Source organism: Ahaetulla prasina, chromosome 1, assembly GCF_028640845.1.
Source record: "Ahaetulla prasina isolate Xishuangbanna chromosome 1, ASM2864084v1, whole genome shotgun sequence".
NCBI classification, from domain to species: Eukaryota; Metazoa; Chordata; class Lepidosauria; order Squamata; family Colubridae; genus Ahaetulla; species Ahaetulla prasina.
Genome location: NC_080539.1, coordinates 146,025,354 through 146,097,442, shown reverse-complemented (window position 1 = coordinate 146,097,442; position 72,089 = coordinate 146,025,354). Strand labels below are relative to the sequence as shown.

General features: G+C 40.1%; 1 protein-coding gene and 1 long non-coding RNA gene across 3 annotated transcripts; one reads left to right on the top strand and one right to left on the bottom strand.

Moving 5' to 3' along the window:
* Positions 1-21,998: 21,998 nt before the first annotated feature.
* LOC131195539 (uncharacterized) lies at positions 21,999-24,305 on the bottom strand. The gene is made up of 3 exons (XR_009154476.1): positions 24,127-24,305; positions 23,664-23,733; positions 21,999-22,357 (listed from the first exon to the last, which is right to left on the bottom strand). It is a non-coding gene; the product is annotated as an uncharacterized LOC131195539 (long non-coding RNA).
* A 20,047-nt stretch (positions 24,306-44,352) lies between these two features.
* CLN8 (CLN8 transmembrane ER and ERGIC protein) lies at positions 44,353-61,318 on the top strand. 2 transcript variants are annotated; one of them, XM_058177517.1, is made up of 4 exons: positions 44,353-44,614; positions 44,833-44,893; positions 47,352-47,998; positions 55,645-61,318. In XM_058177517.1, exons 3-4 carry the CDS (start codon positions 47,456-47,458, stop codon positions 55,966-55,968), a joined length of 867 nt encoding a protein of 288 aa, XP_058033500.1. In that variant the 5' UTR covers positions 44,353-44,614; positions 44,833-44,893; positions 47,352-47,455; the 3' UTR covers positions 55,969-61,318. The 2 variants fall into 2 exon arrangements, with proteins under 2 accessions (XP_058033500.1, XP_058033491.1); XM_058177508.1 differs by lacking the exon at positions 44,833-44,893 and having other exon boundaries at positions 44,354-44,614.
* The last annotated feature ends 10,771 nt before the right edge of the window (positions 61,319-72,089 follow it).

Sequence of the window (72,089 nt, the reverse complement as noted above, 5' to 3'; positions counted from 1 at the left end):
ACCAGTTCACCATTAGAGGACAGAACACAGGTAGTTCTCACCAAACACACTTGCTAAAGAATGCAGCAAAAGGAAACATCACGTAACCAGGCCTGATTTATTGCTTTATTTTTTTTTAATCTCGCCTTAATTACTCTTATAAACAACCTCAAGGTGTTGAACATATCTAGTATTCATTCCTCCCATTTTCCCACACAACAACCCTGTGAGGTGGGTTGGGTTGAGAGAGAGTGACTGCCCCAAAGTCACTCAGCCGGCTTTCATGCCTAAAATGAGACTAGAACTCATAGAATTATGGTATCACTTCCACTGCGGGTCTTAAGCAAACCACCACTGTTGATTAAGGGCAACATCGCATGTGTTGTGTCTGCGCCCCCCGAGCCGGGGTCCCTGCCAGAAATTTACTTGGAAAGTGAGGGGGAAGGGCCATCAGGACTTACCTCCAGGAGCCAGAGGCAGGCCAAGTGGAGGAGATAACGAGGCCTCCATCCCCTGACTCTTTCCCCCCCAGGCCACGCCTCCAGACCCAGCTGATGGCAATCAGGTCTGACTAGACCCTAGGTTTCGTAGGCAGGAGAGGTGGGAAGAACAGAAGCAGGGGTGAGGCAGGCCTAGGAAGTGCTGAGTCATGGAGCCACACCCCACAGGATATAAAAGCAGCAAGGGCTGTTATGCCTCTTCGTAGCAGGCAAATCAACTGCTTGACTAGAGCTGAAGTACTGTTTGTTGACTCATCGGCATCAAGGGAGATAACAGAGACACTTGGCAGACGCTCGCCACTTTGCTGCCAGAGCTGATAGTGCTGGCTAATTAAGTCATCGCTCAGACTGAGGCGAAGGGGACAGAACAGCATGATTGTGATTCGCTGTTGGCTTTCCCATTGACTGCTTGTTGGAAGCTGGCTACCAGGATCACAAAGTATGATCACTTGACTGCATGACACTGCAACTGTCATAAATGCACACCTGGTTGCCAAGTGGCAATCGTGTGATCATGGAAAGGCTAAAGCAGCCATAGCTTTGAAGAAATGTCGTTAAGTCTCCTTTTTTACAGTTTCATCAAAACTTCAAACAGTTGTTGAATGAGCAGTCAGTAAGCGAGGACCATGTGAATTGCCATCTAGTGGTTATCTAGATTTTCATTGCCCAGGTATGGTAGTCCGAGGAAACCCTGAGATACATAACTGCTTATCTAACAAAGCTAAAATCTATAGGGAGTGTTATGTACAGGTAGTCCTCAACTTAAAACAGTTCATTTAGTGACCGACATTACAATGGCACTGGAAAAAGTGACTTATGACCATGTTTTACACTTTGCAGCACCTCTGCAGGACCTCCCCAGTGGTCATTCGGATGCTTGATAACTTGATAAGGGGCCGTGGTAGCTCAGGCTGTAGAAGCCTGTTATTAAAACACAGCAGCCTGCAATTACTGCAGGTTCAAGCCCCACCAGGCCCAAGGTTGACTCAGCCTTCCATCCTTTATAAGGTAGGTAAAATGAGGACCCAGATTGTTGGGGGGGCAATAAGTTGACTTTGTAAAAATATACAAATAGAATGAGACTATTGCCTTATACACTGTAAGCCGCCCTGAGTCTTCGGAGAAGGACGGGATATAAATGTAAATTTAAAAAAATAATAATAATAACTGGTCCATATTTATGAAGGTTGCAGTGTCCCAGGGCCAAGTGATCACCTTTTGTGATCTTTCTAACAAGCAGTCAATGGGGAAGTCCGATTCACCTAATGACCATGTTACTACCTTAACACCTGCAGTGGTTCACTTAACAAATATTAGGCTGGAAAATCTTAAAATGGGGCAAAACTCACTTAACAAATTTCTCACTTAGCAACATAAATGTTGGGCTCAATTATGGTCCTAAATTGAGGACTACCTGTACATATATGCATAAAGTTTTGTTTAATTTGCCTGTGGCCTTCTGGGTTAAGAACGACTGCTTTTACACTGGAAAATTTCCTATAGAGTAAAACTTCCTGATCCTTTTGGAACTTAAATTTAGGCTTCCTAAACTTTTGGGGCAATTAAAATACTATAGGGACTCTCAAAAAGCAGCTGTCAAGAGAGCTGGACATTCACAAAATGGCCACACAAGCGGTTTACCAAGAAGTGATTTATGTAACTTTATTTGCTCAATCTCTTGTCTCACAGGACACCCTTAGTATCCCTACCTATCATTTTTTTTTTTTTTTTTTTTTTGTTTACATTTATACCCCGCCCTTCTCCGAAGACTCAGGGCGGCTTACAATGTATAGGGCAATAGTTTCATTCTATTTGTATATATTTACAAAGTCAACTTATTGCCCCCCCAACAATCTGGGTCCTCATTTTACCTACCTTATAAAGGATGGAAGGCTGAGTCAACCTTGGGCCGGGCTCGAACCTGCAGTAATTGCAGGCTTTGTGTTCTTAATAACAGGCCTTACCAGGCAGAGCTAAACCGGCCCTTATTTCCCTTTGGCGTATGCGCGCGCATGAGCAGTACACACCAAGCACCAAATGTGAGGTGCACACGCGCAGTGCACACCAAAAGAAGGCATGGGGTAAGTAGAACAGCACGGGGGGTGGGTGGGGGTGATGAGCTGTGGCACGCAATCTTTTTTTTACTTTTAAAAGCATTTTTAAAAAGTGCTTTTGACGATCGCAACCTATTCGGCTGAATATGTTGTAAAAAAATGCTTTTAAAAGTTAAAAAAAGGCTCTGACAATTGCGCAGCTCAGCTGTGATCGTCAGAGCCTCTCTTTTTTACTTTTAAAAGCATTTTTTAAAAGAAGTGGCAAACCGGGCGACCGGGCGATTGGGTGGGTATAGGCCGGGGGGGGGGCAGCCAATATGGTCCAAGCCAGGAGCATTTCACCCCGTAACAGACTAAAAAGTTGTTTGCAGGAGGAATTTCTGAGAAGACACGCTGCTTTTCGTCAGACAGGTGATGCAAGCTTTTGAAACAATTTAATACCTTTATTATGTGTGCAAAAACGAATTTTAGTCAAGTGACCAAGGGGATGCTGCAATGGTCATAACAGTAAACAGTAACAGAGTTGGGAGGGACCTTGGAGGTCATCTAATCCAACCCCCTGCTAGTGAGGGTGTAAGTCACTTTTGTCAGTACCCTTGTAACTTTGAAAGGTCACTAAACAAATATGTCAAGAAGTAGCTGTATAACCACACCAAAAGGACCCATCAAAGAAACTGGCAGTACCTAAATACAATACCTAAAATCAATTTAGCAATTTCATTCAGTGAAATTGTACTGTGTACAATTGTATATTCAATTTCACTGAATTTGTACATTCAGTGAAATTGTACAAATTGCACAATTTGTACTGTGCTCCTTTAGCTAAGTCAGGCCATTTAATACACATTTTAATATAAATAGAAAATAAAGCAGAATTAGTCGCCGCCACATAACACTATTAACATTTCATCATTTGTATTTGGGGAAATACAGAGAAAATTAACTGTGCAAGCCCACACAGGCAGACACTGCTGGAAACAGTTTCCATAGTAGCCGAATTTATGTAGGGGTTAAAAATATATAGTAGCTGCTTCAACAATTTGAAAAGAGGTGCTTCACAAATGCTCCTGCACATTCACAACCCTACTGGTGGACTGGAACACTCTTATTGTGCATACACAAACGGAGGTACGTGATTTATACAACTTACGTGTCAAATATGAATGAAGGAGACAGGACATGTGTAGCCCATTAATTATGGACATTTTTCTTTGGTCAATGGCCACGTTCATCATTATTGTTTTATTTGAGGAGCACAATGTGCATTTGAGCAAAACAAGTGCCTCACCCAAGCACATTTCCTGGTTTATAGTTTAGAACTAGAATGGAAAACGGAGCTGTTCCGGCACAATTCTCCCCCCACTCCCCAGTTAAATAGCTTAAAAAATCTGGAAATTCTACACTATTAAATTGGCAAGTCAACCCATCTTGCCAGCTACCGCCAAGTTGCCCACTCTGCCATAAACTAACCTCAGGCGCGCTTAGCTGCTCCTACCAGCATTTCGTACTAGGGGGGAAATGACTGGACAATCTAGAGCAACTAAACTTCAGACGCAGTTATGATAATGGTTGTGCAGTTCTTTCTCAGCCTCGGCTGATAAACCAGCTGCACCCAATCCTAGACAAAGTCTATGGGGCAGGTGGTGGTCCCTCAACCTCAGGTATTGTGGGGCAGGCCAAAGATTGCAATTAGCTGGGAATGCGGTGATGACTGAGATCATCCATATTTAGAAACAGCTAATCCTTGTTTAGCAACCACAGTTGGGACATTAAGCTTGGTCATTAAGCAAAGCAAAGGTTTCTAAGTGAAACTGCAATGGCGCTTATGTGCTTACTTCAGCTTTCTTTTGCTTTATAGGCTGCGAAGGTTGTAAATGTGAAGATAGGTCACAAAATTACTCTTTTGCCACTGTTGTAACTGCTAAACCAGACAGTTGCTAAACAAGGACTACCTGTTATAAGTTACCGTGTGTGTAAAAAGTTATTTGACTTGGGCCTGTATTATGTGTAACATGGATAGATTCACACAATCTAAGCTGCACTCTTAGATCCAGTAAGTCCCCTCACAGAAACACTTAAAATCAGTACTTAATTCTTCTGCCATTGGAAAGGACAAGCTCAAAATGGCCTCCTTCTATTTCTATTTTACATCCGAGTTTAAAACATTTCTTTTGACTCTGCTCTTTTAACATTTCTTAACTAAGTTTTACCATATAAAAATATTTGTATGCCATCTACAACAACACATAGGTAAGTGTCAGCCTCCAAAACCAAGAAAAACACCCTGAGTGTTCAAAGCAGTGTTCTTTGGTGTTCCTGACCTATAGACAGAAAATCTTGCTGAAGTAAAACAAACTACTAGCATCAATAAAGAAATACCCTGAGAACTTCTAGGGGGAAAGCTGTTTTGAGCCTCTTTTAAACTTTGCCGTCTCTTGCTCCTCTCGAACGCCGCCCCTCCCTCCTGGGAACCCAGACTACATTCCACCACAGTAAGGAAGGTAGGAAGGGGAAGAAAATTGCATTGGTTGTATGACGTACGTTTACTTTTGGAGCGTTTTTGGTTAAACTTTTAAGGTTTGGGGTTGTTGTTTTGTAAAACAAGTTTCTTGTTTGAATAGCCTTTACCCTTTGGTCAGCACAACAAAACAAAACCTGTCATTCCGTTACAAGTTTTCCAGGCATGGAGTTATTTCTGAATAGACTCAAGGCATTTCCATCACTCTAATTCAGCACCATGGAGAGCCTTTCTTGGCTTGAAAAACAGCAGTTGTCCTGAACAGTTCTTGGGGGGGGGGGGAAATACAGTCTGGTCTCACTACTTCCCCTCCCTCAGTGGTTTATGTACAAGGCTGTAGGCTAACAGCTGATCAGAACGACACATTTCAAGCAATTTCTCATGCAACAGCACCGGTGCCCTACTCTAAATGGCAAAGTATAGTATAGACAATTGTTTTAAAAAATGGCAATGAATACACTGCAAAATCTTTTATGACATATGGTGATTGGGTTACAATTGTCACATAATCATAGTAATTCCCCAGAGCCTTTAAACTAAAATAGCCTGTCTAGCAAAGTATTAGTCTTGCTGAGGCTTTTCGCAGAGAGGTGGTTTTAGGATCACAGCCTAACACCCCCATTTCATTTCAAAGATAGATTACCCACATGCGTTAAAATGAGGCATGAAACATCTTTTTTCCCATAACAATGTCCCTCTCCAATGATAGTTTTGGAAGGGAAATTAGGTCCATTCTCACCAGGTTTGAAAAAAATGCAAGCAATTGCTTAAAACAGAGGAAGATAGATAGATAGATAGATAGATAGATAGATAGATAGATAGATAGATAGATAGATAGATAGATAGATAGATAGATAGATAGATAGATAGATATAGATATAGATATAGATATAGATATAGATATAGATATAGATATAGATATAGATATAGATATTTGAGGGCATCATAGCTTGGGGGCCAAGCTGTTTGAAAGACCACTTCTCCCTTATTACATTCATCCGGCCCATCAGAATAGGCAGGCAGGGCATGTTATAAGTCAAAAAAATAAAGGATTGTTACCTGATGGGACCACGAAAAAGGGCCTTGTCAGTGGTGGCCCCTTAATGGAAAAAAATTGTTCCCCCCCAAATTATGGCTGCTTCCTGCCTTATTGCTTTTCTTGAAGGCCCTGAAAGCACGGTTTTATCAGAAGACCTGGGGTCCACGAATGGAGACCGAGCTGATCAATTGGCTGATTTGATTTTGTTGCTGTCGTGGGGGGAGATGGACTTTTTAAAATGGCTTTTTTTTTAATTGTATGGTGGAATTTTAAAAATTTTGTAAGCCACCTGAATTCTTCTAAGTGCATGTTGGGCAGCTATAGAAATTTGTTTAAACGAATGAAGAAACAAACAAACAAACTATCCAAGCCCAAGCTCAGCTGTTCAGAGAAGATCAGTGATTACCTGAGTTCTCCCCTGCAAGACCCTTCCATGGTAAAGCCTTGCTTTGCAATTGCCCTGCTGATCAATGGTTTAGCGTTTGTTGATTGAAAGTGGTGATCTCTTTGGGGAAAGGCTCTTTTTTTATTTGGCCAAAAAGATCTCAGGAAAGAGGTTCGAGGAAAGAGACACCATTACATTTGGTGTTTCCCATTGCACTATGAATTTTGTTTAAAGCCTATTCTAGTTTGATTTTCAGTGACAGGAGGAAGAATGCGTGAGGGAAATTCTTGGGCTCGCATCTCCCTAACTGGCCCAAACAAACCCCAAAAACAGTAGCCATTTTTATCTGACACAGTCTCATGAAGTTGCCTTTGTCTCTTCATTCCCAGACCAGATAGTCTCCCTGTTTCAAAGTAATGTTTCTTCCTGATAACATTTGAGACTTCACCTGCCCAATTTCTTTAAGGTGTTGCAGGCATTCCTCCTCCTCCTCCTTTATTTATTATATAGTACAGAATATTAAGCGTCAAAGAATTGAGGCCTTTGAACTCTGGTACTGGAGAAGGCTCCTGCGAGTCCCTTGGACTGCAAGGCGAACAAACAAATCAGTCCTAGAGGAGATCAACCCTGACTGCTCTTTAGAAGGCTAGATCCTGAAGATGAAACTCAAATACTTTGGCCACCTAATGAGAAGGAAGGACTCATTGGAGAAGACCCTAATGCTGGCAAAGATTGAGGGCAAAAGATGAAGGGAACGACAGAGAATGAGGTGGCTGGATGGAGTCACTGAAGCAGTTGGCGTGAGCTTAAATGGACTCCAGAGGATGGTAAAGGACAGGAAGGCCTGGAAAAACGCTGTCCATAGAGTCACGATGGGTCGGACATGACTTCACAACTAACAACAACAACAACAACAACAAGGGAATATTATGAACCCAGATATCTAGCTCAGCAAATCCTCTCCTCCTTTTTTCTATATACAGTAAGACAATTCAAGCAATCTGTATGGAAATTAAATAGTTTTTCCTACTGCAGTTTCTTTGGTAATGCATATTTTAGCTCTGAGAGCATTTCAGATGGCAAAACAGCTGAGTAACAAGAAAACACCATCAAACACCATCAAACAAGAACTACTAGAACCCAAAATGATACCAATAAAATTGTTGATTGTGTAATAGTTGAAATGATATTGCTATCATTAGAAAGTAAGCCGCGCTTATAGTGCCTGTGTGCTTCCCAATTTGTAGCCATCTGCGGAGAGAAAGATAAATCAGCTTTTTGCTTGGAAACCAATCTTTTAAAAAGCTGAGACACTGCAAACTCCAACCTCAAGTGCAAAGCAGCAACCACCAGAGGGAGCTCCTGAAATACAGATGGGTTTTCAATTTGCCTGCTTTTCTGGAAGATCCTAAAGGATTAGGATAGAAAAATCTGGTAAATACAAAATGCTGGGCAGGAGACACGCAGACTCACTTTTTGTTCAATGAGAATAGTAGGAAAGTGTCAAAGAAACTCTACTGGATGTTTGTTGATTCAGAAAAAGCTTCCGACAAAGCCAGTAGATTTGAATAGAATTGTGGGATGTGTTCTATTCATATGGTTGAAAGGTGTTGCTGAGTGTGTAAACGACAGCATAGAATTGAAGTAACAGGATGTTTCACAAATGGTTCAACACTGTGCAAGAAGAAATGAAGAATGTCCCTATGCCTGCTCATTGTATTCATGGCTGAATATTTGTGGTGATGTTGTGGTGCCTCGGTTGGGGACATGAATATGCATTTACAGATAGTTCTTGCTTAACAATGGTAATTAGAGCTGTAATTTTCATTATTAAGAAATCTGGTGGTATCATATGATGCAGTGGTGGGTTTCAATTTTTTTTACTACTGGTTTTATGGGTGTCACTTGGTAGGCATGGCATGGTTTGGTGGGCATGGCTTGGTGGGCATGGCAGGGGAAGGATACTGTAAAATCTCCATTCCCATCCCACTCCAAGGGAAGGTTACTGCAAAATCCCCATTTCCTCCCAATCAGCTGGGACTTGGGAGGCAGAGAATAGATGGGGATGGAGCCAGTCAGAATTTTTACTACTGGTTCTCCAAATACTCAAAATTTCCGCTACCATTTCTCCAGAACTGGCCAGAACCTGCTGAAACCCACCTCTGATATTTATTTATTTATTTATTTATTTTTGTCACAACATCATATAAAAAGGATTATATAGTATATAAACATATATATGAGTAAATATTAGGAGGTATAAGCACCAATATATATATAGGAAGAAGAAAAGAAAAGAAAAAAAAACAGTAGGACAGGAACGGTAGGCACATTTGTGCGCTTATGCACGCCTCTTATGGTCCTCTTAGGAATGGGGTGAGGTCAATAGTAGAAAGTTTTTGGTTGAAGCTTTTAGGATTATGGGAAGAGACCACAGAGTCAGGTAAAGTATTCCAAGCACTGATGATTCTGTTACAGAAGTCATATTTTCTGCAATCTAGATTAAAGCGGTTAACATTAAGTTTAAATCTGTTGGTTGCTCTTGTATTGTTGCAATTAAAGCTGAAGTAGTCTTTAACAGGAAGGACATTACAATAGATGATTCTATGAGTTAAACTTAGGTCTTGTCGAAGGCGACGGAGTTCCAAGTTTTCTAAGCCTAGGATTTCAAGTCTGGTGGGATAAGGTATTTTGTTGTTTTCAGAGGAGTGGAGAACTCTTCTTGTAAAATATTTCTGGACTCGCTCAATTGTATTGATGTCAGAGATGTGGTGAGGGTTCCAAACAGGCGAGCTGTATTCTAGAATTGGTCTAGCAAATGTTTTATATGCTCTGGTTAGTAGTGTAGTGTTTTTGGAAAAGAAGCTACGCAGGATTAGGTTTACAACTCTTATAGTCTTTTTTGCTATGTAGTTACAGTGGGCTTTGACACTTAGATCATTTGACATGAAAACTCCAAGGTCTTTAACGGGGCGGGGGTCATCTGTAAGGTAATGTCCATCAAGTATGTACTTAGTGTTTGGGTTCTTTTTTCCAATATGTAAGACTGAGCATTTGCTGGTTGAGATCTGGAGTTGCCAAGTTTTAAACCAAGTGGTTAGATGATCAAGGTCTTTTTGGATGATAGATGCATTGTCTGTGGTGTTAAATAGTTTGACATCGTCAGCAAAGAGAACACAAGTACTTGCAATATCATCACAAAGATCATTAATGTATAGTATGAAGAGTGTTGGTCCAAGGACGCTGCCTTGAGGAACGCCACTCTTGACAGGAACAGGATTTGATAGAGCATTGCCAATTTTGACCACTTGTTGTCTGTTGGACAGAAATGCAGATATCCATTTGTGAAGGGGTCCTGAAATGCCATAGGATTTTAGTTTTAGGAGAAGTTTATCATGTACTACTGAGTCAAAAGCTTTGCAGAAGTCTATGTAGATTGCATCTATTGTTTTGCCTTGATCGAGATTTGTAGTCCATATGTTTTTACAGTGAAGAAGTTGTAAGTTGCATGATAATTTTTTCCTGAAACCAAATTGTTTATTGGAGAGTAGGTTGTTAGTTTCTAAGTGTGAGGTAATGGATTGGTTGATGATTGATTCCATGACTTTGCAGTTGACGCAGCACAGAGAGATCGGTCTGTAATTTTCAACTAAGCTGGGGTCTCCTTTTTTGAAGATAGGGATGACTGTGGCTAGTGACCAAAGTTTGGGAAGGGAACTGGTTGTGAAAGCTTTGTCAAAGATTATGCTTAGGGGTTCTGCTATATTAGTGGAAAGTTTTTTTAAGAAGTATGCGCATAGTCCATCAGGTCCAATAGATAGCGATGGTTTCAAGTTATGAAGAGCTTTTTCAACGTTTTCTTCTGTGAAATCTATATGGGTTAAGTCATCATATTCAGTTCTAGTGCGTTTATGGAATGTCGGATATGTGTTATTGCTATTAACAAAAACTGAGCCAAAGAAACTATTGAAGAGGTTAGCTTTAACTGTTTCATCATTGTATTCTTTGTTGTTAGAATCTTTTAGTGGTGGGATGGATCTTGAGTCTTTAAGTTTATTGTTCACAAAATTATAAAAGGCACGATTGGAATTTGTGCGCAAAAGGTTCTCTTCTTGCTTGGTGTGATAATTTGTGCATTCAGTTTTTATTTGGTTGCATATATTTTTGTAGCGGTTTTTGAAATTTGCTACACAGCCTTTTTTGTTTCTTTTCCAGAGGGATTTTTTTTTTGATTGAAGCTTTTTTATTGATATGGGTAGTTTGCTTTTCCTGGTCATGGTGGTCATTTGTGGTACATATAGTTTAATGACTTTATTGATTTCAAGTAGGAAAACTCTATAGTGGTCTTCAGCGGTTGTGCAGGTTACAAACAGATTTTGCCAGTCCAGAAATGAAAGATCGTTGTTTATAAGATTGTAGTTGGCTTTTTTGAAGTTGTAGCTGGGAATACTATTGTTATTACGATTTAAGTATGGACGTATATTGAGACAAAAATCAATCATGCAGTGGTCACTGTTGGAAAAAGGTTCTTTAATTTGTAGTCCATAAATTGAGTTGGAGTTGTTGCAGAAGATGAGATCAAGGCAGTTGTTGAGTCTTGTGTTGTTAGTTGTTCAAGACCTAGGTTTGTAACAGCGTTGTATAGTGTAGTATGGATTGGATCGGTTGTACATTCATTAGTTATCCAGTTTATGAGAGGTAGATTTAGGTCACCCAGGAAGATGAGAGGATATGGGCAAGAGGTAGCCCATGTTAGCAGTGAGGTTAGCATGTTTGCATGGGTAATGTCATAGTCAGGGGCTCTGTAGCATAGTAAGAATCGAAGAGTAGTGTTGAGGGATAGGTCGCATACAATAGTTTCAGGAAGAGAAAGTTTTTGTGCAACTTGGATATTTTTTAGATTCAGTGACTTTTTGTAAAAGATAGCCACTCCACCACCTCTTCGGTTTTCACGATCTGATCGATAAACTTGGTATTCTTTGTTTGAGATAATGGAGTCAGGAAGGGATGAGTTCAGCCATGTTTCACAAACAAAAATAATATCTAATGTACCACTGTTTAACAAGAGGATAAATATGATGTCACATTACCAGGCCACTTATCAACAGCACTTCCAGCAGTCCCCAGTTACCATTGGTGGTAGGAAGCTGGCAGGGAAGATCTCAAATGACGATTATATGGCTGCAGGACATCTGATGGCTGGGACTTCGAGAACCAATTGTAACTACCACTCATTCAGTGACATTGCAAGTTTGAACAATCACTTAATGGTCATTAACTGAGGAATACCTGTTCTTTGGTGTGACATGATGCTGTGATGTTGACTGTGAACCTGAATGATTCCACCAAAAGTTAGGAAGATTGCATGATGCGATGAAAAATGTGGCTCTCAAAAGGGAAATGAATCCAGGACCATGACAGGAAAAATAAAGTGAATGATTGGAAGTTATACATAATAATTAAATTTGCTTGCTTGCTTGCTCGTTTGTTTATTTGTTAGACCCATTTGCCATCTATCTCGTCTCTGGGTGGCCTACAAACATTAAAAGCCAATAAAACATTGCAGCCAATAATACTCACATATCCCTTTAGAATGTTTGCTGAAGAGGGAGAAATGGATGGAGAAATTTTAAGAAGTACAAATACTAGTAGAAAGATAGCAGTAAAAGGTCTGCAATGATGAATGGATTCTGAACACCATGAAAATTAGCTTGGAATAACATTATTTATTTACCAAGATGCCTTTGAGCCAGTGTTGATTCCTGATGACTGCCTGGGTTTTCTTGGTAAGATTTTGGAAGTGATTTGCCATTGCCTGCTTCCTAGGGCTGAGTCAGAGTGACTTGGATGGGATTGGAACTCAGGGCCTCTCAGTTACAAGCCTGAGAGTTCAGCATCGCAGGAGAAGCATAAAAATAAGTCAAATGCATTGGGGATGACTCACTTCATACCAGGGGTGGGTTCTACTTACCTTACTACCGGTTTGCATTGTGCAAGCTTTTGTGCACGCGCTCTCTCTGCATTGTGCCTGCGCGCGTGCGCTCTCATGCGCAGATCACTTTTGATGACGTTCGGGTCAGTGGGCGGAGCCTTTCACCGATTTTACTGCCGGTTCTATAGAACCGGTCTGAACCGGGGGCAACCCACCACTGCTTCATAGGTAAGTATAGTAAAAACAGAGTAGGGAATGAATAGGTAAGGAATAAATACTGACCAGAGACAAAAGTGATTGTGGAGAGGGTCATATAAAGAGAATAAAAATCAAATTTGCAAAGCAAGTAGAATATATGGAAGAAATGTAAGTAAATCGAGAGGAAATTGATCAGTAGGCATTGATGAAAAAGAGGGAGGGAGGGAGGGAGGGTGGGAGAGAGAGAGAACATCAACAACTAAAGGCAAAATGAACCTGATCATGGACAAAAGCAAGAACAGTTTGTAAGCATATGAAGGTAAAAGAGATGTGGGGAAAGATAGTGTTATAAATTAGCTTGGCTATATTTTATTTATTTTCTTACAATTGCTTACTCTGTTTCAGTATTATGCATCATCTACTTACTTGCAAAGGAAATTGTATGAAGGCTGTGCATGTATTATGCAGAGCTTTACCAGGGAGCTCTCTTACTTTTCCCTAAACGGAAGTTACATCTGGTTTATTTATAAGAGAATATGAATCTTTACAGTCCCACTCATTTGAAAACTTTCCAAAGTCTTAGTCATGATATATTCTGGATTTTTAAATAAAATCTAAATTCTTATATTTCCAGAGATATGGGGGAAAGGAATGAGCCTATTAAGACCACATCTATTTTTAAATAATTTAAATTGTTCTTGGGGATTAATCCCCCCTTTCCCCCAACTTGATTTACTGTATTTTTAGCACTTTATTTCTTTGAATTCTCATTCTGTTGAGAGAAGTAATCAGTCCCTGATGGACATCAGGAACAATGGATGCCATTGCGAGCTTTATATGCCATCAGTCATGTCAAAAGAATGCCAGCCAAGGCTACTTAAAGTTCTTGTTGCACATTCAAGTATACAAGATTTCATTGTGTCCTGGAGACAGTTACAAATACTACAGATTTCTTATTGTTCTTGAGGAAACTTCAAGAGCGGCTTTTAGATTTTTACAGAGACATTTGTCAGATTTTTAATTATTAATGTAATTTAGTGTCACAAGCATAGCAAAGAAGGTATGACACTCTGCTCAATTACTCTACAAATGTGAGAAATTATCAAAACGAATATTCAGTTGTGTACATAGATGGTTAGGCCACAATCAGCAAGCTAATTAATCAAATATTTGAGGGGTAGAATAGCAAAAGGGGATGAAATTAATCCTTGTTAAGTAGAGATAATTGCTATTGTAGTGAATCAACATGTTTAGTCATTTCATTAAAAAAAAAAGCAAGGACTAGACCTATAGATAGGGTTACTACAACAGGCTGCAGATAGTTCTCGACTTACAACAGTTTGTTTAACGATTGTTCAAAGTTACAACTGCACTGAAAAAAGTGTCTTATGACCATTTTTCACACTTACAACCATTGCAGCATCTCCATGGCCTTGTAATCAAACTTCAGAGGCTTGGCAACTGACTCATCTTTATAATGTTCATGTGAGCCCATTTTGTGACCTTCTGACAAGCAAAGTCAATGGGGAAGTTAGATTCATTTAACACCCATGTTGCTCATTTAACAACTGCAGTGTTTCATTTCATGGTAGCAAGAGAGGTCGTAAAATGGGGCAAAATTCACTTAACAAAGGTCTCACTTAGCAAGAGAAATTTGAGGCTCAATTGTGGTTGTAAGTCGAGGACTACCTGTATAGAAATCTCTAATTTCTTGTTGACCTCTAATGGAGGGGTCTCCAACCTTGTCAACTTTAAGACTTGTGGACTTCAACTTCCAGAGCTCTGGGAGTTGAAGTCCACAAGTCTTAAAATTGACAAGGCTGGAGACCCCTGCTCTAGTGAACATCTTGATTTTTGCAGCATCGTTTCTGCTGTAGAATTATTCTAATAAGAAAAAGGTAAACAAATGTAAAATTCCACTCAAATCCTACTCCTGTTTTTTGCATAAGTGTTGAAATTATTTTCACCCCTCTGTCCTACCATGCCAACAGTCAGCATCAGAGACCTCAAAATCAGCCTTTTCAAGTGGAAAATCCAGAAGTAGTTCTAAGCATAAAATTCTATTCGGGATCCCATCCTGCTGTCCGTAGACAATGATTCACAAATCATTGTCTATGGACAAGATGGTTTGGCTAGAAAATCCTTCATTGCTGTTACCATAATAAACTCTTTGTTTTCTTATTAACCAGAGTAGTTTAAATAGGGTGGGTTTGATACCGTCACTACATCCAAGCGGAAGACAAATAAAATGTGTTTAGGGAATAATTAACAAATGGAAATGTTTGTTATTTGGAAAGATGAAGTATTTTTTTTTTATTAAATGTGCTTCGTTTTGGTTTCTAATGTTTATTCCCAACTGAATAATGACTCAATGCTTTCTCCTTCAAAGGCATTTGAGTCACCCACAGCCAAATCTATGGAATTTCTTAATGCTGGAAAATTTTCTCTAGCAGTCTTCCTTGGTTATAACTCTTCTACTTCGCTTTGACTTTTAAGAAGAATGATTGGTTGAACCCTTTTTTTTGCAGCAGAGCTTCTACCACGCTTTGAAACTCTGCTTTGACTAAAAGGCTTCGTTGGACCTTTGAGATCTGATTTTTGGCATTGTAAGCCACAGGTTGCGAGTAACAGAAAAGAGAACAGTAAACATATGTTAGAATAGAATAGAATAGAATAGAATAGAATAGAATAGAATAGAATAGAATAGAATAGAATAGAATAGAATAGAATAGAATAGAATAGAATAGAATTTTTATTGGCCAAGTGTGATTGGACACACAAGGAATTTGTCTTGGTGCATATGCTCTCAGTGTACATAAAAGAAAAGATACGTTCATCAAGGTACAACATTTACAACACAATTGATGGTCAATATATCAATATAAATCATAAGGATTGCCAGCAACAAGTTATAGTCATACAGTCATAAGTGGAAAGAGATTGGTGATGGGAACTATGAGAAGATTAATAGTAGTGCAGCTTCAGTAAATAGTTTGACAGTGTTGATGGAATTATTTGTTTAGCAGAGTGATGGCCTTCGGGAAAAAACTGTTCTTGTGTCTAGTTGTTCTGGTGTGCAGTGCTCTATAGCGTTGTTTTGAGGGTAGGAGTTGAAACAGTTTATGTCCAGGATGCGAGGGATCTGCAAATATTTTCACGGCCCTCTTCTTGATTCGTGCAGTATACAGGTCCTCAATGGAAGGCAAGTTGGTAGCAATTATTTTTTCTGCAGTTCTAATTATCCTCTGAAGTCTGTGTTTTTCTTGTTGGGTTGCAGAACCGAACCAGACAGTTATAAAGGTGCAAATGACAGACTCAATAATTCCTCTATAGAACTGAATCAGCAGCTCCTTGGGCAGTTTGATTAGGCTGCTAACTCCCTAGTCTGTAGAGCTGTCAGGACATCGTAAATCTTGGTCCCACAGCTTGGAATTCTCTCCCTCGGGCAAAGAGGGAGAGATGAGCATTCAGGCTGAAGTTGAGACACCCAAATATAGCCACAGAAGCTATATTGCGGGGAGTTCTCCTTCCATAGCCTGATAAGCTCCTGGCTGGGGGAGGCATCTGCCTTTATGGCGGACAAACGAAGCGTCCAATTTCCACGGCAGGAATTGATTTATGATGAATTGTAACGTGGACGGAGCAGAAACTGGAGTTCTAGCATTTGTTTGTAAGAAGACTGCAAGCCCCTGAGGATATATTTGCTGCGAAGATAGGAGAGAAGAAAGCAAATGGCGGTTTTGTGGAATGTGTGTACTGAAAACGAAAGTTAAAGAAATGCTTACTAACCGCTAGTGTCGAAATAGAAGATATATAGGAAGATACTGACTAAATGGAAGAAACGAGAATTTTATGATTTATATTTTTTCTTCTTCTTTGGATTATAGTGATTTAGAAGACAAGTTTTTTGAATTTTTCTTTTCTAATTTTTTTTTTTTTTCTTTTTCTTGGTCTGTTAATAAGTTATATTTTTTTAAAAAAATGGCTTTTAAGCAAATAGTGCCAAAAGTCATTAAAAACTTTGAAATTTCTTCAATTCAGATTCAAAAATTAAAAGAAGAAATCACAAAGGAATTCAGAAATTCTTTACAGGAGTTTTTGGAGAGTCATTTTTTAGAAATAGATCAAAAATTTGATGAAATAGAGAAAGAGATGTTGGATTTTAAGGAAGTGGTGGAAGAGCAGAAGAGGGAAATGAAAATGGTAAAGGATGCAATTGCGCAAATATTAAGTTCTTGTATTCAGATGGAGGATGATCTTGCAGAAATTAATAAAGCTAATTTAGAGTTGCAAAGGAAAATAGAGGAAATTCAAAAAAATCAAAATAATTGGAACTTAGATAATAAGATGGAAGATATACAGGCAAAGGTAGATAGGGCAGATGAAGAAAGAGTAATATTACAATATAGATTAATGGAATATGCTATAAGGGTGAAGGGTCTGAAGCAAAATAGGAAGGAAAATTTAAAAGAGATTTTTACGCAAGCCTTTGCTCAGATAAAGGGTGTGGAGCCGGAAGATTTTGAGATTAATATTGAAAGAATTTATCGTGTTAATTCTTGGTGGGCAAGACAAAATAGAGTACCGAGGGATGTGGTTATTTATTTTACAACTAAAAAGGTTAGGTATGAAATTTTGCAAGCCTTTTATAAAAATAAATTTCAAATATTGGGACAAGATATAAAAATGATGAAGGAAATTCCTCCTAAAATGTTAAGAAAGAGAAGAGAATTTGCTTTTTTAGTGGATGAGTTTAAGAAACATCAGATATATTTTAGATGGGAAGTTCCAATGGGTTTGTCAGTGAATTTTAGAGGCAGAAAGTATTTTCTTAATTCAGTTATGAAAGCGAGACATTTTTATATTAATGTTTTAAAGAGTGGGAATCCTTTGTTGTTAGATGCTAAGTTAATTGGTTTGGAAATGATGGAAAATAGAATGGGAGAGGGGAGGAATGTTTAAGATGTGAATATGATGATTATGGTTAATTTTTGGAATTGATTTGTTTAGGATATAAATTATAGGATTTTTGTTATTTGCTATTTGTATGGAATAAATCTATGGGATTATATTATTTAATTGTGAAGGATGGAAAGTGAAATTTATGAATTTAGATAATGTGGATGTAATGATTTTAACTGTTTACTGTTATATTGTGGATGTAGTTTAAATGATTATTTGTTTTAATTGACATGTTTATAGATAGTAAAAGTTATTAAGTTAAACTGGAAATATTATATTTGAGAGATTTTATTCGAAATGATATTTGATTGATGGAGTAGTATTGGAAGATTGGATATTAAATGTTATGACAATTGAAGAAATATATAAGTGATGAAAATTTGAATTTGAGAAGCTGGATTGTAATTTAAGAAATGGACTTATGAAATTTGAAGGAATATACAAGTGGGTGAAAAAAATTTGAATTTTAGAAGATGGACTAATTTTTAAAATGGACTCTAAGACGAACGGACATTAAATGTTATGGCAACTGAAGAAATATATAAGTGATGAAAATTTGAGAAATGGACTTATGAAATTTGAAGGAATATACAAGTGGAAAAAAAATTGAATTTGAGAAGATGGATTAATTTTAAAAATGGACTGTAAGAAGAAGTAATATGTGAAGTTGGTATTGCTTCTTTTCTTTTTTTCTTTTTATTATTCTTTCCTATCTCTTTATTTTTATTGTGAGGGGATCTAAAGTTTTAAATTTTTAAAGGTGGGAGGTTATGTATATTTTGTATACTTTAGCTTGTGATTGTTGGTTAAAATACCCGGTATTTGCTCTGGGAAGTACCCAGAGGGGGAGGAGGGGGGGAGGGGCAGGAGGGGGGGAAAGGGGGGGGAAATGATACATGGATTGATTATTAATGTACAGTAATTTTTGAAGATATGAAAATATTGGGGATGCTCGACTGCCATTTCAGAAAGAAAAGGAGAGAGAAGTAGAAGGAGGGAAGAAAGTAGGTAGGAAAGAGTAGAGAAGGAGGAGGGGAATAAGAAGGTTAGATAGGGTAAGAAGGGAGGAGTGGAGAAGGAGGAGAGGAAGTAGTAAAGCGAAGGAGATGAAGGATGTGAATGTAGTAGAGGGTAGAGAGGGAGGTTGTGAAGAAAGGAAGTGGCAGTCGGGCAGGCCTGAATCAGTAATAAATGAAAATTAATGATTAATGATGGATAATAGTTTGCACATAAATATGATGTTGGAAAATGGAAATAAAAAATTATTTATATATATATATATAAAAGAGAATCACTAGAGTTGTTAAATGAATCCTGTGAATTATGCAAATCTGGCTTTGCTTGTCAGTGGCTGGTTGGGAAGGTTATAAATGGTGATCACACAACCCCAGGACAGTGCAAGTGTCATAAATACACGCCAATTACCAAGCGCCAGCAAACAAATACTGAACTCCAAGGTTGTAGAAAACCAGCTGCAGTTTATTCAGCCTCTTTGGAGAGTGAGAGTCCAAAACAAAGAATGCAGAAGAAAAATTCTACAACAGAAAATATTCAAATGTAAGGAGAAAAATGGGACATGCAGCAGGAATTTGAGGCTTGATAGCTTCAACACACCAGCAGTCCCAATGGGTTCCCAGTGCCAGTTAAACAGGCAAAGTGGCCATGCCTTTTTTGTGAAGACTCTGGCCCTTTCTGGACTCTGCAATTCCACAAATGAAAGCAAATATACGCGTCCCAGGATAGGGTTGCAGGACCCAATCTGGGTTGGTCACCAGGATCAGAGATTTAGTCTTCTGAACTTCCGAACACATGCTGGAGCCCATCTTCAGGGAACTTCTCTCTCATCAGAATTCCACTCTATTTAGGGCCTGACAAATGGCCTGGTCCCAACCAGACAGGCTATACAGGCAGGGGAGTCTGTTCATGCAATTGGTCTGGAAATTCTCTTTGTTTGTCCCAAAGGTGGTTTTTCAAAAGGCAACTGGACTTTGTTTTTCTTGAAGACATTTTGCTTCTTATCCAAGAAGTTTCTTAAATTCTGATTCTTTGTTCTTTCTACTCTGGTATCTGCCATCTTCTCCACCTTCCACGCCTGCCTCTTAAGCAGAACAGCCCTTAAACTAAACTATTCTTTTGCCTGCAGGACTTACACTCAGGAGTTGTAGCTTACTCATGAGGAAGCTGGGGTTTTCCTTTTCCCAGGCACCTCCTATAATCACTGTGACTAAGACAGCCACAACCAACTGAAGCCACAATTGTTGGACAAACATCCATAAGAGGGGACTCCTGTTCTACCCCATTTGCGACCTACAAATTTTCTTTTCCTTATCAAGATGAGGTGCATTTTGTCTATTCATACAACACAAATGGGTACTTCCCTGTCCAAACACTTCATTATGGGTTTGCAAACTCAGGACACGCACACATGGACCTGCTCTATAAGAGTTCACATGTCAGAGCTTAATACCCAGGAAACAAGCTATATTTATAATCAAGCCATAAGGAAATACTAGATTATATACACAAGGTTATAAATTTGATTGGTTACAAATCCATTATAAAAGGACAAAACTTAAAATAGAAGTGACTCGCTAACTTGAAGTCACTAAATGTGAAACCACAGCTTCAACTGCCTTTTGTTGCCCTCCCCAACTTCCTCTTGAAGCCTAACCACAAATACAATATTGAAACTTTCCTTATGTGCCTAGTTGCTTCTAGTACTCACTAAATATTTGCTGCTGCCTGCTAAAACACGTATTAATATTCTAAAGGTTTAAATTCTTCCCTACCTAGCCAAGAACACTTTAATTTCAATATCACCAAGTGTCCAAGTACACATTGTGTTAAGCAATGGCTGATTTAATTGTGGCCTGCCAGATAAATAATCTTTGGCTATATCCATGTGTGTTCTACTTGTTCCACAGATTATAGCTTAGCATGATGCAGGACCCCAGTCACTCAAATTTAGGAGTTGTGGCAATCTCCCAACCAACTTTGTGTGGACAAAGACTAACGATTTCCCAATCTCGGGAATTTCAAGACTTCAACTCAGGGGTGAAATTTACTTACCTTCTTTACTGGCTCAGAAGTGCATGCGCTGGAAGTAATGACACCTGGGCAGGTGGGCGGAGCTTTGCTCTGCCATCGCTACCAGATCGCTGAACTACTGGCCACGATCGCTACTGGATCATGCGATCCGGTCTGATCTGGGAGCATTTCACCCTTGCTTCAACTCCTAGAATTTCCCAGGCTGGCTGGAAAATTCTAGGAGTCGATGTCCAAGGGTCTTGAAGTTTCCAAGGTTGGGAATCCTGGCGTAAGAAAAGCTGCTTCACAACCTCTCTTGCTTCTAAGAGTGAAGACAAGTGGCGCACCGCCTTTTCAAGCATTTGCAAAATTTGGAAGAGGCTTCAGTGCCTACACTCTTGGCGATCCCAAATACTGGAGGAAACGGCAAGACCACATGGAGAGCTCCACTGAGGCAAACTGTGTCACCTTTTTCCCTACACAAGCACACTGCCTTTCCTGCACCACATAAAGTGCTTCAGGGAGAAACATTAAAGCCCTTTGCATAGGCTCAATGAACACGACAGAACCCAGACTTAAAGAAATTTATTCCAAAGCCCAATCCACAACATTTTTGCAGAATGCCACCATATATGTCTTGTCCTGGAATCCAGGGGAAGGGAAGAGAGAGACAGGACAGCCGAAACTAACCTGCACAACACTCACTCCTCCAACAGTTGGCCCACAGAACCATCACCCTGTGAGGGAGCAGGGGTGGGCTTCACTTACCTTTGCTATCGGTTCGCTCGCGATTCTGCGCGATTCGCTTCTGCACATGTGCAGATCATATTTGATGACATCCAAGTGGGTGGGCGGAGCCTCCCGCCACCACTGCTACTGGTTCACTCAAACCGGGACGAACCGGTAGCAACCCACCACTGTGAGGGAGGTTGCATTGCGGGAGAAAATAACTAGTCCAACTTCATCCAGGGAGCTTTTATTACATTAATAAATAATGCATTGCGAAAGACTAGTCTCTCTTTCTCTCTTCTCCCCCCCCCTCACCTTAACAATAACAATAAAAAAGTCTATGGACTATTAGCAAACACTTTCTGCAGACTCACTTCAGTGGGCCATTTCTATTGCAAGGAATTTGTCTTGGTGGATACGCTCTCGGAGTACATAAGTATCCAGCCTTTATTATTTTTATAAGTAACTCAAGTCGCCAAAGTTACCCAACACTCCTTTCTCCTCCTACTTTTCGTACAATAACAACCCTGTGAAGTGGGTTGGGCTGAGAGATGGCCCAATATCAACCATTCAGCTTTCATGTCTAAGGCAGGACTAGAACTCCGAGTCTCCTGGTTTCTACCAGACTCCAAGCTGTTAAAAAATTGAAAAATCAGATGAAGACAGCTGTGAAGAATCTTTAATTACATCCGAAAACAAATCAACATGAATACATCTCCTGTGATATTGCTGCTATATGATAATATCAGGTTGTCTTGGTTAAGATGCATGCCGCTATATTTAGTTGTGATTCCTGGAGTTGTCTCGTGCACAGGTATTAGATTTACTGTGCTGTGCAATGGCAAGCAGAAGAGTAACTGTAGCAATGATTTTCACTCCAGGTCGGGGACTTTCTGGCCATTGAACCTTTGAAGAATGGGGCCTACAATTCCCAACCCTTGGAGCTGATTGTATCAATCGCTGTTGTCAGAATAGTAATTTGGGGTTCCAGTTTGAGCTGGGGCTGCGCAAGAATAAAAATCAGATGCAGACAGCTGTGAAGACAGAAGAAATATTCACTCCTTAAAGCAAAAGTTTGCCTTTAGGGGCAGGCTGTACAGAAATGAGGCACAGCAGCAGATTTTAATAAGGGGAGCTTGTCCGGGGTGAAGCATCTACTTGCTGATTCTAGGGTGACACTTGAGGGGCAGGTTTGCGTGTGTAGGTATGTTTATTCTTGGGAACGCACAGTTCCTCTGGGAGGCCTAATTTAATTAACTCTGTTTGTGTCTTCAGACCTTATCCTTTGATATGCAGATTACGTCTGGGTAATTTATTTGGGGGTTTGAGGAAGTTTTCTCATTTTAACTTAGTTTCAGTTTGACTGTCAATTACCTAGTGGAAACACTGATTCACAGACCACTGTGGATTCTGCTAATATTTTTTTAAATACATTTTATTAAACTTTGATTACATTAAAAACATATAAAATTTAATTCACTTAACTGACTCTGCTAATATTTTAAGGGAAGATGAGAACAGAACGGGTAGTCCTCAACTTACGACCACAACTGAACCCAAAATTTCTGTTGTTAAGTGAGACGTTTGTTAAGTGAGTTTTACCCCATTTTACAATTTTTCTTGCCACAGTTGCTAAGTGACTCACTGCAGATGAGAAGTTAGCACCACAGTGATTAAGTGAAACTGGATTCCTCATTGACTTTGCTTGTCAGAAGGTTGCAAAGGATCCTTCTCACATGACCCACAGGACGCTGCAACGGTCATAAATATGAACCAGTTGCCCAGCATCTGAATTTAGATCACATGAACAGTGGATCACACGGGGCTGCTACAAAGGTCGTAAGTGCGAAAAATTGTCATGCATCATTTTTTAAAGTTCCGTTGTAACTTTGAACGGTCACTAAATGAATTGTTGTAAATCAAGGACTACAATATATTTGTATAAAAAACTTACCACGCTAACTAGAAAGTCAACACTTCTCCTATCTCAGCCCTATCTCATAAGTCAGTGAGAAAGACCAGAGCAATTTCCACCTCATGACTGGAAGTGAAGCTTCACTGAAGGGCCTCTGGTGGCTCAACAGACTAATGCAGTCTTCTGTTATTAACAGCAGCTGCTTGTAATTACTGCAGGTTCAAGTCCCACCAGGCCCAAGGCTGACTCAGCCTTCCATCCTTTATAAGGTAGGTAAAATGAGGACCCAGATTGTTGGGGGCAATAAATTGACTGTATATAATATACAAAGGGATGAAGACTATTGCTTGACATAATGTAAGCCGCCCTGAGTCTTCGGAGAAGGGCGGGATATAAATGCAAATTTTAAAAAAAATCCAGATTACCTGTTCCTTCCAGATTATCTGGATCCTTTCATTTGCTGCTGCAGGCTCACTGTCTTCTCAACAACTTTCCCTGGAAACGGTAGGTTAGAGACTGGGCTACAATTATCCAATAGCTTGCTAAAATTTTAACGATTTTTTTATGCCACACATTATTTCAACAAATTTCATTAAACTGAAAATCCAGATTATCCTCCCAATGTTTTGAGACTTTCAGGAGAATTTAGTAAAATAACTTAGAAACATTGGTACAAAATATTTTGTATTAAATGAACTAGACATACATTAGGTTTCATATGACCTAAACATTACAATTAATGATTGGACTGACTAAAAATTAGGTCAACATTTATGACTACATCTTTTGCTTTCCTTAATCCATGACAGATGTACTACGGTTGAACATTATGCAAAAGTAATGATTACATGCAAAAGTACAATGTATAATTGTAATGTTCCTACTTACACACATCGAATGTTTATGGAGGATTTAAATGAAAATGAAAGCATTCTCAAAGTATATGTATTACCAGCGAAACCAGATCCCTAAACATGTTTGTCCAGTTTTCATTTGATGAGTTAAGATGAGTAGATTAGGTCACTTTCACATAATACCCAGAAGCGTGGCTCATGAAACATCATAGCTGGAAAGCTTCTAATCGTGATATGTTAGAAATTGCAAGGATTCACACATATATGAGCTGGTTGTACCAGTGGTAATTCATTGTGTACCAAGATTTCTGATTGGATATTATAATTGTAACAGCAGAGATTTGATCAGGGTGTGGAACAGGGCATTGCTTGCTTTAGTCTGGCAAAGTAAGCTGAAGATATTTTCTACAAGTTCCTACAGACTAGCACAACTGGTGAGATATCTTCTCCACTACCATCCCTGTGTTGCTAAAGAGGGAGTGTGTGTGTGTGTGTGTGTGTGTGTGTGTGTGTGTGTGTGTGTAGCAATGGATTAACACTTAGATTGCATTTGCATTTATGCAACGTGCTTCTTCAGTCAACTGAACCATCGTGTTTTCCATGTTTTATTCCACATTGAGCAGTCAGGAATTCAACCAGTCCTCCTCCATAGTTACTGTAAATAGAACAGGACAGAATAACAGAGTTGGAAGGGATCTTGGAGGTTTTCTAGTCCAACCCCCTGCTCAAGAAGGAGACCCTATACCATTTCAGACGTATAGTTGTCCAATCTCTTCTCACCAGTGTCGGAGCACACACAATTCCTGGAGGACAGCTGTTCCACTGGTTAATTATTCTCACTGTCAGGAAATTTCTTCTTAGTTCTAGGTTGGATCTTTTCCTTGATTAGTTTCCATCCATTGCTTCTTGTGCTGCTACCCTGTTCAGATAGCAATGGAACCATCATAAGATAGTGCTCCTTATCTCCAAGCCTTAAGTGGTCCAGGAAGAGAGCAAAAGTGATTGTAGTCAATGTTGCTGAGAGCATTGAAGAACTAGGAGGGCTGTATTTCCCCACTCAGGTTCCAGTGAAGCTCAGAGTGACCTATGTAAGTTTTTTTTTTCATTTGAACCCAACTGAAAAGAATCCAGACCACCTGCTTCACTTAAGGTTCTCTGCAATTCTTTTTCTCTATTACCTTTGCCAAAATCTTTCCTCACAAGAAGGGACTGGAAAGTGGCAGAACCTGTCTAATGAGGTTCGATAAAAAGGTAATCGTTTAGAAGCAGCCACCCCACTGTCTCCTTCAAGGTGGTGTTACACATTTTATCAGAGAGTTATTAATTAAAATCTCGCGCGCGCAAATTTACTCTCTCGCTAAAGACACACAGAGCTTAAAGGAGCCAAGTTAAGTCATGGAACCAGCTTACAGGTGGCATATCTCATTCACCAAAATACAGATTGTCCTCAACTTATGACCACAGTTGAGCCAAAATTTCTGTTAATAAGTGAGACATTTATTGAGTGAGTTTTGCCCCATTTTACAGCCTTTCTTGTGAGTTGTTAAAGGAATCACTGTAGCTTCCCCTTTCATTTTGCAGGTCAGAAGGTTGCAAAAGTGATCACATGACCCTGCGACATAGCAACTGTCATAAATATGAGCCATTTGCCAACTGTGTGAATTTTGATCACTTGACTCTAGGGATGCTGCAATGGTCACAGTCGTAAGTCACTTTTTTCAATGCATTGTAACTTCAGTCATTAAGAGAACTGTTTTAGTGTATTTTATGCACCTTCTTAAACTCTAGTGAACCCCAGCTGCCTTCACAAAGTGTTCTCCTGGTCATCTCACTACAGTCTGTCAATTGTGTCTAATGGAACAAATATGCTATGAACTGAATATTCTCCTGGTTTCTAGGCCAGCTCCTTAACTGCTACATCAAACTGGCTCTAATAACTAATCATAAAGAATTAATTACAATATATCCCATCATCAAGGAATGTGCCATCTACTCCAAGAGAAATAAAATTTCATTATCTGCTGACTTCTATGAGGCAGGTTATAAAGCACTTGAGATGAGAACATGGTTTACCACAGGGGCCCTGAATTCCTGAATCCTGCAATGAGATCTAGGAGCTTAGGTTAGGATCACCTTTTGTGATTACCTTTTTCAACCTCCTGACAAGCAAAGTCAAGTTAGATTCACTTAACAACCATGCTACTAACTTACCAACAGTGATTCACTTAACAACTGTGGCAAGAGAGGTAATAAAATAGGACAAAACTCATTTAACAAGCTGTTTTGCTTGAAAATTGTGGTTGTAAGTTGAGGACTACCTGCCACTAAGCTTGCTTTGTAACTTGTTGCTGTGGTCAATGATGGATAAAACTCTTTTTAAAATATCTTTGTAGGTGCCAGCATCTTAGTTTTTCAAACATTTCAGACATCGCTGCTTTCCCCCTCGCTCGCATAAGAACTAATGTGAAAATAGTATATTATTAAAAATGTTTATCAAAAAAGAAAAATTTAAAAAACCATGAGATTTTTTTTGTGGGGGGGGGGTGGAGTTTGAAGGAACTTATTTAAAATACCCAGCTCTGGATTGTGTTTATGAACAACTGTGGTGTAAGAATAATTCAAATTGGCTGAGTGGAGTCAATGAATCACTTGCTAGGAATTTTATACATGCTTTGCCCTGACAAAAGCTTTCTGCTGAATAACTTAGTACCACCCAAACCTTGGGGAAAGCAAAGTTGATAAACAGTTAGAAACATTGTGTTTCTGGCTTTAGGGATGCTGGAAATTCTGATTCCTGACTATTGATTTTATGGATAGGACTCAGGAGTCCCCCAGTCAACAACATCTGGAGTTCTTCTGATTTTATGCTCCTCTGATACCTTTCCGTCTTGACTGTTCCTGGTGTTGTGACCAAGGCCCAAATAGTGATTACTAAACACAATTCATCCTCAACAACTTATTTTATTAAAACAGCTGAGAATTAATTCATTTTCAGCTTAGTCCAAAACAAAATTCTTAATAACCAGTCCCTCTGCTTTATCACCAACCTTTTATGTCTTTGGCAACCTGCCAAAGGCTTTTCTTGGCAAAAACCCCACAAAGTTCAAGAGACGCTGACAAGAAGCACAGAAATCAACGTTGCTTTTCTACAAAGTATCCAATGGCTCATTGCTGCTCTTTTAAGCCTTATCGGAGTGGCCAATCACCTTCTGGCCTTACTCCTGAGTTGTCCTTTTTTCTTCAGCTGCTCTTGCCTTCTGGCAGCTCTTCGCATGTGTGCATTAGGAACAGGCTCCTCCTGTTCCTCTGCCTCACTGCCATCCGCCTCTGGAGGCTCCGGAATCCGTGCCTCGCTCCCAGATGGCCCTGGTCCCATCTCTGCTTCCGATGCAGAGCCCTTGTCCCTGACTCCAGGACTGTCCCATTGTCCTCCCCAGCCTCCTCACTGACTGACTCCATTGCCAGGTCCGCGGGCTGCTGGCGGACCACAACACCTGGTACATATGTGCAGTTCTTCCATCATCCTTTATGAATGAATTGTTTTTTTGAAAATGAACATAGTAAAGAAGTCATAAGAAAAAAAAGGTTTTTAAAGGACAATGAGAAACATTTTTGTAAATAACCGAGACTGTGGCAGACTTCTTGCACAATAAAAGCCTCATTTGGAGGCATCCCTAGAAATAGAAACTGTTTATTAAGAGAATATTTTCAGCCTAGCAATTTCCAGTATCTGTGGAATCACTGTAGCAATGAATCAACCACACAAATAAACATTATTTTCATAGAGACAGCAGGATGACCACTAGTATGGAAAATACCCATAGACACAAACTCTTTGGACTAAATCTTGCCTCCAAAATAAACTTTCTACAACTTGAATGCATTTGCCAGGCAACATCAGATTGCCCTACCCCAATGGCAATTTGGGGAATAGGGTACTAACATGGGCTTAGAGAAGTCTTATAAATATAATTAAATTGTTAACTGATCTCAGAAAATTGACAGCTATTTGCAGACCCATCGAGCAAAAGGAGGAATCTATTATATTGGTTTGAGTTCCATTTATCAACATTCAGCCAGGGTAGAGGCTGTATGTTTAGTGTTAATTGGGTATCTGTTTTATACACCTTTTTTTCTTTTTTACCCAGTGTAGTTAATTTTTTTCCCTGTCTTCTTTATAGTTCTTATTCTTTGCTATTGTCATTTTTATTTATATTTTGTATTTTGCCCTATCTTTTGGAATCAATAAAAAAATTCATAAAAATTGTTAACTGGCCTCTGACTGTAAGTGACTAAATACACAAATAAATATGAACAGCTTTAAATATTTACATATATACATGTTTTAAATTTGGCCATACCTATAATAAGTTTTTTAATTATTGTTTTATCTTTATATTGTCATTGTTTTATTGTGGCTGTGAACTGCCTGAGTCCTTCGGGAGAAGGGCGGTATAAAAATCCAATAAATACTAATACTAATATTTGAAAATAATGAGAAAAAACAACAACCTTTATTTGGTATTGTTCCCTTTCTGGTATACTGAAAATCCAAAATGGATTTGGAGCAATTTAGTGCCTGAAATGCTGTGATTGTGAAGCTTTCAGAGATCACATCAACAGAATTTTCCAATAAAATTAAATTGTTAAGCCATGGAAACATAATTTCCTACAATGTTTTAATGGGAAACAAAAGAATACAAACCAGAAGATCATTAAAGAGAGATTTAACATAGAACTAAGAAGAAATTTCCCAACATGGAGAACAATTAATCAGTGGAACGGCTTGCCTTCAGAAGTTGTAGGAGCTCCAACACTGGAGGTTTTTAAGAAGAGATTGTTCTGAAATGGTATAGGGTTTCCTGCCATAGGCAGGGGGTTGAACTAGAAGACCTACAAGGTGCCTTCTTAATCCTATTATTCTATGTTCTATATATGTGTTTTACACATCGAAACACATAAAACAACAATTATGACAGCAACAGTTCTTCCTCCAAAATCCCAACCCCTCTCAGATTGATCCGAGGCTGCTGAATACTGTGCGACCACCACTCTTATGTATACAATGTGGATTCCAGGCAGGTGAACTGTATTCGAGAATTGGTCTGGCAAAAGTTTTGTATGCCCTAGTTAACAATACAATGTTACCGGAGAAGAAGCTTCGCACAATTAGGTTAACAATTCTTAATGCCTTTTTGGCAATGCTGTTACAGTGAGCTCTGGGGCTTAGATCATTTGAGATGAGTACTCCTAGGTCCTACGAGGTCATGAGTACTCCTAGGTCTACGAGGTCATTTCCGCCCAACTTGTATTTGGTGTTCTGATTTTTACTGCCAATGTGTAGGACAGAACATTATACTGGACATTCAGGAGCCCTGGGAGAAATGCCTCTCCTATCATAATCCTAATCTAGCCCAGATTGTTCTCATGCCACCCATAATCACCCATATTTTGGGTGATTTCATCCATACCTATCGGACAGATCGCTAACTTTCTGACATCAGCTGGAAAAACAGCTGTAAAAAAAGTCACAAAAACTTACTGAACAGACTGGCCGGAACATCTTGGGGTCCTGATGCTAACACCCTACCAATAACAGCTTTGGCTCCGGTTTATTCACAGCTGAATATTCTGCCGGATGTGTGGCTTAACAATGCCCACACCCAAATGGTCAATGTCCTACTCCGTCAGACAATGCATATCATCTCTGGCACATTGCATCACATTCCTGTGATATTAGTACTCAACAACATCATACTGCCCCACATTAGAAGATAGCAAGCTCTCGCTCAGCTATCATCAAGGATGCTGAACAAGAAGGCCTTCCATATTCACCAGAATAATGCACAGTCCATCACAAGATTGAAATCGCATTGGCCAGCATGAAAAACAGCAGTTTCCTTAGTGTTCACCTCTACCCAGTTTAACCCCTGAGAATGCCGGGAGGGAGGTATTTTGTTGCGGCCTGACCATTAAGTGATAACTCTACCAAACCACCTGGTTTTAATCTGCCTCGCTCTGTCTGGACGAAATAGAATAGAATAGAATAGAATAGAATTTTTATTGGCCAAGTGTGATTGGACACACAAGGAATTTGTCTTGGTGCATATGCTCTCAGTGTACATAAAAGAAAAGATACGTTCATCAAGGTACAACATTTACAACACAATTGATGGTCAATATATCAATATAAATCATAAGGATTGCCAAACTGAGCCAAATTAGATGTGATACTGGAAGAAATGCTTCTGCCTTGTTCAATGGGGCTGGAAAGATTCCTCTTGTTGAGACTGGTGCTGATACACAAACTATTAAGCATAATGTGCAAGACTGCCAACAACATGCGTTCTCTGGTTCCTTAGAAGATCTGCATGAAGCAATACCAGAGGCGATCGCCTGGATAGCTGAACTATTAATAGAGCCTGCCCATTGCATTCATATATCATAATGATTATAAAAATGGGTCAATCACGTGACTGACCCAATTTTTGACCTCTTCTGCAAGAGTCATTAAGCAAATCACTGCAGTTATTAAGCAAGCAATGGTTTGCTATGGACACAGTTTTGCTGAAAACTGGAAGTAAATACCTGTTTTTGGCAAATGTAGTCTTGTGACTGCAGACTGTTGCAAATAACCATAAAGGCAGACATGTTGGCAAGTGTCCAAAGTTCAGTCACGCAGCCCATCGGAACTTCAAATCCTGGTCTATGTGCTCTTTTTTGGGTCAGTCGTAACTTCAAATAGTTGCTAAGCAACTGGTTGTAAGTTGAGGACTGCCTGTATTGTAGATTTCTAGACATTCCAAAGAATATGGACAATATGAATATGTAGCATACCATGTTGCCAAAGATACCAGAAGCTCAGAAATAATTCTGAGATATATGCAACCCAACTATCTAGAGCTGGTGTCATATCATCATCAGTAAAAGGTAAAGGTAAAGGTTCCCTTCGCACATATGTGCTAGTCGTTCCCGACTCTAGGGGGCGGTGTTCATCTCCGTTTCAAAGCTGAAGAGCCAGCGCTGTCCGAAGATGTCTCCGTGGTCATGTGGCCGGCATGACTAAATGCCAAAGGTGCATGGAACGCTGTTACCTTCCCACCAAAGGTGGTCCCTATTTTTCTACTTGCATTTTTTATGTGCTTTCGAAGTGCTAAGTTGGCAGAAGCTGGGACAAGCAACGGGAGCTCACCCCATTACACGGCACTAGGGATTTGAACCGCTGAACTACAGACCTTTTGATCGACAAGCTCAGCATCTTAGCCATTGAGCCACTACCTCCCTTCTCATCATCAGTAGCTGCTCCTAATTTGCTACATGATCAATAGGTGTAATATGCTTGGTAGAAATTGCCGCTCTGACCACTTCTAACACATAAAAATTCCGAATCGATGAAATATATTAAAAATGTGAGATTCCCCCCTACCCCAAGTTCTTTCTCTTCTAAGAGGACCTGCAATTTGAGAACCTAATTTAATTCATACAGATATTGCTCAAAGTAACACATTCTGCAAACAGTGAATTGGTTTGGGAAGAGGTTTATCACCTTAAAGTATCTCTTGAGTTACCACAGTGGATGATCTGTTAATTCAAAAGTGAAGGATCAAATGTGAAAAGTATATGGTTACATAAGTCTCACCTATTTCACTGAGATGTTCATATCGTATTATGCAATTTCTGAATTAAATCTGAGTAGTCTCCTCAAGGCTGGAGGACAAATCTTATGATGCGGTAATCTAAGGTAATCCTGCTGTTTTGTTTTTTTTTTGCTGTGGCTGGCTGAGAATAATCCTATCTTAGCACATGAGCTTTAACTTATTATTTGGCAATTATGAGACACCGTGTACGTGAATAAATACTTCGAAAACAATGACTAAACCTAGATCATGACGTGTTTCAAAGGTGACATGCCACTATTCTCCAACAACGACAACTATTCTCAAAAATTGAAGTTCTTGTCAATTTTCAGAGGCTGCAAGAGAATGGGATGATCTCTTGCGCAGCCTTCAAGCCCTCTGAAAATTAGTTTGTTTTACCCGTATTTCATTTTTGTAATTATTTGACATTTCTTTATATAATACATAGCCCCATACATGATTGGACTGTATTTTTAAAAATAAATATGTAAAGAATTGCTCCTCGTTGGGGTGGGGCTGACACACCAGCTGAATCAAATTGGGATTTTCCGAATTTTTGATATGCTATTACTGTCCTAGATACTTTAACTCTACGTGTGAATCAGCCCTTTAACATTTTCACGATATACTGTATCATTTATGACTTATAGCTGCCTTGTTTCATAGAACAAGAGCAACTTTTTCCAATGTTGGAAAAAACCCACACATTTTTCCTGTTAATAATTACATGTTTCCATACAGAGGCATTATAGAATTTTGCCTAGAGAATTTATGAGTAAAGCAATTAGGATAAAACTACCGTTGACATCTGATATAAATAGTTGCAACTACTTTTTTTTTTACTGAGTTGTTATTAAGTTGATACATTTCTTAACTCACTTAGATCCTAAATATTTTGAAATCCATCTCAGAAAGCCTTTAAGTAATGCATTCTTTAAATAAGTGTGTGGTGTTTATCACACATGCAACCAAGAAAGAATGCAATAAACAATATGCTATTTTTTTTATTATGGGTGGGTTTTTTATCTTTTGGTAGAATTTAGCTATTACAACCTGGTTCACATTAAAAGAGCATGTTCTTAATGTGATATTTGAACCAACAGCAGGTATTAGTATCTGCTAGAGAGAGGGAGAGAGAAGGGAGACAAGAAAGAAAAGAAAAGAAAAGAAAAGAAAGAAGGAAGGAAGGAAGGAGGAAGGAAGGAAGGAAGGAAGATAGAAAGGAAGGAAGAAAAAAGAAAGAAGGAAGGAAAGAAGATGGGAAGGGAGACAGAAAGAAGAAAGAAAGAAAGAAAGAAAGAAAGAAAGAAAGAAAGAAAGAAAGAGGGAGGAAGGGATGGGGAAAGAAAGGGAGGGAAGGGTGAAAGAAAGAGAAAGAAAGAGGGGAGGAAGGAAGGAAGAAAAAAGGGAGGGAGGGAGAAAGGGAGAAAGAAAGAAAGAGAGAGGTGGGTGGGAAGGAGAAAGAAAGAAAGAAAGAGGGAGGGATTGGAGAAAGAAAGGGAGGGAAGGGTGAAAGAAAGAGAAAGAAAGGGAAGGAAGGAAGGAAGGAAGAGAGGGAAGGGAGAAAGAAAGAAAGAAAGAAAGAAAGAGAGAGGGTGGGAAGGGAGAAAGAAAGAAAAAAAAGAAAGAGAAAGAAAGAGGGAGGGAGGGAGGGAAGGGAAGGGAAGGGAGAAAGAAAGGCAGGAAAGGGAAAGGGAATGATATATGGATGGATGGATGGATGGATGGATGAATAGAGGGAGGGAGGGAGGGAGGGAGGGAGAGAAAAAGGAGAGGAAGGAAGGACCACAAACCCTGGCACTAGACACAGCTTCAGAGGATGCTTTGAAACAGCACAGCAATCTAGGGCTGGAAGGTACCTCAGAGGTCATCTAGTCCAACCCCATGCTCCAGCAGGAGAACTTATATCATCTTAGATATTTTGGTGCCTCTAACAAAGAGGGGAAATTCCCAGAAAAGGGAAGGAGTTTACTAGGCAAGGCTACCATGCAGAGGAAAGCAGAGAGTCCTCGACTTATGACAACAATTGAGCCCAAAATTTTGGTTGCAAAGACAGGCAGGGACTCAACGTTATTTAATGCTTCTTCAGTTGCCACATTTTCTCTGGAATATAACTCAGAGTAGTGCTGCACCCAGCGTGCCATCTGCTGTGCTCGGTCCTGGATAACCTCACCTGTAGCAGACTTCAGAGGGGCAGATTTCTTCTGTGTTGGACCTAAGGCCTGATTGATGCCATCATAAATCCCCTTGGTGTTGCCTGTGTCAGCTGCTATCTGGATCCGAGAGCAAAGCTGCAGCCAATAATCGTTAGCACATCTCCTGGCGGTCTGTTGGACTTTGCTATGAGCAGCTCGCAGAACCTGTAGGTTGCGCTCACTGGAATAGGCTTTATACGCAATTAGAGCTCTCCTTTTTTCCTTGATGGCTGGCGTCAACCTCTCCGAATGGGCTTCAAACCAATCTGCTGTCTTTCTGATCTCCTTACCGAATACTAACAAGGTGGTGTTATAAACAGCATTCTTGAAATAATCCCATCGTTCAGATGCATTTACTTCAGCTGGGCCCGGGAAAGTTTCCTTGAGTGCTTGTGCAAATTCCTCCACTTTGCCCTGATTGCGGGTCTTGTTGATGTCAATTTGTCGTCTTCCTTCCTTTTTTGAGTGATGCAATCTCTTTGTTTGCCGTTTTATTTTGCCGCACACCAAGGAGTGGTCTGTATCGCAATCAGCACCCTGATAACTGTTGTGTGATTGTATTATTGGGGAGGTTGGAGCGCCTAGTAAGAATCAAGTCAAGCTGGTGCCAATGCTTCGATCTTGGATGTCTCCAAGAGACTCTGTGTTGAGGCTTTGTTTTAAAGTATGTATTGCTAACACAAAAACCATAGTAGCAGCAAAACTCTAGCAGGCATTGGCCATTTTTGTTCATCTTCCCGATGCTGAACTGAGCTAAACAAGTGGGCCAAGAACTATAATCAGCTCCAACTCAATCACCAAGCATAAACAGTGGTTCTTTCTCAGGGATTTTCTTGATAGTAGCAGCCAGATTGTCATAGACTTTGTCTTTCGATTCTACTGAAGATGATAATATTGGTGCATATGCACTAATAAGAGTAACCAGCCCTGCTGACAAGTGGAGCTGCAAGGACAGAATTCTTTCACTTCCTACAGCAGGTTGAGTAATAGATCCTAGTAGGGTGTTTCTGATCGCAAAGCCAACCCCATATTCCCTAGACTCGTTTGATGGTTTTCCCTGCCAGAAGTACAAGAAGTTTCTCTCCTTAACAGATCCCGAGTCTAACAGACTTGTCTCTTGAAGGCAATGACGTCCATCTGCAGTCTGCTCAACTGCATGTCAATGGCAGCTGTCTTACGTACGTCATCTATCTCTTGTAAATTGTCAGAAAGGCTGGAGGTCATTGTCCGAACATTCCAGGTGCCCAGCTTTAGGGCTAAAGTTTTCTTATGTTTGTTGCATGGTGCAAAATTATTGATCTGCTTGTCAGCTTTGACCCTAAACCCCATGCACCCTGTGAGATTAACGAACCATGGTGGGGCAGCACCTTACTGGCTGGGGGCTGCCCAGCTTAAGGTAGGTGGTAGCTGCCCAATGAGGTACAATGACCTCTCCCACTGACAAAAGTGGCCCCTGGCATCATGCTCTACACCAATCAAGCAAAGACTTATAACCGGTAACTGCCACTTCCCATGTTGTTTGAATGCTGTATGCAAAGCTGGAGTGTCCTCTCCAGAGCATAAGGCCTGGGTAAATTAATATGGAGGATAGACAGTTACCTAAGCAACAGATCCCCCCTCTCCATGTTGCTGAAATAGTCCAAAGGAATGGCAAAGCTGATACAATTAGTTCCAGCTGTGTTGCAGGACTTACCAGAATGTGATTATACATAGTCACAAATTGCTTCCGGGACTCTGGCTCCGGATTTTGCCTTGAAGTTGACTCCTGAAGCCTTTTCCAGTAGTAGATATAGCCACAAGGCAGTGGAGGTTTGTAATCAGAATTTCCCTTCTCCTAGAAGATGGTTCTGCCATTTTATCTGCCGTTGGGGCATAAAGCCCTCTTCCGCCTTCAAAACAGTTGTACATCTTCTCCTGTAACCCTGGAAAGGGGCTCTTACGAGGTGTTACCAAGCCGGGCCAGCTGGACCAAGGGTTTTTTAGAGAGGTATTACTCCTCTAGAACTCCTCCACACTCCAGGACTCCTGCTCCAGGTTTTGCCTCAAGGTTGACTCCTGATGACTTTTCCATAGATGGGTACAGCCACAAGGCAGTGGAGGTTTGAGATCGGAGTTTTCCTTCTCCTACGTGAGTTGCTTTCCAAGGCTGACGAACACCATCTAACCAGTTTTTCCCAAGCACACAGCTAACAAGACTTCCCACTTACACTCAATCAAACAGCCACTCTCCCCTCCCCCTAGAAACAAGCAGATTTCAGTTGCACAGTCACTAAGTGAATCTGGCTTCCCCAAATCTCCATTGCTAAGAGAGACAGCTGTTCAGTGAGCTTTCACCCACTTTAGGACCTTTACGACCTTTACGACCTCCACAGCTGTTAAATGGATTGTTGTTTAAGTCAGCCAGACGATGGTTAAGCGAAGCTGGCTCCCCCAGTGACTTTGCTTGTCAGACGGTCACAAAAGGGAGATCATGTCATGTGACCCCAAGATGCTGCGACCGTCATAAATGCGAGTCAGTTGCTATGCATCCAACTGTAAATCACATGACCACTGGGATACTGCAATGGTCATAAGTGTGAAAAATGGTCAACAGTGAGTGGCATTGCAACTTTGAACGGTCACTATATGATAGGGTTGTAAGTTGAGGACTACCTGTACTGTTTTCCAATTTGACAGCAATCCATGGCGAGCCTTCACCAATGTCGTATGTCCGTATATAGGCTTGAGGACACAGGCTTGAGGCCTGAAAAGAAATTCCTTTGTAGCACCATTTTTTATGCCTGGGGCATTTACATTGCTCTGGCTTTGATTTGGCTTCACATGTCAGTGTTGGGGTAGTAGTTTGAGTTACATGGAATGATGGAGACTGATTGAAGACCAGAAGAAAATCCTTTGTAGGTGTGGATAATTAGGAGGGAATCTGGCGTCTTAAGTTCTCTTGAAGTGCTATTCTAACTGTTTAGATGCAGCGTTTGTTTCTTCAGAAAACAGGTTAAGCATAAAAGGGAGGTAAATCAAAGCCAGAGTAATGTAAATGCCCCAGGCAACAAAAAAAAAGATGCTACAAAGGAATTTCTTTTCAGTCCTCAAGCTTCCCCCATTGCATGCAGCTCAAAGTCTTCCATAGGAACCTCAATTTGCATATATTGATATCAAGATATATGCAGGAAATGGAAACTTTGAGGGTGGAGAGATAAAACAGCCCTGCTTTTCAGATGAAGAAAATAATCAAATAAACTAATATTTTGCTCTCTCCCCACCCCACACCTGATCCTGAAGTTGGGGTGCTGCTCCCCCCACCCCCTGCCATCTTAAGTACGGACATACAACCTCGGTGAAGGCTGGCCATGATGGTCGTAAGTCAAGGATTGCCATCAAATTGGAAAACAGTACAGATAGTCCTCAACTTATGACTGTATTATATAGTGACCTTTAAAAGTTGCAATGCCACTGTTGACCATTTTTTACACTTATGACCATTGAAGTATCCCAATGGTCACGTGATTTACAGCTGGATGCTTAGCAGCTTACTGGCATTTACTCACAGCGTCCTGGGGTCATGTGACATGATCTCCCTTTTGCGACCATCTGACAATTAAAGTCACTGGGGGAGCCAGTTTCACTTAACCATCGTCTGACTGACTTAAAAGAACTCAAAGGCTGAAGCCCTGAAGAAAGCGAGGAGCAGGAACAAACACAGGTGGAGGAAAAGAAAGGCAAAATGTGAAGGAAAGGTAAGGACTAAACGGGAGACATCCCAGGGGATAAGGGATATCCACCTGAGATCCAGCCCTAAGTAAAAGGCAAATAAAGGCAAAGACCAGACAGGAGACATCCCAGAGGATAAGAGGAATTCATCTGAGATCCGGCTTTAAAATGGGAAACTGTTAGCAAAAAGGCATTCAGTCGAGGGGCGACAGAGTTGTCAAAAAGGAAGCTGCCCAAAGATGTGCCAGTGTGTTGTATTTTGGCTAATTTTGATATATTAGGAGGATTGGATATAGGGATCAAAGGCAGCATTTCTCATTATTGTATGTCTGTCTGGCCTCAACATTCCAAAATCACAATCCAGGTGATTTTTGGCCATTTTAGGGACCTCATAATATGGGACATATTGAGCAACTAAAAGCAATACTGCAGAAACAAGATACAATATTTGGGTTTATTTGTGAAACTTGTTAATAGTCCATTTCTGTTAGAGGAGTGCGGAGGTAATGTATATGTGTTTCTATGTTGTGTCATTTCCAAGACTTGGGAGGAACAAGACCCTCTAATAACAATAAACAAAAAGGCCTTATTATTATTTATTTTTATTATTACTTTTATTATTTAAAAAAAAGGATTTGGAAAAATGGAGCTCATTGGCATGTTGAAAGCTCCCTAAAATAATGATGATAATGATTGGTTTGCCTGGAGAAAGTATGAAAGGAAATATTTGCATGTGGATTTTTTTTTATGCAAGCAGTTTGAATGGAGGATAAATGTGTAAGTACGCTGATGTGTAAATGCCTGTGTGTGTTTACTCCCTATCCTCAGACTGTGAAAGGGGTTAATTATTTTTATTCCCTTTCTTATAAAGAAACACAGTGCTCTTCCAGTTATATTGGAGGACTGCCAGACTGGTCTGCCACCCCCTACTTACTCATGGAATGGTATGCCCCAGACAAGGAGATCCCAGAAAAGGAGGGAGGCTGACGAACAACATAATCAACATAATCAAAGAGTGAGTGACTCTTCTGAATTGAAACCGGAGATGCAGGCTCCACTCAGAGAAAATATAGTCCTAGGAGGTGGAAATAGATTCTGCCGAGGGCTAGTTTACTACTTAGTTTACTACTTAGTAGTTTACTACTATTTTCTACTTCAGACCTTTATAACTGGAAGCAACATAATCCCAGTTATAGGGAAGACCCAGAAAAAATGCACTCTCTTTTCTTATCTATTATAAGGACACATAACCAGCGGTGGGATTCAGCCAGTTCGCACCACTTTGGGAGAACCGGTTGTTAACTTTCTGAGCAGTTTGGCAAACTGGTTGTTGGAAGAAATCATTAGGGCAGAGAACCGGTTGTTAAATTACTTGAATCCCACCACTGCACATAACCCCACTTGGGCAGACATTCAGACATAGAGGGATGTCCTTTTAAAAGCAAAGGAACAGAGACTGATGAAGGGGGACAATGGAGCGGCAGTTTAAAAAAAAAAAAGAAAGAGCATGAGAAAGACAACCGCTGGGAATTCCCCCTCACGAAGCCAGAACGGGATCTGGATGATGGTGGGGACTATATGAGGCTACAGAATTCTCAATCTTTAGTCTTGTATGGAATCCAAAATGGGGTTCCCAAAATTAAGAATCTTGCAAAAGTATATGAAATAAGGCAAAAGAAAGATGAGAGTCCTGAGGACTTTTCTCGAAAGAATATGCTAGGCTTTCAGGCAATACATACTGATTTAGATCCTGAAGCCTCAGACAATCAGAAAACGATAAATATGATTTTTATAGGGCAGTCAGCAGAGGATATTAGAAGAAAGTTACAGAAAGTAGAAGGAGGTCCATGGAAAGACATTTCAGAAATGGTTGAGATAGCTGATCAAGTTTTTTACTAACAGAGGGTAAGAAGAAAATAAGAAAGAAATTCAGAAGGCTCACTGAAACACTATCTTTCCAGCACAGGGGTCTCCAATCTTGGCAACTTTAAGCCTGGCAGACTTCAACTTCCAGCAAAGCTGGCTGGGGAATTCTGAAAGTTGAAGTCTGCCAGGCTTAAAGTTGCCAAGGTTGTGTGTCAATGCAGAAAGGAAGGATATTGGAAGAGTAATGCCTGATGTCTATAGCCATGCAAGCAGAAAAAGAATGAAGAGCCAGGAGCAGGGAGCTATTGCTCCCCCAACCCCTGGTGGAAGTCCAAATTGGGGGATCTAAACATAAGATGTTAATAGGTACAGGAACCAGTAGATCTGTCCTTAACAGACCTGTTGCTCCTCGGACTACCGATGAGATACCTTTCGTTAGGGCTTCAGGAAAGGCTATAATGTGCCTGAAACAACAAAACTGCACAGCAGGAGGTTAAAAACTTACGGTTATGGCATATCTGCAGGACAGTGAAGACTGTTAGTGTAAGGAGGGAAGCAATCTATTAAAGCCCTCTGTTAACAGAAAACAACTGGAATTTTTGGGGATGGCTGGTTTTTGTAGAATTTGGATTCTTAATTTTTGATTAATTGTCAAGCCCTTTATGACTGTTAAAGGGGGGGGGATGGGAAAATATTTAAATGAATTAGATAATTCAAACAAACATTCACACAAATAGAGAGAGAGCTTATGGGAGCACCGGCACTAGCCCCGGTGGCACCGACCCCACTACACCTTTTATTCTATTTGTACACGAATGGGAAGGCATTGCAATGAAAGTTCTCACCCAGAAATTAGGCTCATGGCAAAGACCTGTGGCATTGGGATGGCTTGTGAACAGTGGCAGCAGTGGCAGCAATAGCCCTGCTAGTTGAAGAAGCTCAACGGTTAACACTATCACTTTATCTCATAGTAAAGGTCCCAAACGGGGTTCAAGATATTATGGAAGTAAAGGGAGCATTTTTGAAGATTGGGAGGGCCGCCAAGCCAAGTATCAGTCCCTCTTGCATTATTGAGGCTCTGGTCCCTCAATAATGTCATGCATTGTATACAGTAGTGGAGGAAATCCTAGCTAATGTGCACAGTCACCCACGCACTCGTGACGTCTCGCCTGGATTACTGCAATGCTCTCTACATGGGGCTCCCCTTGAAGGGCATCCGGAGGCTGCAGTTAGTCCAGAATGCGGCTGCGCGGGTGATAGAGGGAGCCCCTCGTGGCTCCCGTATAACACCCATCCTGCGCAGACTGCACTGGCTGCCTGTGGCCTTCCGGGTGCGCTTCAAGGTTTTGGTGACCACCTTTAAAGCGCTCCATGGCATAGGGCCGGGTTATCTACGGGACCGCCTGCTGCTACCGAATACCTCTCACCGACCCGTGCGCTCTCACAGAGAGGGACTCCTCAGGGTGCCGTCAGCGAGGCAATGTCGTCTGGCGACGCCCAGGGGAAGGGCCTTCTCTGTGGGGGCTCCCACCCTCTGGAATGAACTGCCCCCAGGACTTCGTCAGCTTCCGGACCTTCGGACCTTCCGCCGCGAGCTTAAAACATATCTATTTAATTGCGCAGGACTGAGTTAGATTTTAGTTTTTGGGTTTTATCTTGGGTTTTAATTTTTATATTTTTAATTAAGGCTTTTGAATAAGTTTTTTAATTGTTTTTAGAATTGTATTTATTGTATTTCTTGCTTTTAAATGCCTGTAAACCGCCCTGAGTCCTTTGGGAGATAGGGCGGTATATAAATATAAACAATAAATAAATAAATAAATAATGAGACTGGAGAGTTTTTTTATTGCTGCAGCAAAAGAACAAGAAGCCATTCGGAAAAAGACAGTTCACAATGGCTCTAGATATGGTATTGGCATCCTAAGGAGGTATGTGTGCACTACTTGGACAAGAATGCTGTGTGCATATTCTGGACAAATCGGAGGAATTCCACAGCCAAATTACACACACTGCAAAGATAGCTGTAAATTTTGTCATAAAGTAGAATAAAAATATCAGAATGAAGTCTAAAAAAGTGAATGTAAAATGTTTTGCTTAGGTAATAGAAGTCAGGCGTAGAATAGGCAACAGAGCTTATAAAGAAAATTTGTTTATTTCATTATCCCCTCACCCCTGGATGAATGGAAAGGCTGGTGGCATTTGCTGACAGGATGGTTGTCTGATTTCAACTGGTTAAGAACCTAATAATGACCCTGTCAGGCATAGTCGTTGTTCTCTTAATCACCTGTTCTGCATTACAATGCCTTCTGCTTTGCCTTTCCACCTTAGTAAGCAAACTATGGGGAATCTCCCAGTTCACCCATGATGTTAAGTGAATCTTGGAAAATAAAATTGGCTTAGGGCCTGGGTACTTACGGGACCGCCTGCTGTTACCACATGCCTCCCACCGACCCGTACGCTCTCACAGAGAGGGACTTCTCAGGGTGCCGTCCGCCAAGCAATGTCGGCTGGCGGCCCCCAGGGGAAGGTCCTTCTCTGTGGGGGCTCCCACACTCTGGAACGAACTTCCCCCGGGTTTACGCCAAATACCTGACCTTCGGACCTTTCGCCGCGAACTGAAGACACATCTTTTCATTCGCGCGGGGCTGGCTTAAATTTTATGGATTTTATAGTTTTTATCATTAATTTTAAATGGGGTTTTAGTTTCTATATATTCTAAATTTTTAGGCAAATTATAATAAGTTTTTTAATCTTGTATTTTATATAATATTGTCTTGTCTTTTTTTATTTGCCTGTACACTGCCCTGAATCCTTCGGGAGAAGGGCGGTATAAAAATCAAATAAATAAATAAAATAAAAATAAAAAAAATAAATCATTTTCAGATTTAAAGGGTGGGGGATGATGTTAAATGTTAAATGATGATGTTAAAGTAAAGCAAAGTCATGGCACACACTTGAAAGTAAATCGGGAAGCCTGTAATTGTGGAGTCTGTCTGGCAAGAACAAAGACTCCTTATTCACAAGAAATAAATAATAAAAGTTGACTTTGTATATAATATACAAATGGATGAAGACTATTGCTTAACACAATGTAAGCCGCCCTGAGTCTTCGGAGAAGGGCGGGATATAAATTCAAAAAAATAAATAAATATGCACATGTAAAGCTTGTGACAATTCTGGGTAGTTAGAAAGCTGATAAAAGCAACGAATTAGGGCAATTTGCAGATAGGGCAATTTACAGATCTCTGCTAAAAGTTAGGAATAGAGATTCCTGCAGCAAATAAAACGTGTATTAGATAACTCCTGAGGCATTCATTAGCCGAGGCTTAGGAATAGGAACAGCTAGAGACCAATAGAACAAATTGTAAAATTATTTTTGTTGTTAGTTGCGAGGTCGTTTCTGACCTATCGCCTTCCTGTCCTCTACCATCCTCTGGAGTCCATTTAAGCTCACGCCGACTGCTTCAGTGACTCCATCCAGCCACCTCGTTCTCTGTTGTCCCATTCTTCTTTTGCTCTCAATCTTTCCCAGCATTAAGCTCTTCTCCAGTGAGTCCTTCTTTCTCATTAGGTGGCCAAAGTATTTCAGTTTCATCTTCAGGATCTGGCCTTCTAAAGAGCAGTCAGGGTTGATCTCCTCTAGGACTGACTTGTTCGTTCGCCTTGCAGTCCAAGGGACTCGCAGGAGTCTTCTCCAGCACCAGAGTTCAAAGGCCTCGATTCTTTGGCGCTCAGACTGTTTTATGGTCCAACCTTCACAGCCATACATTGCAACTGGGAAAACCATAGCTTTGACTATATGCACTTTTGTTGGCAGGGTGATGTCTCTGCTTTTTAGTATGCTGTCTAGATTTGCCATAGCTTTCCTCCCCAGGAGCAAGCGTCTTTTAATTTTTTGGATGTAGTCCCCATCTGCGGGGATCTTGGAGCCCAGAAAAACAAAATCTGTCACTACCGCCATTTATTATTATTATTATTTACTTTATTCATTAAATATGAAACTCAGTCAACTGAACATTCAAAAAGGCATCACAAATTTATTTTTTATTTTATTTATTTATTTTATTTGATTTTTATACCGCCCTTCTCCCGAAGGACTCAGGGCGGTGTACAGGCAAGATAAAACCAACAATACAAATATACAAGTTAAAATACCTTTAAAAAACTTATTTAAAATTAGCCTGAAGTTAAAAATTACCATCAATTAAAACCCCATTTAAAATTGCTAAAATTCACTTTTAAAATCCAATTAAGCCAGCCCCGCGCGAATAAAAAGATGTGTCTTCAGTTCGCGACGGAATGTCCGAAGGTCAGGTATTTGACGTAAACCCGGGGGAAGCTCGTTCCAGAGTGTGGGAGCCCCCACGGAGAAGGCCCTTCCCCTGGGGGCCGCCAGCCGACATTGTTTGGCGGACGGCACCCTGAGAAGTCCCTCTCTATGGGAGCGTACGGGTCGGTGGGAGGCATGTGGTAACAGCAGGCGGTCCCGTAAGTACCCTTGACGATGATTATTATTATGTTTATGAGATGATATTTCTTACTATTCCGCCTTGTCCCGCCTTCTCCTTTAATGAAAATGTATAAAGCTTCCTTAATCCTTTGTTCTTGTCTCTCTTGGCATTTTGGCCAGGAGCCCTTTTCCCTGGGATAAAAAGCGATCAAAACCTGCACCTCCTGTCTGGCCCTCCTTCATTGGCCTCGCCACCAGGTTCAGACCCGAACTGGGGACAACAACACCCCACTTATTTTCTCTCAGAAATTTCCCTCACAGCGTTCCCTCTTCTTTCCCCCCCCTCCAAGCGACCAAATGGTTTGCCCCAAACTGTCTGCCTGACTGATGAAATAAAAAGGGAAACGAGGGCGGATCCGAGGCCCGGTGCACGAGCACGCATTGCCTGCTGAGGCTGCCTGGGCCGAAAAGTTCATTTGGACCTGGCTGACCGGGAGAAGAGAAGAGAGGAGGGGGGGGGGGTTGTTAAGCGCGTGACAGGAAGACGACGTTTATTAAAAACCCAACCCAACCCTTGCACAGAAACGAAACAAAAGTCAGACGGGGCGGTTGCAAAAGAGGAAGGGAAGCCGGCTGGCCGACCGACCGAGGCCTTGGCGTCAACCGGTAAGGACCGCTGCTGAATAGTAGTGCCAGCGCGGAATTAGGGGGAGCCTTGAGGAGAGGGAAAAAACAAACGCGGCTTCCTTTTGGCGAGCTGCAAGTTGTGTGTTGTTGTTCCTCCTCCTCCCCCCTCCCTCGCTGTGGCAATCTCTGACCGTGGGGTTGGGGTTGGTGGAGGAAGGGGACTTCTGGGTGTTTATTTTACTTTTTTTTTTACTTAGGGTTGGATTTTATATGTTTTATAATCTGAAGGCGCATCCGACACGAATAAAGAAGGCTGTGGTAATCCATTTAAGTTTATGTGTGTGTGTGGAAGGGAGTAAGAATAAACGCAACACTTCTCGGTTGCCAACGTTGTTTTAAGAGTGAAGTTAGGACGCGGCGTACTTCATAAGCCCCGAAGAGCCCCAGTTTCCGTTTGCCACCTTTGTTAGTTTTACAATTCCGGAAGATTCTTTTAAGCAGAAGTGAAGCTAATTCGGATTCCTTTTTTGGTTTTGTTTTTTTTTTAAAAGGAGAGAGGGGGGTGAGGTGGCCTGGAGGAAGTACAGGTAGTCCTCGACTTTCAACACTTCGTTTAGTGACCAAAGTTGCAACGGCGTTGTGAAAAAGTGACTTATGACCGTTTTTCACACTTACGACCCTTGCAGCATCCCTGTGGTCTTGTGATCAAAATTTGAACGCTCGGCACAGCAGAGTCATATTTATGAGGGTTGCAGTATAGCAGGCTCATGTCACCTTTTGTGACTTTCTGACAAGCAAAGTCAATGGGGAGGCCAGATTCACTTAACAACCGTGTTACTAACTCAACAACTGTAGTAATTCGTTTAACGACTGTGGCAAGAAAGGCTGTAAAATGGAGCCAAATTCACTTAGCAAATGTTTCACTTAGCAACAGAAATGTTGGGCTCAATTGTGATTGTAAGCCGAGGACTACCTGTAACTGGAAGTGTAATTTTCAGGATGTGGTATTACTTTTTCCTGTCCCTCAGTGTTTCTTCAGAGTTGTTAGGGCATCCACTCTTCTGTAAAAACAAGGTTTTTTTTTGTTGGTTTTAAGCGTTTAACAAAGGTATCACAAAGCTTTATATATTAAATCTGTTGCTAGGCAAGAATTAATCTGGGGGGAAGCCTTGGGAGTTTGGGATGGCTTGGTTGTCTGCATTACCTAGAAAGGTATTCTTAAGCATTGAGGAGTGCAGAGAAAAGACTCAGGAAGACAGGATTTTGGAAGATAATCATCAGGAGAATACCTCATATGAAATTACTAACAATATATAGTGAACATCTAGTGATAATGGCTTTACTTACCTTTTTGTATCTCCCAAGTTAAAAAGATCAGGCTGCAGAACTTTATTTTAAATATATATCTGGGTAGGACAGATAATGTTGAAGTAGTTGTTGCTTCTGTCCTGTGTTGGAGTTCCGCTCTCATCATCCTCAGCAAGCATGGAATTGGGAATTAAACTCTGAATTAGGCATACTTGGTTTTTGTGTAAATGGGAGACAGTCTGCCAACAGAGTGCCTGTCAACTCTAAGGAGAAAAATGTCATTCTGTCTTTGGTAATCAAATAACTACAACCATTACTGTAGAAAGTCATCAGAGAGAAATATATACTATTTTTTTTTAAATAAAGTCAGAAGTCAGGAACAATTGCTAAAAATATCTGGTAGGATATTAGCAAGTACAGCATATTCTTTTATCTTTGTATGTGTGTGTGTTTGTGTGTATTTCCAATTAAGGGTTAATTATTGTGATCCAGACCTGAATCATAATTTATAATGTGCTTATAAGGTATAATGGCTAGGAATGAAATATGCAACTGGAATTTAGGGCTTACTTAAATCCGTCTGTAAGGCATAATGCAAGAAAGCTTGAAAACATCCCTTCTCTGCTAATGACTAGGCAGTCATGTGCACCTTTGAAACTCCCTGCAAAATACAGCAGCTACATATTAGGGCCTCTGTTTCCTAAATAACCTATAAGGTTGTATGTGAACTTCATTTTTCTGACAGTGTGGAATACAACTCAGTAAGGGTAAAAACACAGTGAAAGAAGCCATAGTTAGCTATAACCACTAATTATGTTTTTATTTAGCTTATAACTCTGTCCCTGCTTACTTATGGTTTAGTTAACCATGTTTATCTGAATTGACTTGAGTGTTTAGATTGACACAACATATCAAACATATACTGATTACACTGACTGGATTTTTATAATATAGTGTGTCACAAATTAGTCAACCATAATTTTTTCTTAACTGTTCTGCAAGGCCATTTTATAAGTTCAGACCTTGTGGAGGACACCAGATCAAGGAAGGCGACTATAGATACCTTGTCAGCCAGCTATCCCCCATGCCATCTTTAGTTTTCTCCTCAGAAAGCACTTTTCATAGTTAGCTGCGTGCAACTCTAACATTTTTTAAAAAACCAAATAAGTTTGGTATATATTTACACATTTAATTGCCATCACAAAGACATGACTTGTTTAAATAGGTCAGTGTTTGGATTCAGAGCCAGACTAATATGGCTAGTGACAGATATTAAGAAACAATGTATGATTCTTTATCTCAGTGTTAATTACAGAAGTACAGTATATGTAAGAAACTCAAGCAATTTTTGCACTGCTACTAATAATGTGTAGTTGGATTCTCATTTGATGTTTATTTAGAACTAGGTATGTGTAATGTATGTATTTCTATACCGTATAGAGCATTTTGTCTTATTTTTTTTTTACAGGTGACAATGAGAATTTGGTTGGTGCTCACTGCATGGGCAAAAGTTCAAGATTTTTAAGTGGACCTGACAGGTGCTCCCCAAACATCTCAACATAAGTAGAAGACATGAATCTTCAAAATGATGAGGCAACATCTAGATCCATATTTGCCTGGAATTATTTTCTGTGGGAAGTTCGTTTTGCCTTAGTGGCCATTGGCTTCTTTCTCTACTTGGGAATATTTTGTTTTTCACATTTTTTGTCTTCATGGTTGAGTATAACTTACTGCTCATTGCCAGCAAAGGAGAAAGTCTTTTGGAATCTGGCTACTACACGAGGCGTGTTTGGCATTCAGTGTTTTGTAGCTGGCTTCTGGGCTTTACTTTTAGATCCAGTTTTTCAAGCTGACAAGGTTTATTCCCAGCAGGACTGGAGTTGGTTCAGTTGTCTCATAGCCTCTGGCTTCTTTTTGCTGGAAAATGTAGCTGTTCATGTCTCTAATTTTATCTTTAAAACATTTGATTTATTTGTAGTTGCTCATCATTTTCTTGCCTTTGGTGGTTTTTTGGGTCTGATAACCAACATAAAATCTGGACATTACATACCTTTGATGGGAATGCTACTTGAGATGAGTACACCTTTCACTTGCATGTCTTGGATGCTTTTAAAGGTGAGAGAGCAGTGAGTAAAGAAGTGCTATGGTTGCTACATAAAGTTACACATCTTGTCTGGACTAGTCCCCAGTGGAAGTCCATATGGCACAACAGGCTAGAATTGCAGCAAGTCTGAGAGCATGACAACAGCTTGTTTCAAGTAATGAGGCATTTTATTCCGCAAGTTCAGACTACAATTCTCAGTCTTCACTTTTTTCTTGCTGAATCTCCTATCTAGAATCTAATCCTCTATCTGTTCTCTGTTACTGTATACATTTCCATTCAGAATCTGAGTGATCAGGCCTAGGCCCATTCTCTGAGTATATAGTTGCTTGGAGGTCTTCACTGCTAGTGTTCTTCATCTACTAACAGATGTAACTTGTAACTGTTACAACTGTTATAGTGGTCTTTTGAAGACCACTTAACGGCCGTCTCCAGGAGAGCTTTTTACCAGGTTCGCCTGGTTCGCCAGTTGCGCCCCTTTCTAGACCGGGATGCCCTATGCACGGTCACTCATGCTCTCGTGACATCTCGTCTGGATTACTGCAATGCTCTCTACATGGGGCTCCCCTTGAAGAGCACACGGAGGCTCCAGTTGGTCCAGAATGCAGCTGCGCGGGTGATAGAGGGAGCCCCTCGTGGCTCCCATGTGACACCTCTCCTGCGCAGACTGCACTGGCTACCTGTGGCCTTTCGGGTGCGCTTCAAGGTTTTGGTAACTATCTTCAAAACGCTCCATGGCATAGGGCCGGGTTACTTACGGGACCGTCTGCTGCCACCGATTGCCTCCCACCGACCCGTGCACTCTCACAGGGAGGGACTCCTCAGGGTGCCGTCAGCCAGGCAGTGCCGGCTGGCGACACCCAGGGGAAGGGCCTTTTCTGTGGGGGCTCCCACCCTCTGGAACGAACTTCCCCCAGGACTTCGCCAAGTTCCTGACCTTTGAACCTTTCGCCGCGAGCTTAAGACACATTTATTTATCTGCGCAGGACTGGGCTAGAATTTTAAATTTTAAATTTGGTTTTAACGGGGTTTTATTATCTTATTGTAGTTTTAATATTCGGCCTTATTTAATAAGTTTTTTAAATTGGTGTTTTATTTTGTATTTATATGTATGTTTTATTAGGCTGTAAACCGCCCTGAGTCCCTTGGGAGATAGGGCGGTATAAAAATGCGATTAAATAAAGAAATAAATAAATTACAGAAGAGTGTCATAATAAATGCACACTTGAAAAGATTAGCTGATTCTCATATCTAGAACATTAAGTGGTAGAGCAACAGCTAGGAGTAACCTGATTGAATAATTCATTTTAATAGGTTATGTACCTTGATTGAGCTTTTCCAGATGAAATATTAAATCTGTTAATTCAGTACTGTGTTTATTAAATTTACTACTTTAAATTTAACTTTAAATGCTACTTTAAATTTAACTTAGGACTGTGTTTTAGAATACAAATGCACCCAAAACACTTGTTCTGGAAAAATGTTGTAGAATCAATAAATCTGGTTAGGGATAAACAACTTTCTGTACTTGTCTCCAGCCAATTTGGGGGCGATGGAAAATATTGCTGGAAGAGTAATGAAGCATTTGAGACTCAAAATAATGCTGGTAGAAATTAGCCATGTACAGTAGTTGTCAATTCCATTCATGGTCCTATCTGGGGGAGAGGGGGAGGTTATGAGAGCTCTGTCCTTTTCCTTTGTAGCTAATAAGAATGTTGAGTTACATGAACTATAATCTGACCTAAAACAGTTCATGTTGATAATTAGTGTGCATTCCAATGAAGAACTAAAGTTGTATTAAGAATTTCGATCCATGATAGGGGGAGATCCACCACACCAAATGGAAGACTGTTAGCTGTGACCTTGTTTTAAGTAGTTAAATGAGATGTGGTTCTATATGAAATACATATAGTGTCCCGTTTTACAATATTGTGAACTACATACATAATTGGATTTTTTTCCTATGAAAAAACCATAGATTAAAACTGCTATTTCTGTGGATTGCTTGTTGACTGCCCAGCAATATCACCAATCCAAGAAAATAATGATGATTTTGAGCTCTGTTTAGAGAATGTTTATTTCTTGCAACTACATTCTGATAGCAACAAAAGTTCATAACTTTTGAGGAAGTTATGTGTAAACCTTGTATGTGAGGTCATGACATTTTATTTATTTATTATTTTATTTATTAATTAAACTTTTATACCGCCCTTCTCCCGAAGGACTCAGGGCGGTGTACAGCCAAGATAAAAAGCAATAAATATACAAAGTTAAAAATCAATTTAAAATACTTATTCAATGGTGGCTGAATTAAAACCATCAAATTGACGAACCTAAAATACCCCATATAAAATTACAGAAGATTTAAAAATTTAAAATTAAAATTTAGAAATTTAAAAAGTCTAAAAAATCAGTCCAGTCCCGCTTGAATGAATAAGTGAGTTTTTAATTCCCGGCGAAAGGTCCGAAGGTCAGATATTTGGCGCAAACCGGGGGGAAGGTCGTTCCAGAGAGTAGGTGCTCCAACAGAGAAGGCCCTTCCCCTGGGGGCCGCCAGCCGGCATTGCTTGGCGGACGGCACCCTGAGGAGACCCTCTCTGTGGGAGCATACGGGTCGATGGGAGGCATAGGGTAACAGCAGGCGGTCCCGTAAGTACCCGGGCCCTAAGCCATGGAGCGCTTTAAAGGTGGTAACCAAAACCTTGAAGCGCACCCGAAAGACCACAGGTAGCCAGTGCAGACTGCACAGGAGTGGTGTTACCCGGGAGCAACGTGGTGCTCCCTCAATCACCCGCGCAGCTGCATTCTAGACTAGCTGAAGTCTCCGAGTGCACTTCAGGGGTAGGCCCATGTAGAGAGCATTGCAATAATCCAGGCGAGAAGTGACAAGAGCATGAGTGACCGTGCATAAGGCATCCCGGTCCAGAAAGGGGCGCAACTGGCGAACCAGGCGGACCTGGTAAAAAGCTCTCCTGGAGACGGCCGCCACATGGTCTTCAAATGACAGCCGTCCATCCAGGAGAACGCCCAAGTTGCGCACCCCTTCCGTCGGGGCCAATGACTCGCCCCCAACAGTCAGCTGCGGTTGCAGCTGACTGTACCGAGATGCTGGCATCCACAGCCACTCCGTCTTGGATGGATTGAGTCTGAGTCTGTTTCTCCCCATCCAGACCCGTACGGCCTCCAGACAACGGGACAGCACTTCGACAGCTTCGCTGGGGTGGCCTGGGGTGGAAAAGTACAGCTGAGTATCATCAGCGTACAGATGATAGCTCACCCCAAAGCCACTGATGACCTCGCCCAACGGCTTCATATAGATGTTGAACAGGAGAGGCGAGAGAATCGACCCCTGCGGCACCCCACAAGTGAGGTGCCTCGCGGTCGATCTCTGCCCTCCTGTCAACACTGTCTGCGACCGGTCAGAGAGGTAGGAGGAGAACCACCGATAAACGGTGCCTCCCACTCCCAACCCCTCCAACCGGCGCAGCAAGATACCATGGTCGATGGTATCAAAAGCCGATGAGAGATCTAACAGGACCAAGGCAGAGGAGCAACCCCTGTCCCTGGCCCTCCAGAGGTCATCCACCAACGCGACCAAAGCTGTCTCCGTGCTATGCCCGGGCCGGAAGCCGGACTGGAACGGGTCTAGATAGACAGCTTCCTCCAGGTACTGAGGAAACTGCCACGCCACCACACTCTCTACAACCTTCGCGATAAAGCGAAGGTTGGAGACTGGATGGTAATTACCCAAAATAGCTGGGTCCAGGGAAGGCTTCTTGAGGAGGGGTCTCACCACCGCCTCTTTCAAGGCGGCGGGGAAGATCCCCTCCATCAAAGAAGCATTTATAATCCCCTGGAGCCAGCCTCGTGTCACCTCCTGAGTGGCCAGCACCAGCCAGGAGGGGCACGGGTCCAGTAAACATGTAGTGGCATGCAGCCTCCCCAGCAGCCTGTCCACGTCCTCGGGAGTCACAGAATCGAACTCATCCCAAACGGTATCAACAAGACGCGCCTCAGTCATCTCATCCGGATCATCGCAATCTTGGTCCAAGCTATCCCGGAGCTGAGCGATTTTATCGTATAGATAACCGTTAAACTCCTCGGCACGTCCCTGTAAGGGGTCATCCCGCTCCCCCTGGTGAAGGAGGGAACGGGTCACCCGAAACAGGGCGGCCGGGCGGTTATCTGCCGACGCAATGAGGGAGGAAGCGTAGGAGCGCCTCGCCACCCTCAGTGCCACTAGGTAGGTCTTTGAAAAAGACCTAACTAGTGTCCGATCAGCTTCGGAACGGCTGGACCTCCACACACTCTCTAGGCATCTTCTCCGACATAATATGACATCTTCTCTTTCTCTAAGACCTTAAGGGGAAGTTAACTATATGTGACATCAGGATAGATAAGGGAAATGACAGCAAATGGAAACCATGTAAACTTTTGCTCCCTTCATTTGGAGGTGGCAAAGAAGAGGAGAGTTGTATATGCAAGAGTTCAGAAGCTCTCCGTTAAAGCTGCTTTATTGGGATAGTGTGTTTTACAATCTTTTGAATATGCCACTTCGAGTCACTTGTGGTCATTCAGCTTTATTAATTGACTATATGAATAGTATTCCTTTAAAGCAATAGAATTCTCTATACAGCATACATGATACTATAGATTGTACTTTAGACTGAAAATTGAAAACAGCATTGTAATGTAAACATTTATGACAGAAATGCAAACAATTTAGACAGTATTTCAGTTCATGCTTATGTGTAAATTTGAAATCTAAAAACCAGGTCAAAAATTGTGTTACAAGTGCTTATTACTTAATGTACGGGTAGGAAGTTTGTAATCTTTTAGATATTGCTGAGCTCCAAACAGCTCAGCCTGTAGCTGGGGGTGATGGGAGCTTTGCTTAAACATTGGGAAGACCGTAAACTTGCCAATCCCAACTCAGTATAGTTTCCCAAGTAATAAGAAGGGCTAGAGAGAAAAAAGGAAAAATATATGGTTCCAAGTGGTGGTTGGTTCATACATAATATAGCTTGTTTGAGCCCAACCGTTGTAATATGTAATGGACAATTTGTCTCTGGCCATAAACCGTACATTATTTTTTTAATCCCTGGGAATTGACAGAGGTATAGCAGTGGCAAAATTATGTCAGTAGAGGAAGGAGGTAAAAGGGATACTGGTTGGTGCCTGTCATTCTCGGTTATACTTTTACAGTTTATACCGAATATATTATGTGAGCCAAAATAGATTAAAATAACTATAGAAAACAAAAGAGTAAATTATATGAACCCAACCAGTTCTTTCTAGATTTGAATAGTAAAAGTAAAAGATAATAGGTATTAATATATCAGTTATGGTTAATGACACTTTTGATTTATGAAGATTGAAAATCTGGATAATCACTTGTAAAAATATTATTGTTAATATTTTGAACCTAATTGTAAGTAACATAAATTGAAAAACATTTGGGTGTACTTTTTATTATGTTTGACTAGTTACGAATTACCCACTATTACATAGTAGATGAAGAACTGCTTTGTCAGATCATGGTGTTTCCAAGCAGATATGATCTCCAGGATTTCTTTCAAAATATTAAGGAACAATTAAATTCATAGGAACAACTGAGCAATTTAAACACTGGGTTATTATACTTCCATATGAATGTCAAGATCAAGTAGGTATCATTTGCTTAGATTTTGCGGAGTTGTGCTAGGTGGTTTCTGACCATCTGTTTATGGCTGTTTATGCAGTTCTGGGCTGCATAAACAGAGGGATAAAATCAAGATCACGTGAAGTGTTAGTGCCACTTTATAATGTCTTGGTAAGGCCACACTTGGAATATTGCATCCAGTTTTGGTCTCCACGATGTAAAAAAGATGTTGAGACTCTAGAAAGAGTGCAGAGAAGAGCAACAAAGATGATTAGAGGACTGGAGGCTAAAACATATGAAGAACGGTTGCAGGAACTGGGTATGTCTAGTTTAATAAAAAGAAGGACTAGGGGAGACATGATAGCTGTGTTCCAATATCTCAGGGGTTGCCACAAAGAAGAGGGAGTCAAACTATTCTCCAAAGCACCTGAGGGTAGAACAAGAAGCAATGGGTGGAAACTGATCAAAGAAAGAAGCAACTTAGAACTAAGGAGAAATTTCCTGACAGTTAGAACAATTAATAAGTGGAACGACTTGCCTGCAGAAGTTGTGAATGCTCCAACACTGGAAATTTTTAAGAAAATGTTGGATAACCATCTGACTGAGATGGTGTAGGGTTTCCTGCCTGGGCAGGGGGTTGGACTAGAAGGCCTCCAAGGTCCCTTCCAACTCTGTTGTTATGTTATGTTATGTTATGTTATGTTATGTTATGTTATGTTATGTTTGTTATGTTATGTTATGTTATGTTATGTTACGTTACGTTACGTTACGTTACGTTACGTTACGTTACGTTACGTTACGTTACGTTATGTTATGTTATGTTATGTTATGTTTAGGTGAAATAACAATCACAGCAGTTTTGGAACCTGACTCAAAATTCAAATGTTTCCCTTGAGATACTGCTGGAATTGAACATACTATACTAGTATAGTTAACTGAATTCACATAAAACATGATTTATATTGCTAAGTAATGTCCTGAGTGAGTAAAAGAAAGAAGCAATTTTCAAATTTCCCCTGCCTTAGGATTCAAGCTATTCTCTAGAGATATTAGGATGGATGGGAGACATTGCATGCTATAATAAGTTTATATCAGAATACTGAAGCCTCCAATTTAATATTACCCTTGTTAGAAGAATACTTTGAACACCATAAAAATGTTTAGTAAGATGTTTAGAATACGAAAGGACAAATTCATGTATATGCTATCTTTATTATTTTTACAAATAGAGCAGACACTTTTCTGCTATTTTCTCCACAACAACCACCCCATGAGGGTAGGTTGGGCTGAGAGAGTATGATTGGTCCAAGGTCACCCAGCTGACTTCCATGGCTAAGGCAGGACTAGAACTCGTAGTCTCCCGCTTTCTAACATATTGCCTTAACTACTAGATTAAACTGGCTTTTTCTTCTCAGTTGAATTCTACTTCCTAGTAATACAGCCTAGGATAATATGGCAGGAAACATCCCTCTTTTTATTTAAATTAAGAGGTAGCCAGTACTATTTTCTATGGATTTGACAAACTCCATAGATGAAATATAGATCTGTTGTGGAATAAGTCTGTTTTGGAGCAGTCTTTTAAGATTTATGTGTTGGGACATTTTCTCCTGCATTTTCCAGTTCTGTAACTGATGTAGGGCATGGATTATAAAGTTGCTGTCTTGGCATATGCAAAAGGTTATTTTTCCTTTGAACGATTGTTTTCAGACATGAAACAAAAAGGCATGAATTTGCTCGAATTGGAAGAATTTAAGGATACTTCCTAATAGTTTTTCTTGCTGACATTCCATTTTGTCCTCCAAAAAGTGATCCAGATGTTTAATCAAGTTCTTACTCACAAGCTAGTTTTGTTTCAGATTCCCTGCTTTTTTCATAACTTTCAACAAATTTGGAAGTAGTAAGATTCTATAATGCTTTAACTTTGCAAATATGGTTCTTGTTTCATGTGAAATGTGAAATATGTTTCAATTCTATCTATTTGGTATTTTAACTTGGGTTTCTTCTTTTCTTTTTCTCTAGGCTGGCCGGGCTAATACTTTCTTTTGGAAGGCAAGTCAGTGGATAATGATCCACATGTTTCACTGCCGCATGATGCTTACCTACCATATGTGGTGGGTGTGTCTTTCCAATTGGAATGCTGTGATGGAAAATCTGGGACTCTTACATTTTACTGTTGTATTAACAGGATTGAGTGCTGTTACCTTCATACTTAATCCCTACTGGACATACAAAAAGACTCTTCAACTTTCTTCTCCTGTTGACTGGAATTTTAGTGGTAGAACAATGAAAAATGGTTCATCTGTGAAAGTAAATGGAGAAACATTCCAGAAGAAGGGGCTCTGAAACTGACTTGGATCTCTATGGGTAACCATAAAATCTGGTCAGAAATAAATAAGACAGAGAGCTGGGAATATGAAGCTGCCTATCAAGGGATCTAAATTACTAGTTTCTAGTAATGTTATCTAGTTGGGAATACTATTAACCTCATTTAATAAACGTTGCAGGTGTGTCTTAAATGTTGGGCATTCTTAGTCACATGTAAGAATATTCTATAAACCAGCAAAATGCAGGAAATAAATGCCCTGTCTGTCTCTCTTTAGAACCTTCATTGCTGCTTCCAGGACTTGCTATTTTGAACATGTCAGGACAGATTACAGTCTAGAAAGAATTCTAGGCCTTGTTTCAAAGAATGCCCAGTACAGGGATTATTTTCCCATTGGATTAGTCAATATAAAATTGCACTTACCTTCTTTTTCATGTATACTGTATATGAATCAGTTTCTATATAAAGTTTGCTACCTTATCTAATGAATGCCAAATGCCAATCCAGTTTAATATCTAATATGAGGGGTAACATTACATTTTTCCCTAGAAAAGTACCCAAATGTTTAACACCAATGCTAGAACATTATGAAATATAGTTTAGTTTGAAGAGTAATTGGACATTGAAAATATGGTCATAACTTGGGTTTACATTTAAAACAATGTTTCTCTTTGACATGCAATATTCTATAGTGGCTAGTAGGAAAGACTATATACTTTAAAGATTATTTCCAATATGTAACAAATTCAAATTTTGATATGGCACCTCAGAAAAGTTGCTGTTTTGCAGTTTCATTGTGAGAGATAGTGAAGGTGGTTGAGCTTCCAGCTTTTTGCATCCCCATGTTTTAGACAGAAAATTTATAAAATGTTATTAAATTAAGTTCTGTTCTATTCTGTTAATCCCAGTCCCTAAAATCCAAAATCAATTTATAAATCTTAAAACTTTTCTTAAGCTAAGTATATTAAAAGAAGCAACCTATAGTTATTCCACAATTTAATTACTGTGTAAGGATTGCTGAAACTAATCCTTAACCTAATACTGTATTTCAGTGGAAAGTTGTTGGACACTGCCATCTAATGGCAGTTATGACATACAAGTACCCATCTTATTTTAAACAAGCATGCTATAAAATTATCTGGAATATACAACTACTATAAAAGATAATACATTGAGTTTGGTATTTATTCTTTTAGTACAGGTAATATAGAATGCATAAGAATCTGAGATTAATGCTGTTATATTCAAGCTCAGTATATAAATATGTAAATGAAATACTTTGAAATATCTCTCTCTTCCCACCCTGGTAAAATTAGTGAAAGAAAAGTGATAAGACTGCACAAAATGTTAAAGTCTAAAGTTTTTTACAATTTCTATTTTTTCCCTGTTTAGGAAACAGTATTATAGTTGTGAAAGTTAGGCATCCAAGAAGTATTAAACATTTGCTGAAGTCATTATTTGGAAAGAATAACAGTTCAGAGAGGCAAACTTTTGCATAATCTAAATGCATGTATAGAAACTTGGCTTGAATCTCTGTAGTTGATTTATCAATCAAATCTTAATGACCAGCATAATTATTAATCTAGATTATGGTAGTATCTTAAATCATCTTCAATACTCTACATTATTGATATTTTGAATTATGCCATATTACTAGCTAAAATGTTATTGGGAATGATGTGACTAGTGTACTTTTCTTGACTGTAACTTGCATTTTCTGAGTAGTAGCACAATATGAGATGAAAAATTTGAAAATCTGCATTCTGAAGATGATTGTGACCATGTTTACAGTCTTCTGTCAAAAACAGACCCCCCCTCCCCAAAGGCTAAATGCCATTAATATAGATGGGATTGGGATCAAAATCCAATTAGGGACATTTTAGAATGATTAGAATGTTCTAACTGATACATCATTTCTGGAGAATAACAACCTGCCCATTGTTATTTTCTATGAAAAATCACAGAAAATTTCTGTTCAATTGTATTTTCCCTGAGGTCTAGGCAAAATGACTGGTCTTCCCAGTCATAATGATTAGCATTTCTCTGATGAATGAAGTATAAATATTTGTTTGCAATCCCTCAAAAGGATAGTGATACACTTTTGATATTGAAATTGCAGTTTATTTTGTGACCAAGACACTGGATCTCTTTCTAGATAGGAGAGGTTTACCAGTATGTTTGTTTTTAATCAAAGTAGCAAAGTAGTTGCAGTTTGCACAACAAAAACTTTTTATTAAACATTTGCACCTTGCAAAAATGGAAGCAATCAAATGGTAGATTGTCTATTGGCCACTGAAAAAGTTGCATACATGTAGTATATATATTTTTTCCTATGTTTCTGTTGGTGAGAAATTGCACTATGTATGGAATAATGTCTAATGCTTGATCTATAATCAGGAGTAGTTAGTAAACAATTTCAGATATATTTGATGTTTAACACATAGCTTAGTTACATGTGCAGTAGCCACTGGTGTTTTTTTTTTAAAATGAGTTTAATTTTTCTAGTTCACTTACTAATATGTAGCTTTGGACCCTTGAGGTTTTATTTATCTCAGTTGCCTACAATAATTCAGAGTTTAGTCTATATTTTCCCCCTGAACCAAATTAGTACTGTGATTTAGGTGGGAATGCTGCTACTAATGATTATTTTGATTAGAATCCCTCTCACTCCTGAATATATGTCATTTCTGTTGTGTTCCAAAAGGGGTCAGGCCACACCTCCATTAAATTTGATTTAATTTTTTTATTCCTTATGCACATGTAAGATGTATATGTGTAATAGTTTATCCTGCTGTCATATTTGGTATTTGGTGGCAGCCTTATTGACCACTGGCACCACACCAAGAAATGGATGGGTAGAATTTATGTAGTCATGCATTACTGCATAATCCTGTGATTGCAGGTTATGCATTCTGACTGAAATGTAAAATATCTCTGTTACAATGATTCTTTGCTGCTTAACACCAAAAGAATAAGTAGGTCCAAATATTAGAAATGGGAATTTTGCTGGTAAAATTTACAACAGAAATAAGACTTTTTTTTTTCTCTCTAAGAGTATTTTTTTAAAAGTAGAATTGTTGGGATACAGTACCCTTTTCAAAAAATATAGACTAGCTGAGTAGAGTATTTTTTTTTAAAAGAATAGTGGATGTTAGGCATCTGCAGTAATAATTAATGAAATTACATGTTTAGATAGAATTTCATTTTTTATTCAAATGTAAGAGCTGAACTAGATATATGAGAAATTTGGGTGTTTCAGCTATGCTTTGTTCTTAATTGCAAGCTAGTTTAGGTTATTTGCATTTTGTAACTATTTCTTAGCAGCTCCAAGTTCTTTTTCATGCAAGTCATCTTCAAAAAAGGTTTCAGTTTGAAGAAAAGTCATCATATGCACTTTGTAATGAAGAAAAGTAGGAGGGGGAAGGAATTAATTACCTTTCTCTTTTCCTACTTGCCCTATGAGGTATTACAAAATGTGGTTTACGACTTTCCTATTTAATACTGATAAAATTGAACATGAGATAGTTATTTGTACTCTTTGCTATTGAGTTGTCATGCTTTTCTCCCCTACATCTCTTTGCAGTCAACAACCAAAAATTATGTGTTTTATATTAATTACCATCCCCAGTTACATATCATCTACAAATGGAGGCTAGCTACTTCCTAAAAATAAGAACTTTATTTTTAAAGTATTTTATGCAGAAAATATATTTGCTATATTGTTTTTTTTCTTGTCCCTCCGTAATTGATTTTGCTAATAAATGTATTGCTTTCTTTTCTTTTTTAAATTGATTATTCAATAAGCTTTAGTTTTTGCTTGCAGTTAAAATAGCTTGCAGAGAAATATACTTTCTTGTCAGTAAAAAAAAATCTTTTCTAGCATTTTTAGTTTAATCGTTTTTTCCGTAATATATTGCAATGCAATTACCCAGAAGTCTATCTAGTTTCATTTTCTGTCAATCACAGCATCCACTCAGATACTTCTAGGTGGAATAAAAAAAGGCATTGACTTCTTTGTGGTGCTACTAGGAGATGTTGATTATGTAATCCAGTATTCCCAAATACTATAATAGCTGTGAAGTCTGGAAATTAAGTGTAACTGGAGGGCATCATGATGGGAAAGTCTATATTCAATCTGGAACAGCATTCAGTACTGCCTAAATCAGTACTTAGCCATTAACAGTCTTGTCCTCTGTGATTTTAAAAATGCCTAAGCCAGTAGCCAGCGTTTTTTATAAGAAACTATACTTTTTTTGTCCATTCTGAACTAGTTCCAGATGATATCATATTACCTGAAGTCTAGGGAGCTGTTTATTGTTTATTGTGCTTAATAAACATTTATCATATCTTCATTTAGTCTGTCCCTCTCTTGGTAAATTAGAGAATGCAATATTTTTGCCCATTCATGGAAAAGAAAAACTAGAATCAGTGTCATGTAATCTTCAAGCTCTACATTTTTTTCTGGAATGGTACCATGCCATCCGAATTGCATCCTTCGTTTCAAATGTGGTTTACTGTATATTTACATCAAGATGTTAATTGTTCAGTTTAATCTTGTTCACAATTATACAAGGAAGGAATTGTCTGTCATTGCTGCTGAATGTTGTTTCTATTTCATTATACTATCTACGTATCACTAACATTTTCCAAATCTACCAGTTTACTTATTCTATGATCTATTTATGATAGCCTTACTAACTTGCTTTGGTCCAGTTGTGATTATAAAACTCAAGCCCCAAGGCCAGAATACAAACATTGAATTTCCACATTGGACTGTTTGGGGAGTACAAGCAGTAGTTTCCAGTTCACCATAGAAGGAGCTATAGTTCTTTTTAACTGTTTCTTCTGACAGGAAAGCCAGCTGTCAAATTGAAACCAAAATTTGGGGACTTAATTGGCTTATAATAAGGATATGGCATGCAAGAATAGCATATTAAAGTGGGTGGGATTGCAACCCATTTGGGAAAGGAGCTCAGAAGTTTTAAGAAAAAAAAAATATCTTCAACACTCCTTTGCCATGCAAATAGCCAAAATAATTTACATCGCCCATGTGGTAAGGCTTGGAGGGTTGCAAAATGGATGCTGATAAGTTTCATGTGTCTCACAACAGTATTCATGCTCCTACTTAGTTTATAAGACAGTATGTGAATGCACTCATTGTGTCCAGAGGAGCTTCTTTCCCATAGAAACTCAGTTTGGCACCTATTTTAATTGCTCAGTATTATGCAGAGATCTTTTTGTTTTATTTCTCCAGAAAGTTTTCATTATTAGAACTGCGTTAAACATTAAAATCCATATTATTGTCTATTTTAAATAAAATTATTTGTGATAAGTGTCATATCTGTGTATTAAAAATGTAATTACTGTAAACTTCTAAATCTCTGGTTTAAAATTATTTTGATTTCATAATTCAGTATTTTGCTTTACTCAATTGTTCAACTGAAATTGATTTTTAAAACTTCACAGTATTAAATGGTGCCATCTAAAACGCATGTGTGTCAAAGGTGACATGCCACATTTTAGGTGACACACCAGTATTCACCAACACCCAAGAACAACTATTTTCGAAAGCACTCTTTGTACTTGTGCAGTTTGCAGAGGCTGTGAAAGAACATTCTCAAAGGCCGCTTTAAGAACGAAGGCTTCATGTGACCCGAAGCAACCTCAGGTAGGCTGCAGGGGCCTGTCAATAGAAAGAGAACACCACCTGAAGGTAAGCGATCTTGGGGATTGCTAGACCACCGGGGCAATTGTACCACTCCCCAAGGCTTGCACCCTTGGGGAATAATGAGAGGTGGCCTTTTTGAGTGGAAGTGGTAGAACCAGGGCTGAACTGAGGCCCAGATGCTGCTGTTCAGGGTGGCCTAGATATGTTGATGTGTGTGAGGGGGAAGATAGGAAAGATAAATGTTTATCTCTTATTTAGGGTCTGCGTGTGACAATGCCATCAGAGTCAGGTTAGGCATTTTCTGAACTTTTGCCTCGCCAAACCCAAAAGGTTCTGCATCACTGATCTAATACTATGCCAATCCTGTCAGACCTAGTGAGATGGGCAAAACAGATCAGAGAGAGATGGTTCTGCAAATAATCTGCCCCCGCACCATTAAGGGTTCTATAGGTGAAAACATTTTTTTTATTGAACATGATGACCTACAAGGACCCAGAGCACCTTGTCAAGCTATGATGGAGGGTAAATTGAGCTGTAAACAATTGCCTGCATCATCCCAGTTGCAGCTTCTGAATAATATTTAAGGGCAGCCCTACATAGAGTGCATTGCAGCAGTCTACTTTGAGGGGACCAAGATGTAACTGAGCAATGCTCCCAAACAAAGAAAAGGATGCAGCTGGTGCACAAAGTGGATTTGTGCAAAAGCACTCCTGGTCCTGATTGCCATCCGGAGTTGTGAGTACAAGATACCCTCTGCTCCATGGTTTGTTGTACCCTGGTCCTGTCTGGTGCAGTGCAATCCCATTGAGAACTAAAGGAAGTTCTCATCTAGGAGGGCCTAGAACAAAGCAATTCTGTCTTGTTAGGGTTAAGTTGAAAATTATTTTTCACTTGGATCTTTCCACAGCAGAAGTACTCCAAAAATATAACTGGGTCAGCCTGGGATAGAGACTTAAAACTGAGTATCATCTGCATACTGATAGTCTATTTAAAAATCAGTCAGGAAAAAAAATTATACAAAGCTTAAAAGTACACAGGATTGAGATACGTAAGTATTAGAAGATTAACATTCAAATATTCAAAATAACATTTAGTATTAATAAATCAAAATTAAAAATTACAATAATTTGTACCTCATCTAAAAAGCTCCCTATATTTAGCAAGTGAAATACAAACTTAAATGTTAAAAGCTTGTGTTTGAAGAAATCCAAATGTTGGCTGCTTTATAGGACCATATGTGGAAGTGTAATCCAAGAATAGCTTCCACATGGAACTGAATTCTGTATCTGATTTGTTTTTCAAATATAAGGCTACTTCTAAATTTCATGCAGACTCCCACAACTTAAATTTGTTATTCTACAGAGGGATTGTATGTAATTGCCAATGAAAGGCAAAAAAATTCTGGGAGCTGTTGTTACTGTGTACAAAATAGCAATAGCACTTAGACTTATATACTGCTTTTACAGCACTCTAAGTGGTTTACAAAGTCAGTATATTGCCTCCAACAATCTGGATCCCCATTTTACCAACCTCAGAAGGATTGAAGGCTGAGTCAAACTTGAGCCAGTCAGAATCGAACTCCAGCAGTGAGTTAGCCTGCAATACTGTATTCTAACCGCTGTGCAACCACAGCTCAAGAAAAGCAGCTTGTTATACCTTGTGGTAACATTTAGTAATGTTAGTAAAATAGAAGGTTGGAAAATAAATTTATTTTTTAAAATCTGTTCCATTTTATTATAAATCATTTTCCAAAATTTGGGAGCTTTACAAGCATTGCCACAAAACATTAAAAAACTGATCCAGCCTTATTACTGCATTTCCAATGTTTAGAGAAGGAATGACATATTTTTGCAATCAGTATTAGGCTGATAAACCTGCAGTAAAATATACTAATTTCTTTTAGCATGATATTAACTAAGTAACATTTTTCCTTCCATTTAGCTTTCTCCATCTTAATATATTTCTCTTTATACATTTCTAAATCTGAAAATAGTTACTCATAAAGAAATCTTTGTTGTTAAGTATCTGATTTTTTAGCAATAATATTAAACCCTGTTGTTGCAGTTACTGCTTTTTTATATCATCATTTTGGTCTAGTGATTAAGGCTAGAAACCAGGAAACTGAGTTCTAATCTGGCCTTAGGAATGAAAAGCTGGCTGGGTGACTTTGGGCCAGTCATTCTCTCTCCACCCCTTACCTCACAGGGTGGTGGTTGTAGACAAAATAGAAGGACTATTAAGTATGTTTGTTGCCTTGAGCTATTTATGAAAATAATAAAGGCAGGATTAAAAAATTTAATCTAATTCTATATTCCAAGCCATACTGTTGTATATATTCCATTAACAGTTCTAGAGTGGTTTGGATGAGTATATGTTACTACAATATCATTGGCATATAATTTCATATATATTAGTGGTTTGCTAATTTGCTTCCTGTCATATCCTCTTTGCAAACAGTTCTCAGCCCAATAAAAACAAAATAGGATTTCCTTCATTCCTAGCTTTCATGCTAAACTTGTCAGTCAAAGTCTTGATGGCTGACTGAAATGATTTATTATTTATTTATTTTATTTATTTATTTGTCGAGTACGTACCTGGCTCCCGAGGACATGGACAGGTTGCTGGGGCGACTGAATGCCATCACGTGTTTATTGGACCCGTGTCCCTCCTGGTTGGTGCTGGTCACCCGGGAGGTTACACGAGGCTGGCTCCAGGGGATTGTCAATGCTTCTTTGAGGGAGGGTGTTGTTCCCACCGCCTTGAAAGAGGCAGTGGTGAGGCCCCTCCTCAAAAAGCCCTCCCTGGACCCAGCTGTTTTGGGCAACTATTGTCCAGTCTCCAAACTTCGCTTTGTGGCGAAGGTTGTTGAGAGTGTGGTGGCATACCAGTTACCCCAGTACCTGGATGAATCTGTCTATCTAGACCCGTTCCAGTCCGGCTTCTGACCCGGGTACAGCACGGAGACAGCTTTGGTCGTATTGGTGGATGACCTCTGGAGGGCCCGGGACAGGGGTTATTCCTCTGCCCTGGTTCTCCTAGATCTCTCAGCGGCTTTTGATACCATCGACCATGGTATCCTGCTGCAGCGGTTGGGGGGATTGGGAGGCACCGTTTTTCGGTGGTTCTCATCCTATCTCTCCGACCGATCGCAGAGGGTGTTGGCAGGGGGGCAGAGATTGACCTCGAGGCGCCTTCTTTGTGGGGTGCCACAGGGGTCGGTTCTCTCGCCTCTTCTGTTCAACATCTACATGAAGCCGCTGGGTGAGGTCATCAGTGGGTTTGGGGTGAGTTATCAACTGTACGCGGATGACACCCAGCTGTACATTTCCACCCCTGACCACCCCAATGAAGCTGTCGAAGTGTTGTCTCAGTGTTTAGAGACCGTACGGGTCTGGATGGGGAGAAACAGGTTCAAGGTCAACCCCTCCAAGACTGAGTGGCTGTGGATGCCGGCATCCCGGTACAGTCAGCTGCAACCGTGGCTGACTGTTGGGGGCGAATCATTGGCCCCAATGGAAAGGGTGCGCAATCTGGGTGTTCTCCTGGATGGACAGTTGTCCTTTGAAGATCACTTGGCGACCGTCTCCAGGAGAGCTTTTTACCAGGTCCGCCTGGTCCGCCAGTTGTGCCTCTTTCTAGACCGGGATGCCTTATGCACAGTCACTCACGCCCTCGTCACTTCTCGCCTGGACTACTGCAATGCTCTCTACATGGGGCTCCCCTTGCACCCGGAGACTTCAGTTGGTTCAGAATGCAGCCGCGCGGGTGATAGAGGGAGCCACTCGTGGCTCCCATATAACACCGATCCTGCGCAGGCTGCACTGGCTACCTGTGGTTTTCTGAGTGCACTTCAAGGTGCTGGTTACCACCTTTAAAGCTTTCCATGGCATAGGACCGGGATATCTTCGGGACCGCCTTCTGTTACCACATGCCTCCCACCGGCCGGTACGCTCCCATAGAGAGGGTCTTCTCAGGGTGCCGTCAGCCAAACAGTGTAGGCTGGCGACCCCCAGGGGGAGAGCCTTCTCTGTGAGGGCACCTACCCTCTGGAATGAGCTTCCCCCAGGACTTCGACAACTTCCTGACCTCTGGACCTTTCGCTGTGAGCTGAAGATGTATCTATTCTTCCGAGCAGGACTGGCTTAAATAGGGTTTTTAAATCTGGATTTTATTGGGGTTTATTTTATATTTTGTATTGTATTTTAAATTTTAGGCCATATTGAATAAGTTTTTTAAAGAGTGTTTTTATTGTAATATATGGTATTATTTTATCTGCCTGTTCACCGCCCTGAGTCCTTCGGGAGAAGAGCGGTATAAAAATTAAATAATAATAATAATAATAATAATAATAATAATAATAATAATAATAATAATAATAATAATAATAATAATAATAATTTATTTATTATAATATAAGCTGCTCAAAAAAAATAAAGGGAACACTTAAACAACACAATGTACACTGCTCAAAAAATAAAGGGAACACTTAAACAACACAATGTACAGTAGTTGAATGTGCTGACAACACAATCACACAAAAATTATCAATGGAAATCAAACTGAGCAACCCATGAAGGTCTGGATTTGGAGTTAAACTCAAAATTAAAGTGGAAAACAACACTACAGGCTGATCCAACTTTGATGTAATGTCCGTAAAACAAGTCAAAATGAGGCTCAGTAGTGCATGTGGCCTCCACGTGCCTGTATGACCTCCCTACAATGCTTGGGCATGCTGCTGATGAGGTGGAGGATTGTCTCCTGAGGGATCTTCTCCCACACCTGGACTAAAGCATCCTCCAACTCCTGGACAGTGTGTGGTGCAACATGGCATTGGTGGATGGAGCAAGACATGATGTCCCAAATGTGCTCAATTGGATTCAGGTCTGGGGAACGGGCGGGCCAGTCCATAGCATCAATGCCTTCGTCTTGCAGGAACTGCTGACACACTCCAGCCACATGAGGTCTAGCATTGTCTTGCATTAGGAGGAAACCAGGACCAACTGCACCAGCATATGGTCTCACAAGGGGTCTGAGGATCTCATCCCGGTACCTAATGGCAGTCAGGCTACCTATGGCGAGCACATGGAGGGCTGTGCGGCCCCCTAAAGAAATGCCACCCTGCACCATTACTGACCCAATTGCCAAACCGGTCATGCTGGAGGATGTTGCAGGCAGCAGAACATTCTCCACGGCATCTCCAGACCCTGTCACGTGCTTAGTGTGAACCTGCTTTCATCTGTGAAGAGCACAGGGTGCCAGTAGCGAAGTTGCCAATCTTGGTGTTCTCTGGCAAATGCCAAACGTCCTGCACGGTGTTGGGCTATAAGCACAACCCCCACCTGTGGACATCGGGCCCTCATACCACACTCATGGAGTCTGTTTCTTATCGTCTGAGCAGCCACATGCACATTCCTAACAAACAGGAAACAGCAGGTGAAGCTAAGCAGGATCACATCAGATACGTGTACAATTAGCACAGGGGGCCCCCAAGGCTGTGTGCTCTCCCCACTTCTCTCTGTATACCAATGACTGCATCTCCAACGATCCATCTGTTAAACTACTGAAGTTCGCAGATGACACAACAGTGATTGGTCTCATTGGAGATAACACAGTATTAACAGTAGAAACCTTCAAATTTCTAGGTTCTACCATATCACAAGATCTAAAATGGACAGCTAACATCAAAAACATCATCAAAAAAGGACAAAAAAGACTGTTCTTTCTGCGCCAACTCAGAAAGCTCAAACTGCCCAAGGAGCTACTGATCCAGTTCTACAGAGGAATTATTGAGTCTGTCATTTGCACCTCTATAACTGTCTGGTTCGGTTCTGCAACCCAACAAGAAAGACACAGACTTCAGAGGATAATTAGAACTGCAGAAAAAATAATTGCTACCAACCTGCCTTCCACTGAGGACCTGCACGAATCAAGAAGAGGGCCGGGAAAATATTTACAGATCCCTCACATCCTGGACATAAACTGTTTCAACTCCTACCATCAAAACGACGCTATACAGCACTGCACACCAGAACAACTAAACACAAGAACAGTTTTTTTTTCCGAAGGCCATCACTCTGCTAAACAAATAATTCCCTCAACACTGTCAAACTATTTACTAAATCTACACTACTATTAATCTTCTCATCGTTTCCATCACCAATCTCTTTCCACTTATGATTGTATGACTGTAACTTTTTGTTGCTATCATTAAGGGTTAAATTGTACCCTATGACCATCATTTGTGTTGTAAATGTTGTACCTTGATGAAGATATTTTTTTCTTTTTCTTTTATGTACACTGAGAGCATATGCACCAAAACAAATTCCTTGTGAGTCCAATCACACTTGGCCAATAAATTCTATTCTATTCTATTCTATTCTATTCTATTCTATTTATGGCCTGCTGGAGGTCATTTTGCAGGGCTCTGGCAGTGCTCCTCCTGTCCCTCCTTGCACAAAGGCGGAGGTAGCGGTCCTGCTGCTGGGTTGTTGCCCTCCTACGGCCTCCTCCACATCTCCTGATGTACTGGCCTGTCTCCTGGTAGCACCTCCATGCTCCCGACACTATGCTGACAGACACAGCAAACCTTCTTGCCACAGCTCACAGTGATCTGCCATCCTGGATGAGCTGCACTACCTGAGCCACTTGTGTGGGTTGTAGACTCTGTCTCATGCTACCACTAGAGTGAAAGCACCGCCAGCATTCAAAGGTGACCAAACCATCAGCCAGAAAGCATAGGAACTGAGAAGTGGTCTGTGGTCATCGCCTGCAGAACCACTCCTTTATTAGGGATATCTTGCTAACTGCCTATGCTTTCCACCTGTTGTCTATTCCATGTGCGCAACAGCATGTGGAATTGATTGTCAATCAGTGTTGCTACCTAAGTGGACAGTTTGATTTCACAGAAGTGTAATTGACTTGGAGTTACATTGTGTTGTTTAAGTGTTCCCTTTATTTTTTTGAGCAGTTATATATAAGTATAAGCATTCAATTAAAGGGAACATTAGGACAGGGATGGTAGCACGCTGGTACTCTTATGCACGCCCCTTACAGACCTCTTAGGAATGGGGTGAGGTCAACAGCAGATAGTCTAAGGTTAAAATTTTGGGGGTTTAGGGATGAAACCACAAAGGTAGTGCATTCCAGGCATTGACCACTCTGTTGCTAAAGTCATATTTTCTGCAATTGAGTTTAGTGCGGTTTACCTTAAGTTTGTATCGTATCTATTGTGTGCACGTATATTGTTGTAGTTGAAGCTGAAGTAGTCATTGACAGGTAGGACATTTATGAGCTAAGCTCAGGTCATACCGAAGGCGGCGTAGTTCTAAATTTTCCAAGCCCAAAATTTCAAGTCTGGTGGCATAAGGTATTTTGTTGCGAGCGAAGAAGTGGAGGACTCTTCTTGTGAAATATTTCTGGACACGTTCAATTGTATTAATGTCCGATATGCAATGCGAGTTCCAGACAGACAAGCTGTATTCGAGAATTGGTCTAGCAAATGTTTTGTATGCTCTGGTTAGTAGTGTAATATTACCAGAGAAGAAGCTATGCAGGATTAGGTTCACAACCCTTAATGCCTTTTTGGCGATGTTGTTACAGTGGGCTTTGGCACTTAGATCATTTGATATGAGTACTCTAAGGTCCTTGATAGAGTGAGGGTCATCTACAAGGTCATGTCCACTCAGTTTGTATTTTGTGTTCAGATTCCTTTTGCCAATGTGTATGATAGAGCATTTGTTGGTTGAGATTTGGAGTTGCCAATTTTTTGACCAGTCTGACACAAAGTCAAGGTCTTTTTGAAGGGTAGCAGCATTGTTGGTGGTGTTAAATAGTTTTACATCATTGGCAAAGAACACAGTTACTTATAATATTTTCACAAAGGTCATTTATGTATAGTATGAAGAGTGTTGGTCCTAGAACGCTGTCTTGGGGGACACCACTATTAACAGGTGCAAGATTTGATAGGGCGTTCCCTATTTTGACCACCTGTTGTCTGTTTGACAGGAATGCAGTTATCCAATTATGGAGGGGTCTGAAGATGCCATAGGATTTTAGTTTTAGAAGTAATTTGTCATGTACCAATGAATCAAAGGTTTTACAGAAGTCTATGTAAATTGCATCTATTGCTCTGCCCTGATCAAGATTTTGTAGATGTGTAGTCCATATGTTTTTGCAGTGTAGAAGTTGTAGATTACAGGATAATTTTTTCCTGAAACCAGATTATTTATTAGAGAGTAGATTGTTTGTTTCCAGATGGAGGGTAATGGATTGGTTGATGATTGATTCCATGACTTTGCAGGTGACGCAGCATAGAGAGATTGGTCTGTAATTTTCGACTAGGCTGGGGTCTCCCTTTTTGAAGATAGGGATGACCGTGGCTAGTGACCATAGGTTGGGTAGGGAGCTGCTCCAGAAAGATTTTTCAAAGATTATGCTCAGGGGTTCTGCTATAGCAGTGGAAAGCTTTTTTAAAAAGTATGCACATAGTCCATCAGGTCCAATAGATAGAGATGGTTTTAGTCTACGAAATGCCTTTTCTGTGAAATCTTTTTTTTAAATTTTTTTATTTGCATTTATATCCCGCCCTTCTCCGAAGACTCAGGGTGGCTTACACTATGTCAGGCAATAGTCTTCATCCAAATCTATTTGTATTGGATCATCGTAGTTATTAGTGGTACGACTAGGGAATTTTGGGCATGAGCCATTGCTGTTTACAAAGACTGAGCTGAAGAATGTGTTAAAGAATGTGTCCCAACCTAAGGTATCATCTAAATGACTTCTAAGTTTTGTCCCCACCCCACCCACCTGAAGAAACAAGAACACAGCCTTGAAATCCTCTTGATCCTCTGGTCTTGATCCTCAGGCTGGTATAGTGTCAAGGAAAACTTTTTTCCATCTGCAGATGATCTATTAATTGAATCCCTTCTCTGAAAAAAATTAATCTGGCTACTATGGTATTACCCATGTTCCAGTTCTTTTCTAATTAGACAGTTGAAAGAAATTTTTTAAATGAGTATGGTCTAGAATTATTTATTTATTAAACAAATGTATATAGCCACCGAGGTCACACATAGATGACGCTGGGCAATTTATAACATTAAAAAAAATCCACCTTGTATTAAAAACCCATACAAAAAAAATCACACACACCCAACCTCCATTGGCAGCAATAAGACAATCAAATCAGCCATTTGATCAGTTCCATCTCCATTTGTGGTCCCCTGCTAACAAAACAACATTTTGGGGGCCTTTCGGAAGAGCAACAGGGTGGGGGTCAAGAAGGTGCCATCACTAAGAAGAATGTGGCAGCTTGAATTTTGGGTACTTCCTGTCAGGAACATATGATTTCTGTTTAGAAAAGTTTCAAGTTAAATTCTAAATATATTCCTAAACAGCTTAGAACCTGTTTGTATATGAATAGGCTTCTACCCTATTTCATAAGATGAGAATTCTGGTTGTCTTTAAAGAGTTTATTGCAGGTACAAAAGATGAAGACTTCTCCATGGTGCCACCAGGTGTTTCAAGTTCTGACTGCCCCTTTCCTATGTTTTAAGAAAAGGATAGAACCTCATCTCTATATTCAACCATTTTTATCTGCTCATTTGCTTTACTCTTGTTTCTACAGTATTATGTTTGAAGCTATAACCCCTTGTGTTTGGAAGCATTGTAGTTTAAAGATTTAGGTTGCCTTTTGATTTAAAAATAACAGCTAAGTTTCTGGAATTCTGTGAATAATATTTTTGATCTCTTGCTAAGGTTGCAGGCTGCCTGACTGGGACAGGTGGATAAGACATATGATAAGTGGCAGTGCTGCTTATTGCTGATGCAGTATGGTGGTTTTTTTTTTCCTGTCACAACAATATACACAAGCACCAACATAAAATAACTAAATATCATATAAGCATATATATGAGCAAAAGTATGCAATAACTATATTAATTTGATATAATGAAAGGAAACAATAGGACAGGAACGGTAGGCACTTTTGTGCTCTTATGCACGCCCCTTATAGTCCTCTTAGGAATGGGGTGAGGTCAATAGTAGACAGTTTTTGGTTAAAGCTTTCCACCCCTCACTGCTAATGTAAATTAATATGGAAATAATAAAAAGGAGTTGTGTCTGAATTATTTTTGGAAGACTACTGATGGTACCTCATTGTGTATTTTAATTTTATTGCCCAGAAAAAAAAGACATGGCAAAATGGAAGAAATATATACTTTCTTGGGAACAAAACAAGATGCTTCTTCCTTTTTTTTTTTTTTTTTTAGTAAAACCCAGTTTTATGAGGGTCCTGTACAATTGACACCTGTTGTTAGATCAGCAGAGGACACCCAAAGACCATAAGACCAGACCAGTGACAACAGCTCTTTTATTTAGAGTGAGACTTCAGCAGCAAATACAGGCAGGATGTCCCTCTTTTATACACACCTGGACCAGGTGTCAACCAATAAGATTTGAATGTTTTCCCGCCTG

Bases quoted from the DNA above. Each gene is read 5' to 3' on its own strand.
- CLN8 (XM_058177517.1), top strand. From the start codon at position 47,456: ATGAATCTTCAAAATGATGAGGCAACATCTAGATCCATATTTGCCTGG. The intron at 47,999-55,644 runs GTGAGAGAGCAG...CTTTTTCTCTAG, and splicing joins TGTCTTGGATGCTTTTAAAG to GCTGGCCGGGCTAATACTTT.